The 72,089-nt window shown below is 48.1% G+C and overlaps 1 protein-coding gene across 1 annotated transcript; it reads right to left on the minus strand.

The window, feature by feature from the left end:
* Positions 1-1,943: 1,943 nt before the first annotated feature.
* espl1 (extra spindle pole bodies like 1, separase) lies at positions 1,944-54,040 on the minus strand. Its single transcript, XM_063037807.1, has 28 exons — positions 53,908-54,040; positions 49,364-50,410; positions 48,535-48,633; positions 47,271-47,391; positions 46,422-46,558; positions 45,501-45,694; positions 44,012-44,260; positions 39,795-39,939; positions 38,529-38,679; positions 37,903-38,042; positions 30,796-30,930; positions 30,253-30,372; positions 26,763-26,934; positions 17,319-17,447; positions 13,142-13,298; positions 12,023-12,132; positions 10,456-11,694; positions 10,031-10,192; positions 9,709-9,922; positions 9,387-9,592; positions 8,502-8,629; positions 7,383-7,505; positions 6,663-6,822; positions 4,660-4,835; positions 4,273-4,377; positions 3,898-4,013; positions 2,934-3,017; positions 1,944-2,112 (listed from the first exon to the last, which is right to left on the minus strand). The coding sequence occupies exons 1-28, from the start codon at positions 53,980-53,982 to the stop codon at positions 1,944-1,946; spliced, it is 6,063 nt and encodes a 2,020-aa protein (XP_062893877.1). The 5' UTR covers positions 53,983-54,040.
* Positions 54,041-72,089: the final 18,049 nt, after the last annotated feature.

A 72,089-nucleotide genomic window follows, 5' to 3' on the forward strand; every position in this document is an offset into this window, starting at 1 on the left:
GCATGAACTATAAGCAGATCTTATTGTATAAGAGGACCATTCAAGTGGGCTAGAAGCTGCCCATGAGCCTGGTGGTAGATGCGTTCAGGCTTTTGTATCTCCTGCCTGATGGGAGGAGGGAGAAGAGAGGATGTCCAGGGTGGGAGGGGGTGTATTGATTACATTGTCAGCTGTTGAGCCAGTCAGAAGTGAGGACCCATGGCAGGGCTTTCAGAAACTGGAGGGCATAGGTTTAAGGTGGGAGGGAAATATAGAAAGGACCTGAAGGGTAAGCTTCCCCACATGGAGAGTAGGTGATACCTGGAAGGGAGGTGGTGGAATCAGACACACTCACTGCATTTAAGACACAAGAACAGGCCTTTTGGGTCACTATCTCTCTCCTGAACACGATGCCAAATCAAACTAAATCTGTTCAGCCTGCACATTGTCCATATTCCTCCAGCCTCTCAAACACCTCTATCATATGTGCCTCAAACACAGGTCTCCCTGGCAGCACATTCCAGGCATCCACCACTCTTTTTAAAAAAAAAACAACTTGCCCTGCACTCCTCCTTTGAACTTTCCCCTTCTCACCTTAAATGCATGGATTCTCATTTTTGATATTTCAACCCGGGAAAAAGATCCCCCCCCCCCACCCATCTCTGATTCTCCAGAGAAAACAGCTCCAGTTTGTTGAACTTCTCCTTATAGCTCATACTCTCTAATCCAGGCGGCATCCTGGTGAACCTCCTCCACTCCCTCTCCAAAGCCCCCACACCCTTCCTGCAATGGGGTGACCAGAAATGCACACAACGCCCAAATGCTACCCAATCAGAATTTTATACAGCTGCAACAGGATTTCCCGACTCTTGTACTTATCACCCCGACCAATGAAGGCAAAGTTACCGTACTACATCTTTGCCACCCTGTCTATTTGTGTGGCCAATTTCAGGGAGCTAAGGACTTGGACCTCATTAGTTCTGTTAAGAGTCTTGACATTAACAGTGTACTTTTCCCTTACATTTGACCTCCTGGGTAAACAGCCTCCCCTCCACGAACTCCAACACTTCTCGCTGTCTCAGTGAAGCAACCAGGATAATCAAAGACCCCACACACCCTGGACATTCTCTCTTCTCCCCTCTTCCATTGGGCAGACAATACAAAAGTCAGAAGCATGTACCACCAGGCTGAAGGACAGATTGTGCCCTACTTGTTATTAGACGATTGAACAGGTGGCTAGTACAATAGACACTTAACCTCATGATGTTCTTCACAATGATCTTGTACCTTATTGCCTGCCAGCACTGCACTATGTAACCATAATACTTGATTCTGCATTCTCTTATTATTTGAACTTGTTCTAGCTCAACGTACTGTGTAATAAACTTATCTATTTAAGTGTTTTTAAGAGATAAAGCAAGGTAGCAGATCCTTTGGGCCCAATGAGCACATGCCACCCAATTACACGTGTGTAACTAATTAACCAACTAACCAATACGTCTTTGCAATGTGGGAGGAAACCAGAGCACCCAGAGCAAACCCATGGGGTCACAGGGAGAACGTATAAACTGCTTGCCGAATTGAACCTGGGTCATGTGCGCTGTAATAGTGTTACGTTAACTGCTACACTACCACACCACCACAAAAGCTTGTCTTGCATCTGTATGAACGATATGCAAGACAAACTTTTCACTGTGTCTTGGTACGTGACAATAATAAACTAATTCTTTACATTGTGACAGACAGTTCAAATGGGCAGGGTCTTAGGGGGAAGGGTGCAGTGGGTTTGCTATTGTGCTGGCCCGCTCCAGGGCCCAAACATTGACTGGATTCTCTGCCTGAAGAGTCTGCCAGCCAGAACGTCCAGCACTTTGATTGTTGATACACAAGGAGGTTTTATCCATTTCTCCTTCCCCTCATAACCCCTCCCTCCCTCACCCCAGTAGAGGATCCGGCTCTCAGACTCACCAGCCGGCCATCATGTACTTGAGGACAATGCCGACACCCTCCAGATTGCCACGAAGAGCCAGCGTGGCACTACTGCAGCCCAGAAGTAGAGACACCGCCCGGCAGCTGAGTTTCTGGATCTCCTGCCCCTCCAGGAATCGGACGCCAGCACCGTGACCGGCATACCTGGGCGAGACCGAGAGCCATTAATGAGGGGGAGATTATCAGTGAGGGAGGGGGGTGGTGGGAGAGAAGGTGGAGATCAATTAGTGAGGGTAGATCCCCTGTCCCTCCAGGAATCAGATGCCTGCTCTGTGACCAGCATACCTGGGTGGGAGCAAAATCCACTGGGGATGGAGAAATCTATTAATGAATGAGAATAGTGGGTTGGAGATAGAAATCCATTAGTTAAGGGGAGATCTATTGAGGAAGGGGGTAAATTGATCAGAGAGGAGGGAGGGGAGGAGGGGAGGAGAGGAGGAGAGGAGAAGGGGAGGAGGAGGAATGAGTTCCATTAGAGGGGGAATCGATCGGGGGATCAATTAGAGAGAGGTGAGGGATAAGATTTGTTAGTGAGGGGCAAGAGGGAAGGAGGGATCCTTTAGAGTGGGATTAATCAGAGAGACGGGGAGTGGGAGAGAAGAGATCAATTTGTGAGGGGGAAGATTTGAGGAGTAACCTTTTCACCCAGAGAGTGATCAGCACGTGGAAGAGGTTGAGGCAGGTACATTAACAGCCCTTAAAAGAAACTTGTACATGGATAGGAAAGGTTCAGAGGGATATGGGACAAGCATGGGAAAATAGGACTAGCTCAGGTGGGAAACACGTGTTGTCTGATTCAGTGACCGGCTCCCACTTCCTCGGTGTGGGGTGGGTATTGCAGAGGACAGTTTTTGTCCAGAGAGCCTTCCAGTCCCCACCCCCACCTTCCCTTGAACTGCCCTTCCTTCACAACCGACTCCCCCACCCACCCTCCTCCTGCCGCCCCCAAAGTAGAGATCACTTACAGGTAGAGATCACGGTTACACAGGACTGATCTCAGCTGCTCCTGGCTGGGTCCTCGCCCTACCACACCATCCCACCCCTCCTTCCTGCAGGCAGAGGGAGAGGGAAGGGGTGGGAAGGGGAAGAGCGAGAGAGAGGGTGGGGAGAGGAGGAGGGGAGAGGGGGAGGGGAGAAGGGTGGGGAGAGGGGGAGGGGGAGAGGGGAGGGGGAGGGGGAGAGGGGAGAAGGGGAGAGGGGTGAAGGGTGGGGGGAGAGGGGGAGGGGAGAGAGGAGAGGGGGAGGGGAGAGGGGGAGGAAGGGGGAGGGGAGAGGGGGAGGAGGGGAGAGGGGAGAGGGGAGAGGGGGAGAGGGGGAGGAGAGGGGGGAGAGGGGAGAGGGTGAGGGGTGAGGGGGAGAGGGTGAGGGGGAGGGGGGTAAGTGATGGTGAGGGGGTAGAGGTGGAAGGGTGAGGGGGAGAGAGAGAAAAAAAAACATGTTATCCCGGGGATGTGTCCAGCCCTGTCTATGGGAGGGTGTAGAGGTTTTTGGGTGTGCGAAGAATTAGCCCAGGCACAAGCTTTTCGATGCCCAGAGTCATCATTGAGGATTTAATTACTCTTTGGGGTCATGACCCATGAGTTCAGGATTTATCCTCTCTGGGATCATGACCTCTAGACTTGAGGATTTAACCCCCTTTTCCAGGATCACAGCCTCCACACCCAAAGAATTAACCTCTTTGTCCAGAGTCATGACACCTGACCCGAGGAATTAACCCCCTCCTCTTGAGCGCCACAGTCCCCAGACCTGAGTATTTAAACCTTCCATGCCCAAAGCCACAACCCGAGATGTGCAGATTTAACCCTATCCGTCTCCTGGCTGTGACAGGCACATGCCTGGAGAAGGCTAGCAGCGAGCCGTGGGGGAGGATGGAGGTGAAACCACAGTCTCACTAAGAGCCCAGCCCTGCGAATCGTCGATGAGACAAACCTCTCAAACCAGGCCTTGAAGGTCTTCTCCGTATTGGGCAGATTGCCCTGGGGATTGAGGACATAGAAAACATTTCCGGGGTCCACGCCTTCCGTCAGCACAGACTTCAACTGGTGCTGGGTCGAAGGAGGGAGAGAGAGAGAGAGAGAGAGAGAGAGAGAGAGAGAAAGAGAGGGGTGGTTAAATGCTTGGGTTCAAGTGTGAGAGGCAGACACACAAATGCACAGAACCTTCTTGACAATAGAGTTCCCAGGGAAGTAGTGAATGGGGGGAGGGAGCGGGGAGCAGGCTCAGAGGAAGGGAGGTGGAGAGGATGATCTGTAATTGCCAGTGTCCCCATTCCCCCCCCCCACCAACTCTACCCCATATACTCACCTTCTTAGTGATGGTGTATCCTAGTAGGAACTGGAAGCTCGGGAGTCGGGAGACTCTGCCCCCTCGAAGTAAGGGCATGCTCTCCCAGGGCAGTCTCTGCAGATCCTGTAAATTACAGGGGTTAATCTGGAGTCCATTTACCTCCCACCCCCAACAACCCTGTCTCTTCTCACAACCACTGAGAGCAGTGTACCTACCCCCTTGGGTACAGGGGGTGGGGAGGGAGTGAATCCTGGAATCCCACTCCCCTGGAACATTCCCCTGACCCGTACCACCCAGGGAGCTGGGAGAGGGACAGAGCAGACCAGATGGAGGGTCAGAAACCTCACTCCTGCTGAGGCTTCTCCCTTCAGCCACTCCCCCCTTCCCCCAGCCCCCAGCCCCTACCTTGTCCAACATGAGGATGAGCTGGGAAGACTGCCTGGTGTGTCGGCCGGTGAGGAGCTTCAGCCTGTCCACGGCCCCTTGCAGGTAGTCACCCACCTCGGAAGGACAGCCACCCCTTAGGCCCTCGGACAGGGACTGGATGTCCAGCGGAGTCAGCAGGTGCGAGGCGCTCAGCACTACCTGAGGGTGCAGAGTGTATGAGGAACAAGGGCAGGCAGGAGACTCTTTCCACCACTCCCCATACTCTATCCTCACCACCCCTCCCCAACATATGTCCTCTCAATTATCTGCCTTCCAGCACCCTCCCATGCACTAACCCCACCTTCACATCTTCACCCCTTCTTTACCCCCATTTTCCCACAATCACCCCTTCCCCTCCCACACTCTCCTTACCCACCATACCCCCGCACATTCTCCCCATCACCTGCCCCTGCCCATTGTACTCCTCCTGCTCCTCTCCCTGCCCAGTATCCCCTTTCTCCCCTCACCCTTCCATGCACTGCCTCATCTTCTCCCCTGCACTCCCCTTTCTCTCTCCTTCAGCTCACCTTACCCTGTGCTCTTCCCACTCCTGCTAACCCCTCGCTCTCTCTGCCCATGCACCATCCCTCCACCATGATCAGACAGGGGATGGATTCTCCTTGAGGCAGAGGAGCTGACATAGGTGTACAAGAGTGTGAGGGACATAGATAGGGTGACTAGTCACAGTCTTTCACCCTAGAAGTGCCAAAAACCATAGGCCACAGGTTTAAAGTAAGTGGTTGGTGGTTAAGAGGGAGAAAGTTAAGAGGAGGCTGGGATTTGCAACACACTGCCTAAGAGCAGAGACTTTCACAACATTGAAGTTGGAAGTGGAGTCACAGGTGGACAGGGTGGTGAGGAAATTGCATGAGTTAATCATGAGGCCACACTGCGTACAGTTTTGGTCACACTGTTGTAGGAAGACATGGTTAAACAGGAAAGAGTGAAAGGAGATATATAAGGAGGTGGTCACGACTAGAGGATCTGAGTTATAGGCAGAGGTTGGCCAGGTTGGTAATGTAGCTTCCTTGGAACGTAGAAGAATGAGGGGGCAACCTTGGAGAAGTGTTTAAAATTATGAGACGTGTAGATAAGGTGGATGGTTGCAATGTTCTCCCTAGGGTAGGAGAGTATAAAACTAGGGGCCATAGGTTTTGGATAAGGGGAAAAGATTTAAAAGGAACCTGAGGGGCAACTTCTTCACGTAGAGGGTGGTGAGTTTATGAAAGAAGCTGCCAGAAGAATTGGTTAAGCCAGGGCTTGGAAAGACATGGACCGAACACAGGAAATTGGGGACAAGTTGGGTGGGCAGCATGGATAGTTGGGCCAAATGGCCTGTATCTGTGTTGTATTGCTCTGTATATATCTAGACCAGCACTTGGATTAGTAAGGTAGGGAAGGGTATGGACAGGATGAGTGTAGATGGATGGCTGGTCAGTGTGGACTTGGTGTGTTATAGGGTCTGTTTCTGTCCATTGGAGCCTCCAGTATGGAGATGAACATCCTGGGAAGAAGCTAGAACACACATAGGATGCTGCCTGGATTAGGGGGCATGAGCTATAACGAGAGGTTGGACAAACTTGGCTTGTTTTCTCTGGAATGGTGGAGGCTGAGGGGAGACCTGAGAAAAATTGATAGGATTATGAGAGGCATAGATAGAGTAGACAGCTGGTATCTTTCTCCCCAGAGTGGAAATGTCTAATCCCAGAGAAAATGCATTTAAGGTGAGAGGGGGCAAGTTCAAAGGAGATGTGTAGGACAAGTTTTTTTTAAACACACGGAAAGTGGTGGGTGCCTGCAAATGTGCTGCCAGGGGTGATGGTGGTGGAAGCAAATACCATAGAGGCATTTAAAATGGAAATGCAGGGAATGAAGGGATATGATCGCTGTTGGCAGAAAGATTAGTTTAATCTGGCAACATGGACGACACAGACACAGTGGGCCAAAGGGCCTGTTCCTGTATTGTACAGCTCTGTAGTCACCTACCTTGAGCAGGTCCTGGTGCTTGTACTGGTAGCCCCTCTCTTCCAGGAAACGGCCAAAAGCCTCTGCTTCCTGCTGTACCTGGGTGTCCGGGCAACTAGGCAGCAGCAGACACCTCCAGCAGCCCAGCACACCGGTCTCCAGAGAATCCACTAAGTGCTATGTGAGGCACGGGAAAAGGGGTGTAGGGCAGCATAGGAGTCGGCGGGAAAGGAGAGAGAAAGGATGGTAAAGAGTTGAAGGGGAGGGGCAAGAGTGGGAAGGGGTGATGATGGGGGAAGGTTAGGAGAAGAGAGCAAGAGGGGAAAGGGGTGAAGGGAGGGGGGAGGTAAAGAGGAGAGAGCAGTTAGAGGAGGGTTCTAGCAGAGAGGCAACAACCCCTTCAACCCCATCCCTCACACACAGGGGAAGCAGTACCCAGTGCCTCCACTCCAGAGGGAGAATGCAACACCAATAACCATCCTCACATGCACAGTGCGATTTGTTCCCCACTCCTCTCCCCCCCACAATGGGTCCAGGCGTCCATCCCTTCTCTTCTCCCCACCCCAGTCCACTCCCCATTTTTCCAGAGATGCCCATCCCTCTTCTCTTCCTCCCAGTCCTCACTCCTCATTGGTCCAGAGGAGTCCATCCCTTCTTTCTCACCCCCAGTTCCCCTCTCCCATTGGTCCAGGGGTGTCTGTTGGAGAGAGGGGTCTCCACCCCCCCACAGCACCCACCTTCATCCGCCGGTCCAGGGCAGTCCGTCCCTCCCACCAAGCCTTCAGCTCCGACACGTTGCTGATCTCCTTCTGCTCCTTCAGGATGGCATCAAACTCTGCCAGCAGCGAGCTGACCGAGACCTAGGAGGGAGCAATGACTCTGTTACTCTTCCTGGCTCCAGTCTCCACAGTCCCAATCCTCCCTTCCATAGGAAGAGACCTGATCAATCCACACAGCTTGGGCTGTGTCCTCACAGAACAGTACATCACAGGAACAGGCCTTTAGGCCCACCTTGACTGTGCTGACCACAATCTCAAATTAGACTGAATCCATTCTACCTATATAATGTCCATATCCTCCATTCCCTGTACACCCATGTGTCTAACAGCCTCTTAAATGCCTGTATTGTATCTGCCTCTACCACCATCCCTGCCAGGATATTCCAGACACCCACCACTCTGTGTATATATAAAAAAAATCTTGCCTCTTGTAAGTACCTCTTTCTCACCTTAAATGCATGGTATTAGACATTTCAACCCTAGGAAAAAGATACTGTCCACTCTAGCTATATCTCTCAATCTTATAAACCTCTATCAGGTCTCCCCTTAGCTTCTGCTACTCCGGAGAAAACTCCAGTTGGTTGAACCTCTCCTTATAGCACATGCTCTCTAATCCAGGCAGCATCCAGGTGAACCTCCTCTGCTCCCTCTCCAAAGCCCCCACACCCTTCCTGTAATGGGGTGACCAGAACTGTACTCAATACTACAGATGTGGCCTGTGTGGAGAGTGGGGGCGGGGAAGGGAGGGTAGAGGGGTATGGGGGGGGTGGGGTTAGAGGGTGACTCGGATTTCCAGCAGCTGCAGAATCCTGTGTTTGTGATTCTGCATTTGGTTACTGCTTTTCCCTTGTATCGATGTGATGAAATGATGTTTGTGGAAGGCACGCAAAACTGTACCTCAGTATGTGTGACAATAACAAACCAAATAATAATTTGTTGGCAAGTCTGGCCAGGTTGAACACTGTCTGCCCTCAGGGACGTGGGTTTATGAGATGAGACAGAGAGCTCAAGCCGTTGATGCCTGCAGGGTCTGGACCCAAGGTTCCGCGATTCCCTCCCTCCTGACTGACCACTCACTGTGCCGCTTTCTGTGGGTATCTGGACACTGATGGGCACCCTGCCCTTCTCCAGCCTGGTGAATAGGAGCACATCTCCTGTGTCGTGCGGGCCCACAGCAGCCAACGTCAACAGGCACACCATCACATCTGGACAAGGGGCAGAGAACAGAAGGATTACCACGGGAGATGGAAGGTAACAGTCTCACCCCACTGAGAGCAACAAGAACACCACCACATCTGGACAAGGGGCAAAGAATAGGGGAATTACTGCGGGGGATCAAAGGTGGGCGTCTCAACCCTTCCTCCTTCCACCAGTGACAACAACAGGGAGACAACTACGTCTAACATGGAGGATTAAAGGGGCAAGGGAGAGAGTGGGAGAGGATTAAATAAAGTGGGAGTGGGGGAGGTGGGTTTCTACTCTCCCTCTGACCAGGGTGACCAACAGGGAGACCACCATGTCTGGCCTGTGGGTGGGGGAGGGTGTCACTGAGGGGGGGGAGGAAGGGTCACCCCTCATGTCTGGATGGAGTGGGTACAGGGAACAGGAGGGTTAGCACGGGGGACTGAAAATAAGGGTCTCACCCCTCCATCCACCCACCCACCAGTGGGTTCAAGACGACATCTGGATATGGCAGACAACAGGAGGGCTAAAGCGGGGGGGGGGATTGATGGGGGAGCAGAGAAAGGTGGCAGGGGTTTAATCACAGGGAATGGTGGGAGTTGGAGGGGGAGGGTCTCACTTCTCCCTCCAACCAGGCAAAGTCAATGGGGAGGGGCACTATAGTGGACTGAAAGGATCCGTGTGACTTTAGATGGGTAGTTGGGGGGGAGGCAGAGGGATGTGGCAGACAACAGAGGCATGTAGTGATGGAGGGGCCGAGAGCCAGATCGACTGCCCTACCCGCGGGAATGTGCCTTAGCTGCTCCCGGAAGGCGGCAGCTCCATCCTGGGCCCAAGCACTGGGCTCGGCCCCCCGGAACTGAAACACTGAGTGTAGCTCAGAGAGGTAGAGAGAGTGGGGATTAGGACCAGGATTCCTGTTGTTACTCAGGCTCAGCTTCTGCAGTTGGGCAGTCACATCCGCATCTTGCGCCTTCCTGTTCTTCCTGTGGGTGGAGCGAGATCATAGGATGAGACAGAGTGAGACAGAGCGGGGGCATGTGAATGCAGTCACAGCCCAAAGTGTCACTCCTCCCTCCCTCCCTCTCCCTGCCCCACTCACAGGGCCTTACGGTGGAGGTTCTGCATCATCTGGTGACGGGAGGTGATGGCCAGAGACTCGCTGAGGAGGAAGGCGGTGGTGTGGGGGTCCCGAGAGCCCACACATAGAGCAAGCAGCCGGCATGCTCTGGCGTACAGTCCACTGGGTGGGCAGTGGCTAATGGAGGCCACGGCCTCTGTCAGGCAGGAGTACACAGAGTCCAGCGCAGTCACATCTGGGGGAGGGGGAGAAGAAAGAGAAATGGGGGGGAAGAGAGGAGGGATGGTGAGAGATAAAATTCCACCTGACTCCCCGCTGCATCCCTCACTCCCTTCCCACCTACCTGCAGAGAATCCCAGTGTGGATGGAGGGTGCTGGGCATCACCGGGGATTTGTCTCCCCCTCCTCTCCGGTGTGAGTGTGTTCGGCCCTTTCTGAGGAGCCAACTCACATCGCCTCAGCACCTCGGACTCAGGCACCTCCTCTACCGGCTGTCTGCGGGAGCCTAGGATGAGGAAGCAGTGCAAAAGAGAAAGGGAGTAAGATGGTGGGGCTCCCTCTCTCCCTCCTCAGAGACCTGTGGAGAGTTACCTCAGTCACTCGGCAAGAGCGTGGTCACAATAGGGAATTGCAAGGAAGCTCCCCTCCCCCTGAAGATTAGGAAACTCCCTCCAGGAGTCAAATTCCTCTGAGGCCCAGCACAGCCCCCACCCCTCATCCTTCCATCCCCCATTGATTTCCCCTCACCCCCACATCCTCTAGACTCACCTGTCTTGGCCTGCGTCCCTCTCTTAGCATCGTGCCTGCCTCTTCCCGCCCCCTGCCGGGGCCTGCGAGCCTTGGACTGGCGTTTCTGAGGAGCTCCGCCTTGACTTTTGGCTGAGGAGGTGGAGGACGCGGTGGTGGTGGAGGGGGAGGCCTCTGCTGCAGGAGTTGCAGCTGGGTCTCCGTCCCACTCCACCTCACTGTCGTCAAACTTTTTCCTCAGCCGGGTCCGCGCCCAAGCTCTGGGCCGGTCACAAACCATGTCTGACCTGTCCTCAAGCACCCGGAAACGAGAAGGTTTCTCTCGTCGGGGCTTCAGGCCTGGCCCTGCCTTCGCCTGGGAGGGAAAAGGAGGGTCCTGTCCCTGCCCCTGTGCTCGTGCCCAGCCCCAGGATGGAGAGAAGAGCCCCAATGGGCTGCATCCCTGCCTTTGGGACAGGGGACCCAGCAAGCCCAGGGCCTGCACCAGCAGCAGGGAGGCCCAGGCCTGGGTCAGTTCCAGTTCCAAGGGGCCCCCTTTGCCTGGCCGTAGCCACTCCAGGCCCCCCAGAGGTTGCTTCTGGACCTTGACCGGCCACTCGCAGCCCAGGCTCAACCAGGCCAGCTGCGAGTAGGACCGAGCCGCCTCACAAGGCCCCAGCACCGCGGAGTCAGTTGCAGGGTCTTCCCCGCCTGCTGGGCCCATCTCTTGGTCTACACGGCCCAAAGCCTCCACCCTACGGCTTTTGGAGCCCTGATTGACCACTTGGCCTCCTGGGGCCTCCATTCTTCGGCATCCCAGTCTTGGGGCACCCATTCCTCGGCCTACAAGGCGTGAGGCCTGCAGTGCTCGGACCAGGCTATCATGTAGTCGAGCAGCCCTCGGTCTAGCCCTCTCCAGCACAGCCTGCAACAGGGCCCAGCTCTCCTCATGCTGTCCCAGGCCGGCCTGGACCAGTGCCCAGCGCAGGCAGGTTGAGGACAGGGTGGGGTCAGTACAGTGGGCGCAGGAGCAGATGGGAGGGTGTGCCAGGGCCCGGGGCAGGGTCAGGGACCGGGGCTGGAGCTCAGGCGAGGCAGACTGTCCCCAGGGGTAAGGGTAAGGTGCAGGTGAAAAGTGGCAGACCCGTAGGAAGGCAGAGGCCGTTTCCCCCTCCTCTCCCCTCTCATTCCCCTCCCCCTCCACTTCCGCCACTCGGCCCTTTGAGGGACAAATCCTCCTCCTGCTGCCCTTGCCATCGGTTGAGGTATCAGCACCAAATTCTGTAGGGAAGAGGGGAAAGTGGTGTCAGTGGTGAGTTGGGGCAACACTCTGATCCCACTCTCTCCCCTCCACCTCCCTTGTAATCCACCCGTGCCAACTCGTCTTCTCCACCGTCCCCATTCCCCACATGCATCCTCCTTCCCTTTTCCCTCCACACCCCCATTACCACTCTTTCCATCTCTATCCCCACTCCCCTCTCCACTTGCCTCCCATCCCTCTTCATCTGCACCATACTACCCATCCTTTCTTCATGTCCACTTGGCCCCTCTTCTCTCCCCACACACCCCACTGCCCTCTCACCTCCCCCACCCCTTCCCAGGGACGGACCTGTCTCGGACTCCAGCAGCTCCAGCACCCGCTCCAGTTCCAGCCCACAGGCCGCATGCTCGCCCCTCTGCAACTCCAGCTCTGCACTGGCCACTAACATCTGTGCACACCTGCCAGGAAGGACGGGGCAGTGGGTGAATAGAAGAATAGAAAGATAGGGTGGGGGGGCGGTGAGCATTGGAGCCCTTTCTCCCCCCCCCCCACCAAGAGCAAAAGAAAAGAGAAGGTGGACAGTCACAGCCTTTATCCCATGAGTGTCGGAGACTGAGGGGTGATGTTAGAGGTGCATAAAATCCTGAGAGATGTAGATAGGGTGAGTGCACAGTGTTTCTTCCATTGATGTATAGGAGAATGAGGTTCATAAAAATCCTGAGAAGCATAGATAGAGTGAACATGGAGAGGATGATTGGGAAACAGAAGTTGATAGGTCTTGATTAAAAAGGGCATCAAAGGTTATGGGGAGAAGGCAGGAGAATGGGGCTTTGAGTGATAGTAAATCAGTCATAATTGAATGGCAGAACAGACACGATAGGCTGAATGCCCTAAGTCTGCTCCAAAGTATTATGGTCTTACAAGTAGGGTCAATGTGCAGTCTTTTTCCCCTGGTGCAAATGAGAACAGTATCTATAAAATGTTGAAGGGCACAAGAGTGGTGAATGTATACTCATTTCCCCTAGAGTCCTGAGGTCCTGAGTATCAGCCAGACTCTTCCCCCTGAAGCATACTAGACTGAGAGGTGACCTTATGGAATATAAAATCATGAGTGTAGGCAAGTTGGGTGGTCAGTCATTTTCCCTGGGTTGGGGAATCAAGAACTAGAGGGCACAGGTTCAAGGTAAGAGGGAAAAGATTTAAAGGGGACCTGAGGGCAACTTTTCAACCCAGAGGTCCATATATGCAACAAGCTGTCAGAAGAATAGTTGAGGCAGGTATATTAAGAACATTTAAAAAGGACAGGTAGATGTAGGAAAGATTTAAAGGGATATGGGCTCTATTTCAGTCCTCTATAACACTATGGATGAGATTACACACCCTGCTCCTAGTTCTTATCAAGCAGAGATAGGGCGAGGAGAGAGAGCGGGGGCGGGGTACAGACAGAGAAGGGGCCCCTCAGCTTACGGTCGGACACACTGCAATTTGGTGGTCAGTCTCAGGGCCTCCAGGCAGAACATCTTCGCCTCCTGCGTATTCCCGATTCCTGTCAGAAGCCGCACCAACCGGCAGGAGCAGGTGAGCAAAGAGCACAGCACAAGCCACTTCTGGTAGAGATTGTCCCCTGCAATCCGGGGGGGGGGGGGTAGAGGAGGGGGGAGGGTTGAGGCAGGGTGTGGGGGGTGGAGGGAGGTGTACAAATAGTCCTGAATGATTTCACCATAGTTGGCTACATGAATCCGAATGCGCAGTAATCTAAGAAGCTGCAGAGTGTTGTGGCACATCCCTCCCCACCATGGGTAGTGTCTACAGGAGGTGCTGCCTCAGGAAGGCAACGTCCATCACCAGAGATCCCCACCATCCGGGCCATCCCATCTTCTCACAGTTCCCATCGGGCAGGAGGTACAGAAGCCTGAAGTCCCACACCACCAGGTTCAGGAACAGCTACTTCCCTTCAATCATTTGGTTCCTGAACCAACCAGCACAACCCTGATCACCACCTCAGTACAGCAACACTAGGGACCACTCCTGCTTTTTTTGCACCAAGGGTATATTTTGCATTTCTATTTTTCTCCCAGTCCATGCCAACCTTTCTGCTCAACTACACCAATCCTATTGGGCCATATGAGGAATGTATTAAGACTTTTGAACAGTCCTCTTGTACATTAAAAGATAAAGTTTTGATATCCCAATCTTCCTACTTCTTTTTCCCACCGCTCGTAGCAGGCTCAGTTACAGGTCAAAGTTCACAGATCACACATAGTTGCCGCTTAAGTTGATAGGGTTATTATGAAGGTTTATGGTGGTTTGGTCTTTATTAGTTGTGGGAATGAAATCAAGGTAATGTTGCAGCTCTATAACACCCTGATTGGACCACACTCGGAGTATTGTGTTCTGTTGTGTTCATCTCATTATAGGAAGGGTGTGGAAGCCTTAGAGAGGGTGAAGAGGAGATTTACCAGGATGCTGTCTGTATTAGAGAGGAAAGGTTGAGCCAGCTAGGGCCTTTCTCTTTCTAGTGAACGAGAATGAGAGGCAACTTGACAAAAGCGTATAAGGTTATGAGAGACATGGACAGAATGGACAGGTAGTATCTTTTTCCCAGGGCAGCAATGGCCAATAACACAGGACACCCGTTTAAAGTGAGTGGAGGAAAGTTTACGGGGGGGGGGGCGTTGGGACGGAAGAGACAAATTGTTTTTTGACATGGCGAATGCATGGAATGCACTGCCAGGGGTGGTGGTAGAGGTAGACACATTGAGGACATAAAAGAGACTCTTGAATAAGCACAGATGTCAGAAAAATGGAAGGCTATGGCAGTGTGGAAGGGAATGGTTAGATTGATCTTGAAGTGGCTTAAAAGAACAACACAACATTGTGGGCCGAAAGGCCCGTACTGTACTATGTACTATTATGAACATAGTACTACTGTATTATGTTCATACACAGGATATACCATCTACCAGATACACTGCAGCAACTCACCAAAATTTCATAGAACACAGAACAGTCCAGCACAGGGACAGGCCCTTTGGCTCATGATCATGTGCTGAACTAATTAAATGCTTAACTTAAACTGATCCTTTCTGCCTACCCAATGCCCATATTCCTCCATATCCAGGTTCCTGTCTAACAGCCTCTTAGACACCTCTATTGTGCCTGCCTCCATTACCACCCTGGTGATACATCCCAGAACCCTCCCTGCTCTCTGTAAAAAAAAAAAGTTCTCCTTTAAACTTACTCCCTCTCACCTTAAATGCATACCCTCTAGTATTAGGCATTTCAACCCAGGGAAAAAGTTACTCCCTGTCTACTCTATCTATGCATCTCAATCCTATAAACCCTATCAGGTCTCCCCTCGGCCTCTGCCACCCCAGAGAAAACAACAAAAGATTGTCCAACTTCTCGTTGTAGCTCATGCTCTCTAATCCTGGTGAACCTCTTCACACCCTCTCCAAAGCCCCTACACCCTTTCCGTAATGGGGCAAAATGGGGCAACCAGAACTGCATGCAATACTCCAGATATGGCCTAACCAGAGTTTTATAAAGCGGCAACAAGACTTCCCGCCTTTTTTTTTAAACTGCAAGGACAATTAAATGTGAAAACACAAACTGCTGGAGGCATTCAGTGGGTCAGATAGAAATGGAGCACAGTTGTTTCGGGTTGAGATTCTGCTTCCATACTGAGTAACTAAATGCTGGCTCAGCTAATGTCCCTTCAACAGTATAGCAAAGAAGAGGTCCTTCAGCCCACAATGTTATGCTGACCTTTTAACTTACTCCAAGAACAATCTGACCCTTCCTTCCTATACAGCCCATAATCTGATGAAGAGTCTTAGCTCAAAACATCAACTATTCATTTCCATTGATGCTGCCTGATCTGCTGAGTTCCTCCAGTGTTTGGTGTGTTTTACCCATAACCCTCCGTTTTTCTTACAACCATTTGCCTATATTAATCTCTTAAATGTCCTCTAAAACCATGCCTGGCAGTCCATTCCAGGCACAAAAGCCTGAAAGCACACACTATCAGGATCAAGGACAGCTTTTCTCCTGCTGTTATCAGACTCTTGAATAGATCTCTTGTTCGATAAAATGGAATCTTGACCTTAATCTACCTCATTATGATCTTGTACCTTACTGTCTACCTGCACTGCACTTTCTCTGTAACTGTGACACTTCATTCTGCATTCTGTTATTATTTTACCTTGTTCTACCTCAATACACTGTGTAATGATCTGATCCGTGTGAACAGTACAGAAGACAAGCTTTTCACTGCATCTCAGTACATATGATAATAAACCAATACACCTGTGTAAAAAGACATACCTCTAACATCCCCCCTAAACTTCCCTCCAAACACATTAAACAGATGTCCTCTGGGATTGGCCGTTGCACGCTGGAAAAAAAGTCTCTGACCATCTACTCGATCTCTTGTCATCTTGTATATCGCTATCAAATTACCTCTCACCCTCTTTCACTCCAGAGAGAAAAGCCCCAGCTCACTCAACCTTTCCTCATAAGACATACTTTCTAATCCTGGCAGCATCCTGGTAAATCTCCTCTGCACCCTCTCTAAACCTTCCACATCCTTCCTTCCTTTAATGAGGCAACCAGAACTGAACAGAATACGCCAAATGTAGTCTAACTAGTTTTATTGTCATAGAACATTACATCACAGAAACAGGCCCTTCAGGCCATCTAGTCCATGCTGACCTGATCTTCTGCTAGTCCCATCTACCTGCACCTAAACCATACCCCCCATACCTCTCTCATTCATGTACTTATCCAAACATCTCTTTAATATTACAATTGAATCCACATCCACTACCTCTGCTGGCAGATTACTCCACACTTGCACCACTCTGAGTGAAGTTCTCCCTGAGATACCCCTTAAAATATTTCACCTTTCACCCTTAACCTACAACTTCTAGCTCTAGCCTCACCTACCCCTGGGGGGGGGGGGAGGGAAACCTACATGTATTCACCCTATGTATACTCCTCATAATTTTGTACACCTCTATAAGAATTGTCACGGTAGTATAGTGATTAGCATAGCACTGTTAGAGCATCAGCAGCTTGGCTTCAATTTCCGCCACTATTTGTCAGTGGCTTGTACATTCATCCCATGAATGCATGGGCTTCATCCAGGTGCTCTCTTTTCCTCCGAAGATCCAAAGATGTACGAATTAGTAAGTCACATGGGTGTTACTGATTGCTGCAGGCTAGTTGGGCCAGAAAGACCTGTTACCATGCTGCACTTGTAAATGATAAAATCAATTCTCCACTCATTCTCATACACTCCGGGGAATAAAGTCCTAACCAATTCAACCTTTCCCCATATCTCAGGTCCTCAAATCCTGGCAGCATCCTTGTAAAATTACTCTGTACTCTTTCAATCTTATTGTTACCTTTCCTGTAGGAAGGTGACAAGAATTGTACACAATACTCCAAATTAGGCCCCACCAACGTCATATACAACTTCAACATATCTCAACAAAAGCTGCAACATTACTTCATGCCTCTTAATCCCCCAGCTAATGAAGGGCTACATACCATATGCCTCCTTAACCACCTTATCAACAGCAAATCAGCAGGATCTGTGGGTCTAGAAACCAAGATCCAGAAATTGGGAAATAGAAGTTACCTGAGTTTGGAGGGGAGGTCAGCTCAGGCTGGCTGTTCCCAAATGTCAGCATGCCAGGGCAAAGAAGCATCACGATGCCACACAGCATCTTGTGGGAGTCTGTCAGGGCAGCCTCTGCTGAGCTCCAACCTGCAGTTGGGGGGAGGGGGGAAGGGGCAGAGGGAAGAGGGGCAAACATAAAATAGAAGAGAACAGCATTGGGCAGGCCATTAGGCCCATGATGTTGTGCCAATCTCGATGCAAACTTGTACCTTTTGACCTCCTTCTGTGTATCATACATAGCCCTCCATTCCCTCGTATTCATGTGGGGCTGCAGAGGGATGTAGACTTAACCGACTCCATCACAAGCACAACACTCTCCACAATCAAAGGCAATGCCTCAAGAAGGTGGCATCTGTCACTAAGGACCTCACCATCCAGGACATGCCCTCTTCTTCTTACTGACATTGGAGAGGACCCACACAACAATTTAGGAACAGATGCTTTCTCTCCACCATCAGATTTCTGAATAGTCCATGAACACTGCCTTGCTATTTTACTCTCCAGGAGAATTGGTAAAAAGATTTACGAAGACTTGAGGACCTGAGTTTTTGGGAGGATGCTGGGCAGGCTGAGACCTTATTCTGTAGAACTTTGGAGATTCAGGGGTGGGACATGAGGTGTTACACTTTGGGAGGTCAAATATAAAGTTAATACAGTTAATAGCAGGAATAGCATCAATATAGAGGGATCTTGGGGTCCTAGTCCACAGCTCCCTACAAATGGTCGCAAAGTTCGAAAAGTTGGTAAAAATATGACATGCTTGCCTTTATCAGTTAAGGTACTGAGTTCAAGAGTCAGGAAGTTATGTCACAGATTAATAAAACTGGTCAGGCCGCATCTGGAGTACTACATTCATTTCTGGTTGCCCCATTACAGGAAGGGTGTAGGGCAGTGATTCCCAATGGGGGCGGTTACGTGTCCTAAGGGGGCATTAGAAAAATAGAAGTCGTCGGGGGTGGGGGGTGGCTCTGAGCAGCACCCTAACTTGAAACATGAGACCTGTTTATGTTAATTTTTAAATTTTAATTTAGCTTCACTAACGATGGATAAATATGTATGGCGCAATCCCTGAGTCTGAAGCCTTGAATTCTTTCTTTTTTTTTGGCATGTGCCTGCGTGCATGCGTGTGAGTCTGTGCGTGTCCATGATGATGTCTTTTTCATGGCTTTTTATAAGGCGCGGAGCGAGAGGGAGAGAGACTGTGTAGCGCACCACTCCCCACACAGACATTTTCGCCGTATTTTTCCCTTTATTTTACGAGGTCGGGTTGTGATCTCGACACTCAACCCAGCACAGGTGGAAAATGTACTCGGGAGCGGACCCGACTGGTTTAGAACCCAGGAACCTCCACTTCTGGGTCTGGCACCAATGTCATTGCGCTACCAGCCGGCCCCAAAGCCTTGAATTCTAATCCTGCTAAGAAACAGAACTACAGGAAGTGCATCAATACAATGTTACATACCTGGTGTATGGTTTTATTATGCTCCTGTCAGATCATGACAACCCATGTGTCTTATTTGTAATACTGTACTATCTAATAAAGCCAGACCAAGTGATCCAGTGGGTGGTAAAAGGATAAGCCCTCGGCCCACTGGAAATCATGAAAATCGGTAGCCACAACATCAAAGGCTTCAGCCACAGTAAAGCAGAAATCCTGGCAAACTTAAAACCGGACATCTTGTGCATACAAGAAACTCATAGGCTGAACAACCAACCCTATGTACCAGGAATACACTTGGCTATTGACATCCCTAGCCAAACTTATGGAAGTGCAATCTTTGTTGAAGAGAAATCTATAGTAGTGAGCACAGCAAACATCCAAGCTGGCTCAGTGGAACTTCTGAAAGTTGAAACAAAACACATAAATATCATCTTGGTCTACGAACCCCCTAATGAACCATTCATGTGGCCACCTAACCTAGATCTCCAGGGCAAAATGTACCTCATTATTGGTGACTTTAATAGCCATAGCACCAACTGGGGACATGAAGATGACAATGCAAATGGAGAAGAAGTTGTACCATGGGCTCTAAACAACAGCCTTGAGCTACTATACGAGTCAAAGGACACCCCTACCTTCACAAGTGCCAGATGGAGAAAAGGATACAACCCAGACCTTGCCTTTGTTACCTCGGCAAGCTCCAACCTCTTCACACGAACAGTCCTCCAACATATACCCAAATCCCAACACCATCCAGTCCAGGTAGAATCCCTTCCAGTTCTGAGACCTGTACCATCAAAGTACTGTACCTACCAAGATTTAACCTGAGAAAAGCGAATTAGACATCTTTCGCAGAATCCCTTGATCAACTTATCGATACCATACCACCAGAACCTGATCATTATGATGAATTTGTCCGACTAATCTGGAAAGTACCACAGCACAACATACCTGGAGGCTGCAGAACCAAATATATTCAGGGATTGACTAGTGATATCAAGCAAAGTTATAATGAGTATGTCAAGTTATACGACCAAGACCCATTTGGTCAAGATACAATTGAAATGGGAGAGTCAGTTCTGTCCCTACTGAGCCAAGAGAGACAACAGTGTTGGCAGGAACTGATAGAAAACAGACATGACCAAGAACAGTAAGAAGGCATGGGCAACTGTTCAGAAACTCAACTCAGACAATAGACCACCACAGAGAATTGCTGCTGTAACACCCAATCAGGTTGCCCACCAACTGATACTAAATGGTCAACCAAATAACAAGGAACGGAGACAAAAGAAAAAGCATCTCAGGAGATAGAGTCAGCTCTCTCAAACAGGAATAACAACTTCCCACCTCTCACCCTAGAAGAATTAAAGGATGAAGTATCACAGCTAAAATCCAACAAAGCTGCTGGCATAGATGGGATTCTTAATGAATTCCTTAAACATCTAGGACCTAGGAGGTAGGAGGGAGGAGAAGATGGCGGCGCGACGCAGTGCACACAGCCGGTCCGAATGATAGCGTATGTGTTAACTAGGGGCCGTGCACAATCCTGATTTGATGGAGACAGCCGTGAGAAGCACAGAGGAACATCTGGAGAAACTTCTGAAATGCCCGCTTCGCTGCCACTGCTACTGTGCGATCGAGAATCTCCAGAGGGGAAGGCCCCAAATCCTCGGCTTTGCCTATTGCCTGTTGCCGGGGCCAGGGTCGAAGCGCTCAGCAGAGATGGTGCTCGGTGCTCGGTGTCGGAGAGCTGGTCGGAGGCTCGGAGTTTTCGGATGGACTCGGAGTCGGACTGTGGTCGGATGCTTCCAGGATGTTGCATCGGCAAGTCTGCAGCGCTGGAGGTTCACCATCTGCCTGAGATGATGGGACTTTCGAGGGACTTTGAGACTTTTTACTGTGCCATAGTCTGTTCTTATCAAATTACGGTATTGCTGTGCACTGTTGTAACTATATGTTATAATTATGTGGTTTTTGTCAGTTTTTCAGTCGGTTTGTCATGTGTTTCTGTGATATCATTCTGAAGAAACATTGTATCATTTCTTAATGCATGCATTATTAAATGACAATAAAATAGGACTGTGTGTCCTCATAATCTAATCTAAAGCACTCCACTGGCTTCTGTCCCTTTTTAACTGTTGCCTAAGATCATTAAAGATACCTAAAACATGGAGAAGAGCCAAAGTTGTTCTCCTAAAACCCAATAAAGACACCAAAATGCCTAAAAACTACAAACCGATTTCCTTGCTCTGCACCCTCTATAAACTCTACGAGAGACTCATACTGAAAAGAATATCCCTTAGTCAAAGATCATCTAACACCAGACCAAGCTGGGTTCAGGCCAGGCCGCTCTTTCTGCGGTCAAGTCCTGAACTCGACCCAGTATATTGAGGATGGCTTTGAAATGCGGCAAATTACAGGGGCAGTATTCATTGACTTAACAGCAACATACGACACTGAATCACAGAGGCCTTCCATTGAAATTATCTAAAATGTTAAAGAACGAAACCACAGTCAAAGTAATAAGAAGTCTCCTAGAAAATCGTAGATTTTATGTAGGAATGAATGGAATTAAGATTAGGTGGCATCCACAAAAGAACAGACTACCACAGGGATCAGTCCTGGCACCTCTACTATTTAATGTCTACACAAACGACCAACCAACCTTTCCTAACACACGCAGGTTTATCTATGCAGATGACCTATGCATAGCAACCCAAGCTAACTCCTTCCAAGAAGCTGAAATACGACTTACAGCAGTCCTCGAAGCAATGAAGCAGTATTATGAAAAATGGTCTCTGAACCCAAATCCATCAAAAACTCAAGTGTGTGCATTCCACTTGAGGAATCGAGAAGCAGCTCGGAAACTCAAGGTCTTCTGGTGTGGGAAGGAGCTCAAACACCATCTGACTCCAATCTACCTGGGCGTGACACTGGATAGGACGCACTCATTTGCCACTCGCATCCAAAAACTCCGAGGGAAAGTTGGCTCTCGCAATTCTCTCTTGAAAAAAATAGCAGGCACGAAATGGGGAGTTAATGCTCACACACTTAGATCAACTGCCCTAGCACTCCGCTATGCACCTGCAGAATACTGTGCACCTGTGTGGGGCAGATCAGCCCATGTGAAGAAAATAGACCCGTTGTTTAACGAAGCCTGCCGAATAATCACGGGCACACTGTGCCCCACACCCACTAACATCATTTACAGACTTGCAGGCATTGCTCCCCTCCCCCAGAGATCCGAAGACACACTACAACAAAAATTGAAAAAGGTAAACAGAACTCGGATCCACGGCACCCACTACATCATCATGTGCCAGTTTCCAACCGCCTAAAGTCGAGGAAAGGCTTTGCTACAGTGGAGGAACTACCGCACGGAACATCCCCCCAAACATACAGGATTGACCTCTGGCAACAAACAGAAGCCAGAACCCCATCAAACAATACAGTGCAAGACCCCACAGAAATGTTACCAGACGAGGCACTGCTTGATAGGCGGAAGTGGTCACTCACAGCAGAGCGAGAGCGGGAGTTTGTAGGATGGGGGACAATATGGTGAAGTGGGGTTTAAGGACCAGCGAATCCTGTGAGTGTGGCGAAAGGGTGCAGAACATTGAACATGTTCTGCGCAACTGCCCACTCTCACCTGATTTAGCTGACACTGACCTGCTCAACATCAACCACACAACACTAGAGTGGCTGGCTCTCTGGTGTGACAAGCTATGATGATGATCTAATGAAGCCACAAAACCATCAAGATTGCAGGAACACTTCCATAAAAGACACCCTGAAAAGGCTACTTATGGTATTACAGGTGTCCCCCGCTTTTCGAACTTTCACTTTACGAAACCTCACTGTTACGAAAGACCTACATTAGTACCCTGTTTTCACTTTCAGATGTTTTCACTGTTAAGAAAAAAATTCAGCGCGTGCCCCGAGCAGCCGCTCTCCCCGGATTCTCGCCAGCATTGCTTTAACACGAGCCTGTGAGCAGTCGTTTGCAAGATGAGTTCTATGGTGTTGGAAAAGCCTGAAAGAGCTCATAAGGGTGTTACACTTAGCGCAAAACTAGACATAATTAAGCGTTTCGATCATGGTGAACAGAGTAAGGACAAAGTGAGTTTGACTTGTGGAAGTTGACGAAGATGAAGTTGAAGAGGTTTTGGCATCCCATGACCAAGAACTGATAGATGAAGAGCTGATGCAATTGGAAGAGGAAAGGATAACAATCGAAACCGAATGAGTAATGATAAAGTACAACTTTAATTTTGAAAGGGTACGTAGGTTTAAGGGATATTTGCAAGATTCTTTGAGTCCTCACAAAGAACTGTACAATAGAAAAATGCGCGAGGCTCAGCAGTCAAGCAAGCCTTCCACATCAGCCACAGCAGACAACGAACCTCGACATTCGACATCGAGGCGGGCAGTCATAGAAGAAGATGAGCTGCCTGCTCTAATGGAAACAGACAACGAGATGACACCCCAGTGTCCCACCACCCCAACACCCAGGCCGCGGACAGATACTGTACTGATTCGCGGAGAATGCAGCAGTAGCCGGGAGGCACACAGCACATCTTTAAGAAAAAAAGCCGAAATAAACATGCTAATTAATTAGGTGCCGCCCCACACATAATTAATTAGCATGTTTATTTCGGCTTTTTTCTTAAAGATGTGCTGGGTGCGTCCCGGCTACCGCTGGACCCCTGCGTGCTTCGCGGCAATGTATTGGTTGGTGGCCCGGAGGGTGGGGGCCACTGCACCACCCAGCCTGCGACAACTCAGCCTAACACACCATCATCAGTGTGCTCTGCGCTGTCCCAATTCCGTTAAGTGATACTACACTGTACATACATTATTTCTACTTTATATCGGCTGTGTATTTTTACCTGATATTTGGTATGATTTGGCAGCTTCATAGTTTAAAGGAGAACGCTTGCGCCGTGTGTTTGCCAACAGCATTTGCGTGAGATTTTCTGCCAATGGCGCTTGCGTGAGATTTTCGCTATGGAGACCTGTGCCGGTAATGATTGTAGAGAAGTATTTCTACTTTATATAGGCTGTGTATTTATCATATCATTCCTGCTTTTACTATATGTTACTGTTACTTTAGGTTTTATGTGTTATTTGGCATGATTTGGTAGGTTATTTTTGGGTCTGCGAACACTCACAAATTTTTCCCATATAAATAAATGGTAATTGCTTTTTCGCTTTACGACATTTCGGCTTACGAACCGTTTCATAAAAACGCTCTACCTTCGGATGGCAGGGGAAACCTGTACTCAGTTCCAGAAGGTGAAAGAAGTATCTAAAAAGTATTCCACATTCGCGTCATTTACCAAGCTAAAAAATGACTTTGATAGCTATCATTTTGGAAATGTTATAAGCAGCAAAGTGCGGAAAATCTCATACAACTAGCGAAAGATCAATAATGCCTGCTGTATCAGAAGTACTCACCACTGTTCTCAAAATGGATACCAGTATTTTAAAATCAATTCCTCCAAGTAATAACTCTGTAGCTTGTTGTATTAACAAAATGAGTGAAGACATTGAGTATCAACTATGCACAGAGCTACAAAAAATAGAATTTGGGATACAATTGGATGATTCAACTGTGTGAGACAACGGGGTATTGCTGATGTCATATGTACAGTTTATCAAAAATGGAAAAGCTTATGAAGAAATTCTCTTTTGAAAAAAGTTAAAAACAAATATTGACGGAGAATCAATCTGCGACGAGCTCAAAATGTATATTGAGGATAAAAGTATTCTGATTAGGAACATGATTTCCTGTGCAACAGATAGAGCATCATATATGACAGGTCGCCATGCTGGTTAGTGACATTTATGAAAAAAAAATTCGAAGTCTGTTTGCGATCCATTGTGTGATTCATTGTTATCTCGCAGCCAAAAACCTCAGCCAGTGACTTTTTTCAAGCATAACTCTTGTAATATCTGCTATCAACAAAATTAAAGCTCATCTATTCAATAGCAGAATATTTCGCCAGTTTTGCCAAGCTAACAATCAAGAGTTTGTACGCTTGCTTCTTCACATTGATGTGTGTTGGCTGTCAAAAGGCTGCTGCTTAAAATGCTTCTTTGATCTTTTTGACACTGTGGTTGAACTTTTGCTGAAAGTCGACAAAGCTTGGAAAATAAGATTTAACTTCTACGCGAAGATGTGTCATACCTAGCCAGCCTGCATGACAAAATGAACATTCTATAAATGAAACTGCAGGGTGAGAATTTCAATTTAATCCAGACAAGAAGTGCAGAGTCCACTTTTACCAGAAAATTGGAAATATATAAGCAAAACATTGGGAAAAGCGTGTTCTCACAGTTTCCCTGCATGGACAGTATGGCACTCTCTTTCACAGATGGTGATTGCTTACACCTGCAATCACCAAAGGACTTTCAGAACCGATTCAAGGATTTGAACGATCTGAAATTCCAGGCTGGGTAATTAACCCATTTCCTTATGAAGTGGAAGAACAGGAAGAGAGCTTGCAAGAAGAAACTACCGAAATTCAGAATGATGAAGAAGCAGAAATGCTTTTCAAAAATGTCAGCTTTAGTGGTATGTGACTACACTGTCATACAAAGTTACCTGGTCTTTGGAGAAGAGCCAAAGTCCCTTTCATTGCATTTCCATCCTGATAGCTTGTTGAAAGAAGCTTCAGTACAGTGAACTGCATACTCACAAAAACACAGAAACTGCTTGGACATTGTTACGTGTGGGGACTCAAGGCTTTAGCTATCACGACTTGAACCAGATATTTTTAGATATTTCAACTTTTGCTAAAAACTATCAAGCTCAAGAATCACATTGGTATCGAAACTGCTGTACACCACACAGGTACTGTGTAAGCTAGAATTAAAGACAAATAAAAAATTGGAGCATAATCATATAGTACACGTTTTACGCTATGGGGGCGCCAGAAAGTATATTGTGCCTAAGAGGGGTGTTGGAAAGTATGAAAGTGCTTTAGTTGGGCTAAAAAAGGTTGGGAAACACTGGTGTAGAGGCTTTGGAGAGGGTGCAGGAGAGGTTTACCAGGAGGCTGTCTAGATTAGAGGATATGAGCTATAAGGAGAGGTTGGACAAATTTGGGTTGTTTTCTCTGGAGTGGCAGAGACTGAAGGGAGACCTGATAGAGGTTTATAAAATAATGAGAGGTGTTGATAGAGTAGTCGGCCGGCATGCACTTAAAAGTTAAAAGGAGATGTCTACAGCGATTTTTTTAAAACGTAGGGTCGTGGGTGCCTGGAATGTGTTGACACTGGTGGTGGAGGCAGTTACTAAGCTGTTAGGCAAACACGTGGATGTGCAGGGAATGAAGGGATATGGATCAGACAGGATTAAGTGTATTTAGCTTAATTAGTTCAACACTAAATTGAATAGAAAAACAAGCTGTGCAGAGGATACAGAGAGTCTGCAAAGATATAGATAGGTTCACTGAGTGGCATGAGTCTAAAAATTAGAGTACAATGTTGGTACATGCAAGGTCATCCACTTTGGAAGATCAAATTATTATTTAAAGCAGGTGTTCCCAGCTTTTCATGCCATGGACCAATACCATTAAAGCAAGGGGTCCATGGATCCCAGGTTGGGAACCCCTGATTTAGATGGTGAAAGATTACAGCATGCTGTTGTGCAGAGGGACTTGGGAGTGTTTCACTTGGGTGGTGGAGGCCAAGTCATTAGGTGTGCTGAAAGTACAGATGGATGGGATTCTTGATCAGTGATGGAACTATGACTTGTAGAGTCAGAGCCACAGAACACTACAGCAGAGAAACGGGCCTGATGGCTCATCTCCTCTGCACCCTCTCTAAAGCTTCCACATCCTTCCTATTAGACCACAACACACAACCAGAATGAGCAGTGAGGGGAGAATACTTTGAGAGGTGGAGAGGAAGGAAAAGGGGCACCCAGCCCAAGCTGGGATGCTTCAGTGACCTACCTTGTTCCTGGAGCTTTCCACGCAGCTGGGCCGGGAGGACAGAAGCAGGCAGGCTGAGATAGGAAGCCGACAGCTGTTGGGCCTTGGCCTTCAGCAGGTACCATACCTTGGAGGGCTTCTGGAGCAAAGGAGACCGCAAGACCTCCAGCAGCAGGGCCAACCCCTTGGCAACCTATGGGGGAGCATAATCAAGGGGTTAGACAGACTTCCACCCAAGATCACAGAGAGTCGTGGACACAACACCTCACAGAAACCGGCCTACCACCCCATTCACTCTGTCTACACTTCCCGTTGCCTGCTAAAAGCAACCAGCATAATCAAAGATTCCACCCACCCACCCACATTCTCTCTTTATCTCCCCCACTACCCTTCCCCCAAATCGGGCAGAAAATACGAAAGCTTGAAACCACGTACAACCAGGCTCAAGGACAGTTTCTACCCACTGTCATCAGACTTGACTTTTGACCGGTGCCCTACTATGTTAAGGTGGACTCTTGACCTAACAGTCTACCTTGTCATGGTCCTTGCACCTTATTGCACTTCCTGTGTCTGCAACACTTTATTCTGCATTCTGTTGTTGCTTTGCCTCTGAATTACAATGTACTGATGTGGGGAAATTATCTGTATGGATGGCATGCAAACCAAATGCTTTCCACTGTACCTCGCTACATGCAACAATGATAAAAAAATTTACCAATTTGAGACCTTCTTCAGATTGATCAGAATGAAACACAAAATGCAGAAGCAGCTGGGCAGGTCAAGCATTGTCTGTGGAGGGTGAGGAATGGTCAATTATCCAGTCCTGATATAAGTTATGGGGCAAAGGCAGGTAGGTGGAGTTGAGTCCACAGCCAGAGCAGTGCTATCAGTGCTGACAGATAGAACAGAGCACATTACAGGCCCTTCAGCATGATATGCTGACATTTTAACCTACTCCAAGATCAATCTGACCCTTCCCTTCCATTTAGCCTTCATTTTTCTATCATCCATGTGTCTGAATCTCTTAAATGTCCCCAATGTATCTGCCTCTACCATCACCCCTCACTGTATGTAAAAAAAAAAAAAAAAAATTACATCTAATACCAACCTCCAATCACCTTAAATGACGTCCTCTTGTATTGGCCATTTTGGAAAAGGTGCTGGCTTTCCACTCGATTTTTGCCTCTTAGCACCTTATATAATTCTATCAAGTCATCTGTCATCTTCCTTTGCTCAACTTATCCTCATGAGGCACGTTCTCCAATCCAGATAACATCCTGGTAAATCACCTCTGCTCCCTCTCTAAAGCTTCCACATCCTTCCAATAACAGGGGACCAGAACTGAACACAATACTCAAAGTGTGGTGTAATCAGACTTTTACAGAGCTACAACATTACCTCACAGCTCCTTAACTCAATCCCCCGAATAATGAAGGCCAACACACCATACACCTTCTTAACAACCTATCAACTTGTTCAGCAACTTTGAAGGATCTTCAAAGATCCTCTGTTCCTCTACACTGTTAAGAATCCTCCCATTAATCCTATATTCTGCCTTCAAATTCAATCATCCAAAGTGAATCACTTCATATTTTTCTAGATTGAACTCCACCTGCCATTTCTCAGCCCTGCTCTGCACCCTGTCAATGTCCTGTTGTAACCTTCGACCTAAGTAAACTGGCTATAGTTCTAATGATGGTTTTATCATGGCTGTTGATTGTCTAGACAGAACTTGTACAAAATGTTGGTGAGACTGCACTTGAATAGCATGTGGAATTCTGGTCACCACACCACAGAAAGGATGAGGCAGATGAGATTCACAAGGACCTTACTCTTACAAATTTCTATAGTTGTACTGGGTGCATCTCAGAAAGCCCCAATGCACAGGATCACAAGAGGCTGCAGAGGGTTGTCCACTCAGATATCTCCATTCACATGTATAGCCCTCCCACACTATCAAGGACATCTACAAGAGATGGTGCCTCAAGGCAGCATTCATCACTGAGGACCCTCATGATCCGGACATGCCCTTTTCTCATTACTGCTATCAGGGAGGAGGTACAGGAGCCTGAAGACTCACACTCAATGTTTTAGGAACAGTTTCTTCCCCTCCACCATAAGATTTTTGAATGGTCTATGAACCCATGAATACTATTTATTCCTTTCTTATTGCAATATTTATTTTTGCAAGTTACTGTAATGTTATATCTTTACACTATACTGCCAGGAGACAACAACACTTATGTAATCTAAGTCAGTGATAAAAGATCTGATTCTGAGTTTGTTACTAGGACTGGAGGGTTTGAATTATCCAAGGAGAGACTGGACAGGCTGGGACTGCTTTTCCTGGAGTGAAGGAGACTGGGGGGGTGGGGGTAACCTTATAAACATTTATAAAACCTAGAGGCGCACAGATAAGGTGGAAGGTCAATCATTTTCCTATTGCAGGAGAGTCAACAATTCTAAGGCACAGGTTTAAGTTGAGAATGCAAAGGTTTAAAGGGGCATGTTTTTCATAAGGTATATGGAATGAGCTGCCAGAGGAGGAGACAGAGGTGGGCAAAATTTGGACAGGGTATAACAGAAAGGCTCAGAGGGCCAAAAATCTCAACAGCATCTCTCCTGGGCTCAGCATGTTGATGCAATCATAATGAAGTTACTTCTCATTGTGAGTTTGAGGACTCCCAATTATTTGCAAGAGTCTGTGGTGAGGACACCACAGACTCCTGCAAATTTCTACAGATGTGCCATAGAGAACATTCTGACTGGTTACATCACAGCCTGGTATGGAGGCTCCAGTGCACAGGATTGAAAGAAGTTGCAGAGGATTGTAGACTCAGCCAGCTCCATCACACACACAACTCTCCCCACCTTCAAGAGGCAGTGGCTCAAGAAAATGGCATCCATCATTAGGGACCTGAACCATCCAGGACATGCCCTCCTCCTGTTACTGCCACAGGGCAAGGGGTACATGAGCCTGAAGACCACACTCAACAATTTCTTCCCATCTGCCATAAGATGCTTGAACAGTCCACGAACCAGGGAAAACTACTTCACTATTCCTCTTTAGTGCTATTTATCTTTTGTAACTTATGTCTGCTACATGTGCAAATGAGACTGGCTCAGATGGACATCTTGGTCATCATGATCGTTGGGCTGGAGTACGGTTTCAGTGGTTCAATGGGTACAGCCTCTGCCTTCCAGCTACAGGACCTCTGGCACTGCCTGTGCGGAGTTTGCACACTCTCAGTGACTCTGTGGTTTACCCCCAAGTGCTCCGGTCTGGGTACGTCCCACAACCCAATGATGAATGGAGTTGGTAAGTTAATTACCTTTCCATTTGTGTGTGTGCAATGTGGAGGAGGGGTTAGATCTGCAGGAATGTCAGAGGGATAGAAAGGAATCGATGTAAACGGGTGGGTAAAGGTCCTGTTCCCCTGTCATGTCACTCTTCCAATCTGAAATGCATGGCCTGTAAACATCTTCCCCGAAGGACAGTGCAGCCACGTACCTGCTGGGTGACATAGAGCTGCTGACTGCGCAGGATAGAGTAGGTGGACATCACCAGTGGGTAGTCACTTTTAGCAGGATCCGAACTCTTCAGGAGGAGCTCAGCTTCATCCAAACAGGTCTGGGGGTAGAGATCAGAGTGGGGGGGGGGGCAAGGGAGAGAGCACAGATGATAACACGAGGCTGCTTCACAACATAGTCTCACCACCCTAACCAGTAGCAGAAGACACCCACCCACCCAGCAACTCCCCCTCCTTCATCCCTGAAGACAGCTGAACACAGAGTCTGCTTTGTACCTGCCATCCCCACCCACTGGTGCCTCAGCACCCTCCCCACCCAGCCCGGGACTCATTGGTCCCACCTCCCCCATTCTGCCATGCCCCACCCCTCCATCACCAGCACCCTTCTCCAACCCCATGGAAATTAACATAAATGGAACATCCATTTATGTTCCTCCGTTCCCCACATTCCAGATCCCTGGTGTCCACAGACCCACACCAGGTTCCCAATCACACTCCCTTCCCACCCTTGCCCCAGCACCTACCTCTGCCAGCTGGGCATCTTCCAGCAGCAACAGAAACTCGGCCACATGCAGCAGGACATTGGTGACAGAGAGGGGCTCTGATCGGGGATCCAGCAGGCATAGGCTCAATCCGTAGCTCTCTATCACCTGGAAGGGCTGGGGAAGTGGAGAAGGGAGAGTCAGGAGCCACACCAACATGCCTGTTGTCCTCACACACCTCACCTCCCTCCCTGTCGTCTCATCCACACCCTCAGCCTCTCCCCACTCCCCTCCTTCACCTCACCCATCCTCTCACATCCCATTCTTCCCCTCCCTACCTCCTCCCCAGCTTCTTCCCACCTCACACCCATCCCTCTCCCCCTCCTGCTACCCCAAACTTCCCCTTCATTCATCCACCTCACACCCTTGTCACCCCTCAACCAGCCATCCCTTCTCTCAAACAGCCTTCCCCTACAACCCTCATACCCCACATTCACTTCCCTCCTCAACCACCTGACACCTTCGCCCATCATTGTATCATAGAACACTACAGAACAGAAACAGGTCCTACTGCCCATCTAGTCCGTGTCAGTTATTTTGTCTAGTTACATCAACACACACCCAGACCATAGCCCTCCATTGCATCCCATCCATGCACCTATCTAGATTTCTCTTAATGTTGAAATCAAACCCGCACCCACCACTTCTACTGGCAGCTTGTTTCACTCTCACCACCCTCTGAGTGAAGACATGCTCCCTCATGTTCCCCTTAAACATTTCATCTTTCACCCTTAACCCATGACCTCTAGTTCTAGTCTTGCCCAACTTCAGTGGAAAAAGCCTGCTTGCATTTACCCCATCTATACCCCTCATAATTTTGTATACCTCTCTCAAATCTCCCCTCGTTCTCCTGCGCTCCAGGGAATAAAATCCTAACCTATTCAACTTTTCCCTATAACTCAGGTCCTCAAGTCCCGGCAACAGCCTTGTAAATTTTCTCTGTACTCTTTCAATCTTATTTACATCTTTCCTGTAGCTAGATGACCAGAACTGCACACAATGCTCCAAATCAGGCCTCACCAACTTCTTACAACTTCAACGTAACAGCCCAATGTCTGTATTTGATTTATAAAGCCAATGTGCCAAAAGCTCTCTTTACCACCCTATATATGTTTGACACCTTTGAAAGAATTATGGATTTGTATTCCTAGATCTCTTTGCTCTACTACACACCTCAGAGCCCTATCATTCACTATGCAAGTTCTACCCTGGTTTGTCCTCCCAAAGTGTAACACCTCACACTTGTCTGTATTAAATTCCATCTGCCATTTCTCAGCCAATTTCAAAATGCATAAAGGCTGACAAATCCCTGGTACCTGACCCGTTGTATCCTCAGATATTACAAGAAGCAAGGGAGGAGATTGTTGGAATCCAGGCAGAGATATTTTTATCTTCATTACCCACAAATGAGCTACCTGAAGACTCGAGGGTAGCTGGTGTTGCTATTTAAGAAGGGCTGCAAGGACGAGCCAGGGCACTAAAGGCCAGTGAGTCCAACATCAGTGGTGGGAAAGTTACAAGAGGGGATCCTGAGGAATGTTGTAGTTGGAAAGGCAAGGACCAGTTAGGAACAGTCAGCGAGTCTTTGTGCATAGGAAATCACATCCCATGAAATTGATATTTATGTTTGAAAAGGTAACCAAGGGAATTGAGGTAGGGCAACAGAGCTTGTCTACATGGGCTTTAGCAAAGCCTGTGACAATGTCCCACATTGGAGACTGATCCAGAAGATTACAGTCCTTGGGATCCAGGGTGAGATGGCAAATTGGATACAAAATGCTCTCAGCTGGAGTCAGAGAGCAATAGAGCAATTGGAGACCTGTAACTGATTACTAATAATTTGGGAAGAGAATACAAGGTGGCATTATTAGAATCATAGAAAACTACAGCACAGAAATAGGCCCTTCAGCCCATCTAGTCTGTGCCAAACCATTTAAACTGCTAGTCCCATCAACCTGCACCTAGACCATAGCCCTCCATACCCTTCTCATCCATGCACCTATACAAATTCCCTTAAATGTTGCAAAAATCACATCCACCACTTGCACTGGCAGCTTGTTCCACACTCTTGCAACCCTCTGAGTGAAGCAGTTTCCCCTCATATTCTCCTTAAACATTTCACCTTTCACCCTTAACCCATGATCTCTGGTTGTAGTCTCAACCAACCTCTGTGGAAAAAGCCTGGTTGCATTCAGCCCATCTATACCCCTCATAATTTTGTATAACTATCAAATCTCCTCTCAATCTTCTACATTCTAGGCAATAAAGGTTTAACCTATTCAATCTTTCCTTATAATTCAGGTCCTCCAGTCCCGGCAACATCCTTGTAAATTTTCTCTGTACTCTTTCAATCTTATTGACATCTTTCCCGCAGCTAGGTGACCAAAACTGCACACAATACTCCTAATTAGGCCTAACCAATGTCCTATACAACTTCAATATAACATAGTCATAGTCATACTTCATTGATCCTGGGGGAAATTGGTTTTCGTTACAGTTGCACCATAAATAATAAATAGTAATAAAACCATAAATAGTTAAATATTAGTATGTAAATTATACCAGTAAATTATGAAATAAGTCCAGGACCAGCCTATTGGCTCAGGGTGTCTGACCCTCCAAGGGAGGAGTTGTAAAGTTTGATGGCCACAGGCAGGAATGATTTCCTATGACGCTCTGTGTTGCATCTCGGTGATATGAGTCTCTGGCTGAATGTACTCCTGTGCCCAACCAGTACATTATGTAGTGGATGGGAGACATTGTCCAAGATGGCATGCAACTTAGACAGCATCCTCTTTTCAGACACCACCGTGAGAGAGTTCAGTTCCATCCCCACAACATCACTGGCCTTACGAATGAGTTTGTTGATTCTGTTGGTGTCTGCTACCCTCAGCCTGCTGCCCCAGCACACAACAGCAAACATGATAGCACTGGCCACCACAGACTCGTAGAACATCCTCAGCATTGTCTGGCAGATGTCAAAGGACCTCAGTCTCCTCAGGAAATAGAGACAGCTCTGGCCCTTCTTGTAGACAGCCTCAGTGTTCTTTGACCAGTCCAGTTTACTGTCAATTTGTATCCCCAGGTATTTGTAATCCTCCACCACATCACATCTCCTGTACTTTGATATATGAAAGCCAAAAAGCTCCCGTAACAACCCTCTCTACATCTGCTGCCACTTTCAAGGAATTAGGAACTATTCTCAGATCCTTTTTTCTACTGCAATGCTCAGTATCGTACCACTCACTGTGTAAGATCTACTCTGGTTGGTCCTACGAAAGTGCAACACCTTGCACTTTTCTGCATTAAATTCCATTGGTCATTTTTCAGCCCATCTTTGCAGCTGGTCCAGATCCCACTTCAAACTTTGATAGCCTCTCTCACTGTTCACTACACCCCCAGTCTTGGTGTCATCTGCAAATCTGCTGATCCAGTTTACCACATTATCATCCAGATCGTTGATATAGACGACCAACAACGAACTCATCACCGATCCCTGTGACACTCCACTAACCACAGACCTCCAGTCAAAGAGGCAACCATCTACTACCACTCCCTGGCTTCTCCTGCAAAGCTAATGCCTAATCCAATTTACTACCTCATCTTGTCAAATGCCTTGCTGAAGTCCACGTAGACAACATCCATTGCCTTGCCTTGATCAACTTTGCCAGTAACTTCCTCGAAAAACTCAATAAAGATTGGTTAGACATGACCTACTATGCGCAAAGCCATGTTGACTATCCCTAATTAATCCCTGTCTATTTGAATACTCATATACTCAGTCTCTTAGAATACCTTCCAATAAATTTCCCACTACTGATGCCAAGCTCGCCAGCTTATAATATCACGGCTTATTCTCAGAAACTCTCTTAAACTATGAAACATTAGCTATCCTCCAATCCTCTGGTACCTCACCTATCGCTAAGGATGATATAAATATATCCACTCGGGCTTCTGCCGTATCTGCACTTCCCTCCCCCAGGGTCTGAGGGAACACCTTGTCACGCTCTGGGGATTTATCTACCCAAGACAGCAAACACCACCTCTGCAATCTGTATAGAGTTCATGACCTCGCTGCTGCTTTGCCTCTTGAAAACCAAGGTTCCCTAAACCTGTTGTCCTAGCCTTTTATTCTGGCAGGAACATACAAACTCTATACTCTCTAAATTTCACTTTTGAAGGCCTCCCACTTACCAAGCACACCTTTGCCAGAAAACAGCCTCTACTAATCCACACTTGCCAGACCCTTTCTGATACCATCAAAATTGGCCTTTCTCCAACTTAGAATCTCAACCCAAGGACCAGACCTATCCTTTTCCATAGCAACCTTAAAACTAATAGCATTATGATCACCAGATTTAAAGTGTTCCCCTGCACAAACTGGTCACCTGCCCTGTCTCATTACCTAAGAGCAGATCAAGTATTGCACACTCTCTCTTTAGGACTTCTATGTACTGATTAAGGAAACTTTCCTGACACATTTGACAAACTCGATCCCATCTAGCCCTTTTACAGTACGGCAGTCCAAGTCAATATGTGGAAAGTTAAAATCACTTACTATCACAACCTTATGTTTCTTGTAACAATCTGCGATATCTTTACAAATTTGTTCCTCTAAATCCCACGGACTGTTGAGTGGTCTTTAATATAATCCCCATTAACGTGGTCATACCTTTCTTATTCCTCATTTCTATCTATAAAGCCTCTCTAGACGAGTTCTCCAGTCTATGAATGAGCATTGCCATGATATTTTTCCTGACTAGTAACGCCACCCCTCCCACTCTATCACGTCTAAAACAATGGAACCCCAGAATACTGAGCTTTCAGTCCTGCCCCTCCTGCAACCAAGTCTCACTAATGGCGATAATATAATTCCATGTGTTGATAAGCCCTGAGTTCATCTGCCTTGCTTACAATACTCCTTGCATTGAAATAGATGCAGCTCAGAACATTAGTCCCACCATGCTCAACCTTTTGCTTCCTAACTTTGTCTGAGGTCTTAACAACATCTCTCTCCACCATCTGTTCTGACACTCTAATTCCCGTCTCCCTGCAACTCTGGTTTAAACCCCACCGTGCAGCATTCCTGCTGGGATATTAGTCCCCCTCCAGTTCGGTACAAACCATTCCTTCTGTAAAGGTCCTACCTTCCCTGGAAGAGAACCCAATGTTCCAAAAGTCTTATGCCCTCCTCCTACACCAACTCCTTAGCCATGTGTTAAACTGGATGATCTCCCTATTTCTGGCCTCACTGGCATGTGGCCAGGGTAGCAATCCTAAGATCACAACCCTGGAGGTCCTGTCCTTTAACTTAGCATCTAACTCGCTGAACTCAATTTGCAAAACCTCGCCCCTCTTCCTACCCACATCATTGGTACCTATAAGAACCACAACCTCTGGCTGCTCACCCTTTCACTTAAGAATGTGAGGATTTGATCCGAGATGTCTCGGACCCTGACACCTGGGAGGTAACAAATTATCCAGGAATCTCATTCTCATCCACAGAATCTCCCTTCTGTTCCCCTAACTAATGAATCCCCTATCACAACAACTTGCTCCTTCTTCCCTTCCCTTCTGAGGCACCGAGCCATACTGTGACTTTCCTCTGCTGTCTTCCTTCCCCAACAGTATCCAAAGTAGTATACCTGATGTTGAGCAAGATGGTCACAGGGTACTCTACACTGGCTGTTTAACCCCTTTCACCCTCCTGACTGTTACCCAGATGTCCTGCACCTTGGGTGGAACTACCTCTCTATAAATCCTGTCCATCAACCCCTCATCATCCTGAATGATCCGGAGTTCATCCATTTCCAGCTCCAACTCCTTAACATGGAGTCTTAGAAGCTGCACCAGATTTCCAATAATAAAACAATAAATACACATAAATAAGCAATAGGACTCACCCTTTTCTCTCAAAGTACATCATTTTTGTTACTAATTCATTAATCAATGGTAATCTCTGCTCAAAATTACCTTGACATGTGAGAGAACGTCTTTTTTAAAAAGACAGTTATTGCCAATTGGTGACACACTCACAAAAAGGTTTGGCACCCCTCGTATAAGGGGACAGTGTAGAAGGTTGTCTAAGGTTACAACAGGATCTTCATCACCTGGGAAAGTGGGTGAGAGAATGGCCAATGAAATTTAACTCAGACAAATACATTTTGGACAGTTAAACCAGGGCTGGACTTACACCGTGAATTGGAGGGCTCTAAGAAATGTTACTGAACAGCGAGACCTTGGGCTACAAATGACTAGTTCCCTGGAAGTGGGACACGGATGGACTGGCGAAGGCGCTTGGCACACTGGACTTCATCAGTCAGGGCACTGAGATACAGGAGTTGTGATATCACGTTATAGCTGTGCAAGATGTTGGCGAGACTACAGTTGGTGTAGTGTGACCAGTTCTGGTTGCCCAGCTAGAGGAAAGATGGGAATGAGCTGGAGTGGATGCAGAAAAGATTATGGAGATGTTACCAGGACTGGAGGGCTTGAGTTATGAGGAGAGACTGGACAGGCTGGGACCGTTGTACCTGGGAAAAAAGGTGGCGGTGGGGTAACCTGACTTTATAAAACCACAAGGGTCCTAGATAAGGGATGGTCACAGTCTTTTTCCCCAGGCCTTGGGAGTCTAAAACTAGAGGGCACAGGTTTTAGGTGAGAGAGGAGAGATGTAAAGGGGACCCGAGGGACAAGTTTTTCACAAGACACCAGAATATACATATGCTGGAATCTGGAGCAACAAACAATCTGCTGGAGGAACTCACCCGATCTTTCTGCATCTACTGTGTGCCTGTACATGCGTCCATCTGTGTGGGGTGAGGAGTTATCGATGGTTTGGGTTGAAACTCCTTCCCCTCCCCCACAGATGCTTCTTGACTCACTGAGTTCCTCTAGCAGATTGTCTGCAGTCTCCACAGAGAGACAGTGCTCATCTGGAACGAGCTACCGGAAGATATGTTGGAGGCAGGTACAAATACAATGACTGGTACCTGAACGAGAAGGGAGGAGAGGGAGATGGGCCTAACTCAGGCAGAAGGGACTGGCAGAGATCAGCAAGGATGAGTTGTCGCAAGATTCTTAAGTTACCTTGTCCATGAGCCGGTAGAGAGCAGCCATCAGGTGAAGATCGTGGACTGTCTGCTCCAGGCTGCGGAGGGCAGGAGCCGGACACTCTGAGAGGATACTCTTCCAAAGGTACAGGGCCCGGTCCAGGGGTCGGCAGTGCCCTGGCAGTGGGAAGGCAGAGAACAGGATGGGTATATGGTGAGGATTCCATAACAATGCCTCAAGTTAATGCCAATAGAGGGAGAGAACGCGTGGAGGAGTTGACAGAGGTGGTGGGGGGCAGGAAACTGCTTAATTTTGAGGTCTTTGACCTCAGGCTGGTTAGCAGTGTGCTGGGGGAGGGGGGGTGAACAAGTGGTGGGGGGGCAGTGGGTGAGATTACTGAGCTCCATTGACAGATCTCGGCCCTCAGAAGTGTAGGGGGGGGCAGGAATCAAGCAGACTCACAAGTCTTACCCTTCAAGCTGAAGACAATGGTGGAGGAAAGGTGGGAGGGATCACACACACTCAGGTGTCTCAGCTTACATGTTGAAGTTAGGGAGAGGGAGGAATGGAGGAGGGAATTGCATGCACACACGTCTCTGCCCACAGGTTGAATGCAATAGGAAGGAGGGAGGAGTTGGGGGTGGGGGATAACACACACTCACGGTTCTCGGCACGCAGGTTGAAGGCAATACTGTCATGTGGGAGGGCTGCCCCCTGCTGTTGCTCCTCGTAATCCACATCATTGGTTTCTCCCTCCTCCAGCCCAGGGGTGTCCACTGCTGCTGCCCGCTTCCTCTGGCACCCTTCCACACTCTGTGGGGTGAGGTGGGGAGGTGGGGAAGAGAGAGGGTGGTGTCAGGTACACTGAGAGAGAGAGAGAGAGAGAGAGAGAGACATGCACAGAGGCAGAAAGACAGACTCCTCAACTCTAAACCAGTCCCATACTGCACTGATAGAGTGAAGAGTCTGAACTCACTTGAAAAACCCTAACACTACCTCAGACCACTCCCCCTCTCTCAACTTGCAAATGTCACAATGATTATTTTGTTGTGCAAGCTGTGTAATCTTTGTTAACTTAAGTTTATGTTAAGTTGTGTGGGTAATGTCCAGTGCAACATTTTGGAGAGTCTGTCCTGGGCCCAACACATTGATGCGATAATGAAGAAGGCATGCCGGTGGTTACATTGCATTAGGAACTTCAGATCCGGTTATGTCACCGAAGACCCTAGCAAATTTCTACAGACGTACCGTAGAGAACATTCTAACTGGCTGCATCCCCATCTGATATGGAGACTCCAATGCACAGATTCGCAAGAGACTGCAGAGGACTGTAGACTCAGCCAACTCCATCACAGGCACAACCCTCCCCAACATCGAGGACATCTTCAAAAGGCGGTGCCTCATGAAGATGGCATCCATCACTAAGCACCTCTTCTGGTTACTACCATCAAGGTGGTGGTACACACTGACACACATTCAGCAATCCAGGAACAGCTTCCTCCCCTCTTTCATCAGATTTTTGAATAGTCCACTGACACTATCCCACTATTTTGCTCTCTTTTATGCACTAATTTTGTGATTTATAGTTATTTTTATGCCTTGCATGGCACTGCTGCTGTTAAGCAACAAATTTCACATCATATAGTATATCAGTGAAAAATGAAGGGCAATGTGGGAGGGAAGGGTTAAATATATCTTGGAGTAGGTTAAAGGGTTGGCATAACATTGTAAGCCGAAGGGTCGTACTGTACTGTAATGTTCTATGCTCCATATGGTAATAAATCTAGTTCTGTTGCAAGAAGTTAATTTTCATGTCATTTGTGCTCTGCACGCTGTGACAATGAACAGAGAAGACAAGGCCTCAGTGCTCCCCACTCCATTACCCCACCACCCCCAACAGGACGCGACGTATAAAGGAGTTGTTTCACCTCCCGGATTCTGGCCTCCAGATTGCAGACGTAGAGCCACAGGGAGGCTCGAGCCTGGTCATCCCGCAGTTGCTGCCTGTTGGTGGGGGTCTCCGGCAAGGATTCCAGAATCATCAGTGCCTCCTCCACGCAGTCTGTGGCTGAACTGTGAAGGGGGGGAGGAAACAGAGGTGAGGAAAATATTCTAATCCTTTCTATGCCCCTCATAACTTTAGAAATCTCCATATGGCTATATGACTCAGAGATTCTGCAGATGCTGGAAATTTTGAACATACAAAATGCTGGAGGAACTCAGCAGGCCAGGCAGCATCTATGGAGGGGAACAAACAGTTGATGCTTCAGGCAGAGACTCTCCATCAGAACGGTTGAATGCTCCTCTAATACGATAAGATAGACTCTTGCCCTCAACCCCACATGGTATTCCATCTACCACTTCCTTGACCAATCTCCCAACTATCTCACCTGGCCACAATGCCATCACTTCCTTCATCCAGGTTATTAATGCACAAGGCGAACAGAAGTGGTCCCAAAACTGATCCTGCGGAACACCACTAGTCACTGGCAACCATCCCGAAAAGGCTCTCTTTGTCCCAGCCTGTCAATCATCTGTCCATGCGAGGACCTTGCTTCTAACACCATGGGCTTTTGTCTTGTTTAACTTACCTTGACTCAATTTGCAAATTAAACTTTAAAATTGCAGAACTAGGAAAATCCCCGTGCACCTCCAATTTCTGAATACGCAAAGCCAGAGAGCAAAGAGGCCCTTCAGCCCAAATGGTCCATGCAGATCAAAATTCCTACATCAGCCTGTCCAATTTGCCCATGTTTGGCTCATATCCCTCTAAACCTTTCCTATGCATGTACCTGTCCAAGTGTCTTCTAAATGCTATTAATGTACTTGCCTCAACCACTTCCTCTGGCAGCTTGTTCAATAGATGGACCACTCTCTGAGTGAAAAAGTTGCTCCTCAGTTTCCTATTCAATCTTACTGTAAGAGTTTCTTCTTTTATGTTACAGCGTAGGCTAATTAAAATGGCTTCTTTGTTATGTTAACTGCTGAGAAAGTTCTCTCGCTAGCAGCTTGTTTGGGTTATATTATTGATAAGAGAAGGAACGAACCAATTGGGACAGATGTTATTCTTTCTTGTGTGTCTGTAAGCTATTGTGATGCGCAGGTTTTTGAGCAGAAGGCGCGATGGGGAGGGAGGGAGAGGGGGAGAGGGGGAGAGAGAGAGGGAGAGGGGGAGAGAGAGAGGGAGAGAGAGAGAGGGGGAGAGGGGGAGAGGGGGAGAGGGGGAGAGGGGGAGAGGGGGAGAGGGGGAGAGGGGGAGAGGGGAGAGGGGGAGAGGGGGAGAGGGGGAGAGGGGGAGAGGGGGGAGAGAGAGAGAGAGAGAGAGAGAGAGAGCGCACACGCGCGATGCTGTGAGCTGGCCAACGGGGTGGACCCCAAGCCGGAGTCCGAGGTCCAGGGTCTTCGGCGAGGAGAGGAGACGGAGACAGACTCGTGTGGAGCATCTGGTCAACCACCGTGGTTGGTCCCAGGCGGCAGGTCAAGGTGGTCAGAGGGGATCGAAAGGTGAAAAGAGGATCATTACTAGAGCTCCAACTGTTTCTGCACAAAGGAGTTGAACTTTGATAAGTTTGGCACCTTTTACTTTCCTTTTATATTTTATCTTTATTAATTATATAGTTCCAGTAATATCTATAAATTGTAATCATTTAATCATATATGGCGTATTGTCTGTTATTTGGCGGGGTGGGGTATATCACACAGCATCCACACAAACTTAATTACCCAGTTTGCCGGGGCCAAAGGCTGCTTCCCCTAGATGAAGATGAGTTGAGCAAGCCTGAGGCTTACCGGGGGCTACATTATTACCAGCTCAAGCTGTAAGATATCATTAAGGGAATCCTAAACTTGGGATTCCCAAATCCCTTTGCACCTCCAATTTCTGAATACTCTACCCGTGTAGAAAATAGTTTGCACTTTTAATCTTCCTACTAAGGTGCATTACCTTACATTATTTCACCTGCCACTTCTTTTTCCATCCTATCCAAGTCTTTCCGCAGTCTCTCTGCATCTACGACACTATCTGCCCCTCCAACTACACTCCAAGGAATAAGCTCCCAACCTCCTGCCCAACATCTCTCCATAATTCAGTCCCTCCAGCCCCAGCAATATCCTTGTAAATCTCCTCTGCATTTTTTTCCACCGTATTGACATCTTTCCTACAACAGAGTACCAAAATTATACACAGTACTCCTAGTGCACCCTTGTACAACTGCAACATAATGTCCCAACTCCTTTACCCAGTGCCCTGACTGAAGGCCAAATGTGGTAAACATCTTCCTCACTACCCTGTCTACCTGTAACGATATCCCAGATGGGACCTCACCAACAATCTCTCCCATTCTAGAGAACAGCCTACACCTTTAACCCCAACCCCGTTATTCCCCATTGAACAGCACAACACAGGAGCACAATGTTAAACTAAATTAGTAATCAAATGCCCAACTAAATTAGTTCCTACTACCTACACAATGTCCCCATTCTTCCATTTCCTGCCTAACAGCCCCTTAAATGCCTCAACCACCAGCCTTGGCGGCCACCAATACACTTTATCATCATTATCATCATCAGGTGCCATGCCCAGTTTGAGCTTTGACTGCCATGGCCCACACACTCCTGTTTCGGGTCAAGTGGATCAATTCATTGGTATTCATTTCCAGTTCTCTGGCTGCTGTCTCCAAATACACTTTATACTCTGTGTAAAAAATACTTGCCCCTCATATCTCCTTTAAACTTCCCCTCTCACTTTAAATGCATTCCCTCTGCTATTAGTCATTTCCAGTCTGGGAGAAAGATACTGTCTGTCTACTCTATCTATACCTTTCATTATTTTATAAACCTCTATCAGGTCTCCCCTCATCCTCTGATGCTCCAGAGAAAAACGATAGACAATAGACAATAGGTGCAGGAGTAGACCATTCGGCCCTTCGAGCCAGCACCATCATTCACTGTGATCATGGCTGATCATCCACAATCAGTATCCAGTTCCTGCCTTATCCCCATAACCTTTGATTCCGCTATCTTTAAGAGCTCTATCCATCTCTTTCTTGAAAGCATCCAGAGACTTGGCCTCCACAGCCTTCTGGGGCAGAGCATTCCACATATCCACCACTCTCTGGGTGAAAAAGTTTTTCCTCAACTCTGTTCTAAATGGCCTACCCCTTATTCTTAAACTGTGGCCTCTGGTTCTGGACTCACCCATCAGCGGGAACATGCTTTCTGCCTGCAGCGTGTCTAATCCCTTAATAATCTTATATGTTTCAATAAGATCCCATCTCAGCCTTCTAAATTCCAGCGTATACAAGCCCAGTCGCTCCAATCTTTCAACATATGACAGTCCCGCCATCCCGGGAATTAACCTTGTGAACCTACGCTGCACTCCCTCAATAGCAAGAATGTCCTTCCTCAAATTTGGAGACCAAAATTGTACACAGTGCTCCAGGTGTGGTCTCACCAGGGCCCTGTACAGCTGCAGAAGGACCTCTTTGCTCTTGTACTCAATTCCCTCAACTCAAGTTTGTCCAACCTTTCCACATAGCTCATGCCCTCTCATCCAGGCAACATCCTGGTGAACCTCCTCTGCACCCCTCCTGTAATGGAGCGACCAGCACTGCACACAATACTCCAAGCGCTGCCTGAACAGAGTTAAATTATTAAGCTACAACACAACTACCTGACTCTTGAACGCAGTACCTCAACTGATAAAGGCAGGCATATTATACACCTTCTTTACTATCCTATCAACCTGTGTAGCCATTTTCAGCGACCCAAGATCCCTCTGCACATTAAAACGCTGTTAAGGGTCTGGCATTAACTGTGTACTAGTGCTTTATATTTGAGGTCCATGCATTCGTGGATACCAACCCCACCCTATCCCAACAGGTTGTCCTACTTTCATGACCCTTCCACATGCTCCCCAAGAGTGCTGGCAACTCCCGACCCTCACCAACATTCCCTCCTGATTTGGAAACAGTCCACACCTTTATCTCAATCCCTGTTAAATAGAGATCCTTGTTCCTGGACACCAACACTACTGCCCTCCTTTCTGCAATAAAGATCAAGCTCCCCCTGTAGTCCTGAATCAAGCCTCACACCTCCCCTCCCTGCCCCTCCATGTGCTTGCCAACACACTGCCCCATGGCCTCACCATTGGGTGTGCTGCCGGAAGTCACGGTAACACAGGACCTGTGCCAGCTCCACCAGATGCAGGGCACGCTCCAGCTCCAGATGGGCACCCGGCTCTTGGTCTGCCAGCTGCAGCAGGTCACAGATCACATTGAACCTTTCCTGGGCTGTGTCCACCCGCAGCCGCTTGTAGGCCTGCAGCTCCTCAGAGAGCAGCCCAGCCAAGATACAGGGATCCAGGTCCCAGGGCTCTAGCGCGTCCATCAACGTCCTGTGGACAGAGAGAGGCATTAGAATAGAAGGGTCAGTGAAATGGACTCAACACAAAGAAACTCAAACTTCAAACAATGGCGACTGAAACTGAAGAAGGGTGAATTTTCTGTGCTTGTCCGGCCACTGAGAGACATGGGTGAGGAAATGCATTTCAAATATTTTCGGATGTCGGCAGGTAGATTTGACGATTTGGTTCATCGTCTCCAACCATTTATTTCGCATCAGTGTATGCACAGTACACTCAGAGAATGGCAATCACCATTCGAGTTTTAGCTTCAGGTGGAAGTCAATAGGCTGTAGCAGCTAGCTACAAACTGGTGTCAAGCACAGGGTCCTCCATAATTTCGGAGGTCTGTAAAGCTTTATGGAAAGCATTGCAGCCAGAGTTCCTTCCCTGCCCTTCAGTCACCCAATGGGAAGCTATTGCAGCGTAGGAGGAAATGTGATGCTACCAAGCGGACCAATCACAGTTGTTGTGGTCTGCGACGCCGGAACACATAGTTACATTTTGGGAGAGGTGTGCATTAGGCTACAGCGTAAGGTTGGCGTAGAGTACAGCATAGGGCACGCTGCTATGCTGTACATTTGACGCACAAGCATAAATCAGCCTTAACACCACACACACACACACACACAGACAGAGGGGTCAGCGTAACACAACACACATATAGGGGTCGGCGTAATGTCACATGCACACACACAGGTCAGTATAACACCACACACACAGTGCAAGTGCAGTGCATGTACATGCATTAGATTGTGATGCCAGAGGTTGGCCTTATCGCACAAGAGTCTGATAACAGCGGGGTAGAGGCTGTCCCTGAGCCTGGTGGTGTGTGCTTTCAGGCTTTTGCATCTCCTGCCCGATAGGAGAGGAGAGAAGAGAGAATGTCCGGGGTGAATGGGGTCTTTGATTATTCTGGCTGCTTCACTGAGGCAGTGAGAAGTGTAGACAGAGTCCATGGGGGGGTGGGGGCGAAGGCTGGTTTTCGTGATGTGCTGAGCTGTGTCCGCAACACTCTGCATGTTTTTGTGGTCACGGGCAGAGCAGTTGCCATACCAAGCTATGAAGCATTCAGGCAGAATGCTTTCTATGGTGCATAGATAAATATTGCTAAGGGTTGACGGAGACATGCTTCAGCCCATTCCTTGAAACTATGCACCTGCAGAAGGCGAGGAGGGGGGGTCAGGGGGAGAAGAGGTGAAGGGAAAATGAAGGAGGAGGGAAAGGGTCCTACCTGAGCTGGAGCTCCTCGTCCCCATCTTTCACTGCCTCAGCCTTCAGGCTGACCCACAGAGCAACGGGCTCGGACAGGGACCCTGGACCCGGACAAGCTGTTGAGCCCAGCCACACGGTGACCAGGTCCAGGGCCAGCTGCAGCCTCCCCGCCTTCCGACAGCAGTCCACCAGCAGCCGGTAGAACTTAGGAACCTGTAGGGGAGTGACAAGATAGGAGAGAGGCAGGTGGTGAGGGCTAGTCTGATGGGGCAGCGAGAGACAAAGTTGCATGGTCTGATCGGGAAAGGGATGGGAGCAGTGGTCCAATCAGGGAAGAGTGGAGTGGTGGGGAGCCCGACTTAGGCAGATGGGGAGAGGAGACAGGATAGTCCAACAGAAGGGAGAGATAGAGCGGGGAGGGGGGTCGGTAGTCTGACATTTTCCATATAGTCAGCATAATACTTTATCTTTTTAACAGAATAACCATCGGTCTTCCCAGCACTAAAATGTCTGATTCCTGCTTTAATTGCTGCAATGTCCACTTTCTTGTGCTGCCCATCCCCACTCAACATTTATCAGCACCACAGGTTCTCATATATGGTTTCTCATACTTTGCAATAAATTCTTCAAGTTGTCTCCAAAGCATCTATCCTTTCTACATTGTCCTTGACAGTGCTTAAGGACAGAGAGAAAGTTTCATGTTGTGTTTTGTCCAGTCATAAGTCTCTTAACTGGGTGCGGGCACGGTGCTTTGCTTCCTTGATCCGCTTTTTAGCTTAATGATTCAGTGGAGGGCGGCAGAGGGGTTGTGGGTTACTGTGTAATCCAATGGTGAAGTGAGTGGGGGGGGAGTGGGAGAGGATAGATTGTGGGGAAGGTGGGAGAGGAGGAGTGCAGTGGAAGACAGAGTGGACAGCCACCCCACCTCCTTGGGACTTACCCGATCCTGGGGGAGATATAAGTACCAGAACCAGCCAGGTAGAGGTCCCTCCATTCCCAGGGCACGGGCCACCTCTAGCGCCTGTGGGAACAGTCTGTAGCTGTAGAACCCGTAGACCAGGTTGTAGACCCGCAGGGCTGTGGGGAACAGAATGCAGGTCAGCCATTAGAGGTAAGAGATTCATACAAGACGTAAACACTGTTGCCATATATCGGACTGAGGGCAGAAAACGCATAGGAAATGTCTATGCCAGACATCATGTCAGGGACAAGGAACTCAGAGAAGTCTCCTGTGCCAGATATTCTGCAGGGGACAGGGAACGTGCAGGAAGTGCCTGTGCCAGCTATCAAGCCGAGGGCAAGGAGCACGCAGCAGGTGCCTGTGACACACATCCTGTCGGGGACAGGGGGCACGAAGGGGGTATCTGTGACAGATATTACGCTGAGGGCAGAATGCACACAGGAGGCATCTGTGCCTCCACCCACCCATCTTTCTCATTACCTGGTCTTACCTATCACCTGCCAGCTTGTACTCCTTCCCCTACCTTCTTATTCTGACTTCTGTCCCCTTCCTTTCCCATCCTAGTGAAAGCTCTCAGCCTGTAAACTCAACTGTTTATTCAATTCCATAGATGCTGTCTGACTTGTTGAGTTCCTCCAGTATTTTGTGTGTTGCCCAAGATTTCCAGCACCTGCAGAATTTCGTGTGTTTCGGTCACTCTGTTTACAAAGGACTTAGATGGATAGGTGGATAGCAAATCCAACCCTACATCTCCCTGCGGTTCCCAACTCCACAGCCTAAGCTCCATCCACAGGGTGAAAGACAGCCCCATTTGCCTTTCCCACTTACCTGTAGCACCCGCGTACTCAGACAGACCCTCCTGGGTCAGCGCCATCTCCACCTCCACCATCGTCTTCACCATATCATGACAGGAATCCGCCAAGCATTGGGCCTCTAAGGGATCTTTCTCCTGAGAGAGAGGAATATGGGAGAACCAGTCCTCGCACTAAATACTTTATAACCAGTTACTTCACTATTTTATTTTAGATTATAGCAGTGGAATAGAACATATTCAGTCTACACTGCAAACACACACTTAGCCTGTTTGAAGCATTGAGGATTCTTTGTGATACAGTGGGCTCTAACTCATCAGGATTAAATTTAAAATTAAATAATATTTTCCAAGTAATTCAGAGTCAGAGAACTACAGCACAGAAACAGGCATCTAGTCCTTGCTGAACTGTAATTCTGCCTCGTCTGCACCTGGACCATAGCCCGCCATACCCCTCCTGTCCGTGTACCTATCCAAAATTCTCTTGAATGTTGAAATCAAAACCGCATCGACCACTTCTGCTGACAGCTCGTTCCACGCTCACACCACCCTCTGAGTGAAGATATTCTCACTCAGGTTCTCCTTAAATATTTCACCTTTCACCCTAAACCTATGACCTACCAAGAATCCGGGGATCTTTAGAGATCTGTATCAAACTGCCCTACGTGGAACTCTGTCAAAGAGCTTTACTGAAGTCCATATAGACAACACACACACACTGCCCGTTTCAAAATAAAACTGCAGATGGCTTGAGAACTAAAATGTTGGGTGGAGAGATTCAATTGCAATGGTCTGGGAGTGTCTAATGTCTCTGGGCCAGTACTCGATGAAGACGAGATGGAAGGGATCTCATTGAAACCTCTCAGATATTTAAAGCCTGGACAGAGCAGATGTGGAGAGGGCATCTTCATCAATAGGAAACTCCAGGATTCAAGGGACGTCAGAATGAAGGGACGTCCCTTTGGAACTGGAACAATGAAGAATTTCTTCAGCCAGAGGTGGTAAATCTGTCAAATTAGTTGTCACTGAGGGTGGTGGAGGCCAAATCATTGAGATTGACAGGTTCATGATTGGTAAGGGAAACTGACTGTTACAGGAAGGCAGCGGGAGAATGGGGATAAAAAAAAATAGCCGTGATTGAATGACCTAATTTCTGCTCCTATATCTACTGGTTTAGGGAACGGAGAGAGACTGCAGGTATGTGGGGAGTGGACAGAGCGGAGAGAGGTGAATTGCTGGGGGCGGGGAGCGGTGAGCAGATGGGGGATGTGTCATCATTACCTGAGACTCCATTAGGTAATCATACACACTGCTGGTGAAGCCTTCCAAACTCTGATAGCACTGTTTCCACAGGGGAATCTGTTCCTGAGCCCGATCCACCTGCGAAACACGGTGGGAGACACCATTAATGAGTCCTGGTGGAGAGAAGCAAGATGCACCACTGACAATCAGCCCAACCCCTCCCAGGCCAAGCTGAGCACAGCTGCCCAAAGGACAGTGAAACAGCTTGGTCAGCCTGTGCCAGCCAGCTGAAAGGAGATTCAACTAGGCAGACGTCAGAAACCACTCACACCAAGCAGCAGCACCCCCCCCCCCCACCACCACCAAAGCAGGAACAGAGCCCCTGCTCAACCCCCTTCACCAAGACAGTGCATTGCTCTCCTCCCGCCACCCAGGAACTTTCCTCATCCATCCTCTCACATCTTTTTTCTTCCACTGACTCCTTCAACCCCTATCCCCTCCAATTGTGCCCATCTTCTCCATTCTCTCTCAACTACCTCAGCCCTCACTCCCACCTCCCTTCTCACAAGAGGTAGGCAGAGCCTCAGAAAGGTTGCCATCCCTGGCAAATCCTGGGCCAAGAGGATCCACCCACACTCGATTCCTCCCTCCCTTCTCCACTCTCTCCAGCTTCCCTCTTCACCCCCTCTCTCCTGTCCCCCTTTGTGCCCCACACCCTCCACCCCATAACCTCCCTCTCTCCCCTCCAACTCTGTGCTCTCACTCACTCTCCCTCTCCACATCCTACCTCCATGCCACCTCCCTGAGCACTTCCTCCCCTCCCCTCCCCACCCACCCCCCTTCCTCACTCCTCTCTCCCATCTCTCACCTCCTGTGTCAGCAGAGGGAGGTAGAGCCGGAGGAAGGCAGCCAGCCTCAACAGTTCCTGGGCCGAGAAAGGCTCCTTCCGCCCCCTCCTTGCCTCTAGCCCAGCTGCCATGGTCAGTTGCCGGCAGCCCAAGGCCAGGGCCCGCATCTCATCCCAGCCTGGAGCCGCTCCCACCGAGCGCAGCAGCTGCTTGGCCTGGTCTAGGGTCTCACTCCACCCCAGCCCCGGGAGCCTCATCCGGGCCGCTAGCTGGCAAAGACCCAGGCAGGCCCCAAAGTGGGGCAGGGCGCTGGAGGGGAGGAGCTCCTGGGCCCGGGAAAGGGTGTCCAGGGCCAGCGAGGGATGACCAACCCGGCACAGGACTGAGCAGCAGTGGGCGGTCAACTGGCAGAGCAGGAAGGGGCTGCGACCAGTGGAGTCCAGCGTGGGCAGCAGCCTCTCCTCGAAAACCCGGGCCAGGTGCCCAGCCTGCCCCTTGCTTGGCCAGCCACCACCCTTCTCATACAGGCTGCAGGCCAGTGAGAACTTCCCAAGCAGTGGGCTGGGCCACGATGGGCCCCCCTCTAGGAGGGCCAGGAACCGGAGGGAGCTCAGTCGCAGTGTCAGGGCCCGCTGGTAGGGTCTGCCTCCACCTTCCTCTTTTGCCTCCTCCTCAGACTCTGCCCTCTTCCACAGCACACTGAAGCTGTTCTTGGCCACCGCCTCGTAATCCCGGGTGGAGCCACCACTCCCAGCGCGGCAGGAGGCCAGGTCCTGGTACAGGTGATCGCACAGGGGCATGCAGCAGTCAGCAGAGGCGCCAGCAGCCGCGGCTGCTCTCAGCAGATGGAAGAGCAGCCGCTCGGCATAGAGCGGTTGGGCTGGTGGACTGCCCGAGGCCCGGTAGCCCTGGTAGGCCAGCTCCCCCAGTCGGCTCAGGCTATCGGGATGCCTAGGGTCAGAAGCGCCCTCGCCCAGCCGCTGGATACAGGCCCGCAGCACTCGGTCACAGGTAGCCCGGTTCTCAGCACTCTCTCTCGGCTGTTCCAACAGGCTGCGCAACGACTCCTGCAGGGGGGAATTGGAATTGGTTTATTACTGTCACACATACCGAGGTACAGCAAGAAGGTCCTTTTGCATACTGTTCACACAGATCAAATCATTACACAATGCATTGGAGTAGAGCAAGATAAAACAATAACAGAATAGTAAGATGTACCTGGTAGGGCTGTGAAAACCTGTGCCAACCAACTAGCTGGAGTGTTCAAGAACACCTTCAATCTCTCAGTTCTGCATTCAGAGGTTCCCTCCCATTTCAAAAGGATGACAATCATACCAGTGCCCAAGAAGAACAGGGCGAGCTGCCTCAATGATTGTCACCCAGTGGCACTCACATCTACTGTGATGAAGTGCTTTGAGGTTGGTCATGGCTAGAATCAACTCCTGCCTAAGCAGAGACCTGGACCCTCTGCATTTAGGTCTACAGCGGATTCAATCCCACTGGCTCTCCCCTCAGCCTTGGGTCACCTGGGCAATAGTAATCCCTACGTCAGGCCGCTGTTTATTGACTGCAGCTCAGTGTTCAACACCATCATCCCATCAGTACCAACCAACAAGCTCCAAACCCTGGGCCTCTGTACCTCCCTCTGCAACTGGATCCTTGACTCTCAAACATCTATAAATTTACCAATGATACAACTGTAGTTGGCAGAATTTCAGATGGTGATGAGGAGACATACAGGAGTGAGATAGATCAGCCAATTGAGTGGTGTCACAACAACAACCTTGCACACAACATCAGCAAGACCAAGGAATTGACTGTGGATATCAATAAGGGGAAGTTGGGAGAACACACCAGTCCTCATCGAGAGATCAGCAGTGGAAAGGGTGAGCAGTTTCAAGTTCCTGGGTGTCAGCATCTCTGAGGATCTATCCTGGGCCCAACATTTTGATGCAATTATGAAGAAGGCACACCAGCATTAGGAGTTTGAGGAGATTTGGTATGTCACCAAATATTCCAGCAAATTTCTGCAGATGTACAGTAGACAGCATTCTAACTGCTTGCATCACCGTCTCGTACAGAGAAACCACTGTACAGAATTGGAAAAAGTTCCAGAGGGTTGTAAACTCAGCCAGCTCCATCATGGGCACTAAGCCCCCCTCCCACCCAGAACTGAGTTAATCTTGAAAGGTCGATGGACACGTGGCCAAGTGGTTAAGGCGTTCGTCTAGTTACCTCAAGGTTGCTAGTTCGAGCCTCAGCTGTGGCAGTGTGTTTGTGCCCTTGAGCAAGGCACTTAATCACACATTGCTCTAGTTTGTGCAAGGAGTGGCGCCCCACACGGACTTCCAATCTGCGTCTTGTAAGGCATGAAAATGCCCGGCGCAGGCCTCTCGTGGTCTGAGTCGACGTTCCCTCCCCTCGCTGAAAGGCCGATGCTTCAAAAAGGTGGCACCCATCACTAAGGACCCCCATTATCTCTTTTCTCATTGCTACCGGAGAAGAGGTACAGGAGCCTGAAGACTATGTTTTAGGAACAGCTTTTCCCCTACACCATCAGATTTCTGAACGGACAATGAACCCATGAACACTACCTCACTATTTTTGCACGACTTATTTAATTTTTATATATTTCTTAATGTAATTTATAGTATATTCTATGTAGTACACTGTACTGATGCCCCAAAACAAATTTCATGACATGTGTCAGTGATAATAAACCCGACTCCAATTTTAACAGAACGTAGGATAAAGTGTAACAGCTACAGAGAAAGTGCAGTACAGGTGCAAGGGACACGGTGAGACAGATTGTGAGGTCAAGTCAAGTCTAGGAGGCCATTTAATGGTCTGATAACAACAGGGCAAAAGTTGTCTTTGAGTCTGGTGGTATGTGCTTTCAGACTTTTGTACCTTCTGCCCAGTGGAAGAGGAGAGAAGAGAGAATGTCCGGTGTGGGTGGGATCTTTGATGATATTGCCTGCTTTACTGAGGCAGCGAGAAGTGTAGACAGAGTGGCTGGTTTCTGTGAGGTACTGAAGGTGGGGAGAAGGTATCAGGGTCGAGTCTGTCATCACACACGCAAGTGGACACTACATATTAATTGCAGGACCCTTAACTGTGTTGATGTGTAAGGGATCCTGGTATCCAAGTCCACAGTTTTCTGAAAGTGGCCATATAGTTTGAGAGGGTGGTAAGAAGGCATACGACACACTTGCCTAGGAACTGAGTTCGATGTGTCAGGAAGTTATAAAATTCTGCTCAGGCTGCATCTGGAGCCTGAGCAGAATATCTTATTGAATATTGGAGCAGGCTCGACAGGCCAACTCCTGCTCCTGTTTCTTATGTTCTAAGATACTGGGCACTTGGAAATGTTAGCGAGGATGTGGTAAAGGAGTTTATTCTGGACAAGTGAGAGGTTGCATTTTGGGATATCAAATGCAAGATAGGGAAGTATACATTAAATGACATCATTGATATGCAGAGAGATCTTGGGGTCCAAGCCCATAACTCACTGAAAGTGGCCACACAAGCAAATGTCATGGTAAGGAAGGCATATGACATGCTTTGCTTTTTATTAGTCCAGACATTGAGTTCAAGAATCAGAAATTCCATTACAGCTTTAAAAAAAAAACTCTGGTTCGTCCCCAGTGTTCAATTTTGGATGACTCATTGCAGAAAGGATATAGAGACTTTGGAGAGGGTGCAGGATGCTTCTGCTGATCAGCATCAATCCAGAAGGATGCTACCTGAATATAAGGTCATGAGCTATAAGGAGAGGATATATTGAGTGGTGGGTGGCCTTTGACACCGAGTCTGACAGACAGACACACAAATGTACAGTGAACGGAGGAACGTGGACAGTCAGGCAAAAGTACTAGTTTAGTAGGCAATAGTGTCCATCACACTCCTAACCCACAGATGGTGGAAAGACCTCTGGGGTGTCAGGAAGTGAGTCATCAGCAGGGGATCCCCACCCTCTGACCTGCTCCAGTTACCCACTATGTTGCTCTACCAAGTTTGTGTTTTTAATTTCTATGTTTTTTCTTGTCTCCATATGCTTTTCACAGACATCTGCCAAATTTCAACTAACATAGTTCTCCCATAATCTGCCATGCACCCCTACCTTCACTCCCCCAACTTCACTGGGCAGAGAAAGGGTTACAGCCAGGGGTCAAAGCTCACAGGAAGGGGAGAGGAGCCAAGGTCACAGCTCAAGGAGAGGGACAGCGAGGGTAATATGAACTGGCTGGGCTCCGTGAGGATTGAGGCAAGAGTCAGGGTTTCAGTGTAGGGGTCAGGGTTCAGTGAGAGCCAACACAGGGGTCAAGGTTCAGGAAGGGAAAGGCAAACTGGAGTTTAATGAAGGGGAATAGGGATCAGAGATATGGTCTTAACAGTGAGGCCTCGGACAAGGTAGTGTTAGGGTTCAGTGAGGATGAACACAGCGATCAGAAGTTAAGAGTCACAGTCGTGGTCGGGATCAGTGTTCTGAGAAGGACAGAGTACGAGGTTGAATACGGAAGGATTCAGCCAATGTAGGGATGGCGGCGGCACCAAGGCTCACCTGCAGCTCGGCCCGTAGCCGGTCACAGTCCCGCGGGCTGCCAGTACGGCGCCGCAGCTCCGCCATGCTCACCATCTCCCTGTTAAGGTCCACAACCGCCCGCCGTTCGTCGTTTGTCGTTCAAAACCACCCGCGCTCGCTTCAGCCAATTACAGAACGTGCCCACACGCCCACGTGATGCAGCATGAGCCAAGCTTCCGCCAATCATAGTCGCCATAGCCCACGTGACACCACCTTCTCCGAGCACCCGCCAATCGCAGCACGGTCCTGGGGGATGTGTTGTAACCGCCTTCCGTCGACTGTCCCCGCGCCCCGATACGTCAGGCGGCCAGCGCAGGCAATAGCCAATGAGAGCCAAGTTCCTCAACACCTTCCCAAAGATACCACCAATCGCAACCAGCAGTCTGTCCTTGGCCAATCACAGATTGTGGAAGCAAAACTGCGTCCTCCCTGCAGCAAGATGCCCGCTCTTAACGGAGAGCCAATGATCTGACTTACCATGTTGTCCTGTCTCCTAAACCGCTCCCAGCGACATACAAAACGCCTTTCCCCAGCATGAGGGCTGCTCACTCGCACACTGTAACAAGCGATATTCCCTATTGCTTGATAAATTCCCCCCAGCCCCATTGCCGAGTCAGGGTGGTGTCTTGGTTTCATTTTCTAACCAATGCCTTGGGGGCAATGTGTATAAGGACAGGCGTTGGCAGCTGCCTGTTCACAGTGCTACAGTCCATCGAGCCATCCCACAAGTTCCAGCTGAACTCCGCATCCTGAGAGTGAGGAAGACAAGGAGTACATTCTGCTTTCTCCTCTTATTTCCCCCTCTCGTCTGCCTTTCCAAACTGCCCATCTCTCCCACTGATGCATCCCCACACTCCCACCACCCTTCTTCGAACATAAAACTCAGACAGTACAGCACAGGAACAAGCCCTTTGGCCCACAATGTTTGCTGAACTAATTAAACTGGTAATCACATTTAGCCCAATCAAACTGATCCCATCTGCTCTCTGTCTCCTTGTACCTCTCAGTGCAACAACTGGAACTGCACTCAATCCTCTACTTACATTAGATTATGAGGACACTCAGTCCTCGTTTACTGTCGTTTAGAAATGCATGCATTAAGAAGTGATAGAATGTTCCTCCAGTATGATATCACAAACACAGGACAGACCAAGACTAAAACTGACAAAAACCACATAATTATAACATATAGTTACAACAGTGCAAAGCAATGCCGTAATTTGATAAGAGTAGACCATGGGCACGGTAAAAAAAAGTCTCAAAGTCCCGATAGCCTCATCATCTCAGGCAGGCGGTAGAAGGGAGAAACTCTCCCTGCCATGATCCTCCAGTGCCGCAAACTTGCCAATGCAGCACCCTGGAAGCACCCGACCACAGCCAACTCTGAGTCCATCTGAAAACTTCGAGCCTCCGACACCGAGCACCATCTCTGCCGAGCGCTTCGACCCCACCCCGGCCACCGAGCAACAAGCAAAACCGAGGACTCGGGCCTTCCCCTCCAGAGATTCTGGATCGCACAGTAGCAGCGGCAGCGAAACAGGCATTTCAGAAGTTTCACCAGATGCTCCTCTGTGTTTCTCACGTCTGCCTCCATCGAATCAGGATTGTGCACGGCATCCTACTTGACAAATAACAGATATTCATCACCAGAGTGGCCGCGCGCACTGCGTCGCGCCGCCATCTTCCCCTCTACACTTGTGGACTAACCAGGGTGTTGTGAAGCTGTGAAATCACCTCCTGACTCAAACTCAGTGCCCCTCCAATAAAGGCAAATACACTTTCTCCCCAATCATCAAGCCTGAGATAAAAAGCTTGAAAGCATGTTCAAGGAGAACTTCTGTCCCACTGATACCAGTATCTTGAATGAACCTCTTGTACAATAAGATGGACTCTTGACTTCACAATCTACTTTATTATGACCTTACACATTATTGTCTACCTACACTGTACTTTCTCTGTAACTGTGACACTTTATTCTGCATCCTGTTATTGTTTTACCTTGTTCAACCTGAATGCACTGTGTAATGATCTGATCTATATAAACAGTATGCAAGACAAGTTTTTCACTGTATCTCAGTACATGTGACAATAATAAACTAGTGTCAATACAATGCAATCACAAAAGTGTTCTACTTCATTAGGAGTTTGAGGAATTTTGGTACATCACCAAGGACTAGCAAATGTCTGTAAATGGTCAGTGGAGACCATTCTGACTGGGTGCATCACCACCTGGTGTGGAGACTCCAATGCCGAGGATCACAAGACACTGCAGATGGTTGTAAACTCAGCCACATCCATCACAGGGACAACCCTCCCCAACATCGAGAACATCAGCAAGAGGCAGGACCGCAAGAAGGTGGCATCCATCAAGAATCCTCAACACCCAGGACATGCCCTCTTCTCATTACTGCCATCAGGGAGGAGGTACAGGAGTGTGAAGACCCACACTCAATGATTCAGGAATGACTTCTTCTCCTCTGTAGCCACCCCCACATAGGAGGAGTTTACATACAGTACAAGCAGGTTTATCTATAAACTTCAGTTCAGTATCCTGCCTGCTGGCATCCTGGTGTGCTCCGCACTATCCCTCAGCAACGAACACAACAATAAACAAACAGGAAAATGGAGCAAATACCTGCAGTACCTACATCTACTTATAAACCCAATATTACCTTATAAAAGTTCAGTTCCAGGAAACAGGAGCCAGTTGGAAGTGTAAATGACTTCATCATAGTATTGCATGCCCTGTCAGACAACTGTGAATTGAATTGAATTGACTTTATTACTTACATCCTTCATATACATGAGAAGTAAAAATCTTTATGTCACGTCTCTGTCTAAATGGCAATATGCAATTATAGTGATTTATAATAAATATTATGTACAACAGGACAGTCAATATAGTATAGAAATACTATAATATAGTATAGAAATACAATTGTATCAGCGTGAGTTAATCAGTCTAATGGCCTGGTGGAAGAAGCTGTCCCGGAGCCTGTTGGTTCTGGCTTTTATGCTGCGGTACCGTTTCCCAGATGGCAGCAGCTAGAAAAGTTTGTGGTTGGGGTGACTCGGGTCCCCAATGGTCCTTCGGGCCCTTTTTACACCCTGAGAGTGGAAATCTGTGAGATGAGCTCACTGGAGACAGGGTTGCTGTTGAGAGTCCAGATGCAGGCAAACCTCACACTAGAGGAAGCTATTACTATGGTCAGGCAGAGTGAGAATGTTCGCCAGCAACAGGCAGAACTCAGGCACGATAACGATGCCGAGGTTAAGCTTGAAGCTGTACAAAAAGAAGGGTACAAACAAGGTACAGTCGAAAGGTGACAGCAGAGCTCAGCTCAAACAAAACAGCAAGCGAAACAAAGAGCAGGTAAAATGTCCAACTGCAGGAGATGTGGCAAGTCTCCATTCCATGTCAAAGATCTCCGTCCAACAAAAGAAGTAAAATGCCACTAATGAAATAGAGTTGGTCATTATAAAACTATAAGATATAGGAGAAGAATTAGGCCATTTGGCCCATCGAGTCTGTCCTACCATTTCATCATGGCTGATCCAATTTTCCTCTCAGCCCCAGTCTCCTGCTTTCTCCACAAATCCCTTCATACCTTGACCAATCAAGAATCTATCAACCTCTGCCTTAAATATACATAAAGACTTGGTCTCCACAGCTGCCTGTGACAAAGAACTCCACAGATTCACCATTCTCTGGCTAAAAAAAAATTCTCCTCATCTCCATTCTAAAAGGACACCCACCTATTCCAAAGCCGTGTCCTCTAGTCTTAGACTCTCCCACCATAGGAAACATCCTCTCCATGTCCACTCTATCCAGGCCTTTCACCATTCGATAGGTTTCATTTAGGTCACCCTCATTCTTCTGGATTCAAGTGAAGGCCCAGAGCCATCAAACGCTCTTGATATGACAAGCCATTTAATCCTGGAATTATTTTGATGAACCTCCTTTGAACCCTCTCAAGTTTCAGAACATCCTTTCTAAGGTCCAATGTTGTTTGTCATATACATTAATGATCTGGATGATGGGGTGGTAAATCTGATTAGTAAGTATACAGATGATACTAAGATAGGTGGCATTGTGGATAATGAAGTAGGTTTTCAAAGCTTGCAGAGAGATTTAGGCCAGTTAGAAGAGTGGGCTGAAAGATGGCAGATGGAGTTTAATACTGAAAAATGTGAGGTGCTACATTTTGATAGGACTAATCAAAATAGGACATACATGGTAAATGGTAGGGCATTGAAGAATGCAGTAGAACAGATGGATCTAGGAATAATGGCGCATAGTTCCCTGAAGGTGGAATCTCATGTAGATAGAGTGGTGATGAAAGCTTTTGGTATGCTGGCCTTTATAAATCAGAGCATTGAGTATAGGAGTTGGGATGTAATGTTGAAATTGTACAAGGCGTTGGTAAGGCCAAATTTGGAGTATTGTGTACAGTTCTGGTCACCAAATTATAGGAAAGATGTCAATAAAATTGAGAGAGTACAGTGGAGATTTACTAAAATGTTGTCTGGGTTTCATCTCCTAAGTTACAGAGAAAGGTTGAAAAGTTAGGTCTTTATTCTTTGGAGCGTAGAAGGTTGAGGGGGGACTTGATAGAGGTATTTGAAATTATGAGGGGGATAGATAGAGTTGACGTGGATAGGCTTTTTCCATTGAGAGTGGGGGAGATTCAAACAAGAGGACATGAGTTGAGAGTTAAAGGGCAAAAGTTTAGGGGTAACATGAGGGGGAACTTCTTTACACAGAGAGTGGTAGCTGTGTGGAACGAGCTTCCAGCAGAAGTGGTTGAGGCTGGTTCGATGTTGTCGTTTAAAGTTAAATTGGATAGATACATGGACAGGAAAGGAATGGAGGGTTATGGGCTGAGTGCAGGTCGGTCGGACTAGGTGAGAGTAAGAGTTCGGCACAGACTAGAAGGGCCGAGATGGCCTGTTTCTGTGCTGTTATTGTTATATGGTTATGTGGTTATATAGGTAAGGAGTTGAAAAATGCTCACAATATGCCGTGAGGCCTCACCAGTACTTTATAAAGTCTCAACATTACGTCCTTGTTTTTATATTCTAGTCCTCTTGAAATGAATGCCAACAATGCATTTGCCTTCCTCACCACTGTTTCAACCTGAAAATTAACCTTTAGAAAATCCTGCACAAGGACTCCCAAGTCCTTTTGCACCTTTTTTTTTGCATTTTCTCTCTATTTAGAAAATAGTCAACCCTTACATTTCTCCTTCAAAAGTGCATGAACATACACTTCCCGACACTGTATTCCATCTACTATTTCTTTACCCATTCTTCTAATCTGTCTAAATGTTTCTGTAGCCTCTCTACTTCCTCAAAACTACCTGCCCCTCCACTATCTTTGTATCATTTGTAAACTTTGCCACAAAGCCATCAATACCATCATCCAAATCATTGACGTATAATGTAAAAAGAAAAGGTCCCAACTCAGACCCCTGTGGAACACCACCAGTCACTGGCAGCCAACCAGAAAATGCTCCCTTTATTCCCACTCTTTGCCCCCTGCCAGTCAGCCACTGCTTTATCCATGCTAGAATCTTTCCTGTAATACCAATGGCTCATGGCTGGTTAAGCACTCTCATGTGTGGCATCTTGTCAAAGGCCTTCTGAAAATTCAAGTACACAACATCAACCGATTCTCCTTTGTCTATCCTGCTTGTTATTTCTTCAATTCAGATAGATTTGTCAGGCAAGATTTTCCCTTGAGGAAACAATGCTGACTACAGCCTATTTTATCATGTGCCTCCAAGTATCCCGAAACCTCATCCTTAATAATTCTTGAAGAGTGGAGTGATATTTGCAATTTTCCAGTCTTCCAGAACCATTCTAGAATCTAGTGATTCTTGAAAAATCATTACTAATACCTCCACAATCATTTCAGCCACCTCTTTCAGAACCCTGAGGTGTACACCATCTGGTCCAGATGACTTATCTACCTTCAGACCTTTCAGTTTCCTAAGAACCTTCTCTCTAGCTATGGTAACTTCACACATTTCATGGCCCCTGACACCTGGAACATCCACCATACTGTTAGTGTCTTCCACAGTGACTGATGCAAAATACTTATTCAGTTCATCCACCATTTCGTTGTCCCCCATTACTACCGCTCCAGCATCATTTCCAGAGATCCAATATCCACTCTCGCTTCTCTTTTACTCTTCATGTATCTGAAGAAACTTTTGGTATCCTCTTTAATATTATTGGCTAGCTTACTTTCGTATTCCATCTTTACCTTCTTAATGACTTTTTAGTTTCCTTCTTTTGGTTTTTAAAAGCATCCAAATCCTCTAACTTCCCAGTAACCTTTGCTCTATTATATTCCCTCTCTTTGACTTTTACATTGGCTTTGACTTGTCTTATTGTGTCATCTTGCCTTTAGAATACTTCTTCCTCTTTAGGATGTATGTATATATCATGAGCCTTCTGAATTGCTTCCAGAAATTCCAGTGTTCCTTTCCAATCAAGTCTGGCCAACTACTCTCTCATGCCTCTGCATGCCTCCCTCATACTGATGCATCTGACTTTAGCTCCTCCTTCTCAAATTTCAGGGTGAATTCGATCATATTATGATCACTCACCCCAAAGGGTTCTTTTACCTTAAGCTTTCTGATCAATTCTGGCTCATTGCACAACACCCCATTCAGAATAGCTGATCCTTTAATGAGCTGCTCTAGAAAGCCATCTTGTAGACGCTCTATAAATTCCTCCTCCTGTAATCCAGCACCAACCTCATATTCCCAATCTACCTGCATATTGAAGTCCCCCATGACTATTATAACATTGCCCTTTTGCCATGTATTTTCTATCTCCCATTGTAATTTGTAGGCCACCTCCTTACAGTCTGTATACAACTGGTCACTTGGAGTCTGTATACAACTCCCATCAAGGTCTTTTCACCCTCCCAGTTTCTTAGCTCTACCTACAACAATTCAGCACCTTCCAACCTAATGTGACCTCTTTCTAATAATTTGATTTCATTTTTTACCAACTGAGCAATGCCACCACTGTCTTCCTGCCTGTCCTTTTGATACAATGTGTATCCTTGGACATTAAGCACCTAGCTACAAATCTTCTTTCAGCCATGATTCAGTGATGCCTCCAACATCATACCTGCCAATCTGCAACTGTTCTGCAAGTTCATCTACCTTATTCCATATACTGCGCGCATTCAAATATAACACCTTCAGACCTGTATTCACCCTTTTTGATTTTGTACAGCCAGTGTCACTCAAAAATAGAGAGCTTTCCTTGGGGCTCTACATTCAAATAGGCAAGGCTGGTGTACTAGGGTTCAGTTGCAAAATGAGGCAGTGACGTTCAAAATGGACGCTGGGGCAGATGTCACAACTGTCCTCGGATGTCTGTTCACAAAACGGCAGAAGAAAACAGACTAAGCCCAACAAAGAAAGGGCTCATGGTGCCAGAGACACACAAGCTCAGTGTGAAAGGAATGTTTACTACTTCCACCTGTAAAAATGGGAAACAGTTAAACGAGAATGTCTATGTTGTCCAGAATCTCTTCTCACCACTACTGGGATGACATGCCATCGAGAAGCTCAACCTCATTGCAAGGTTGGATTCGCACATGATGTTCAGTGGCAGGAGACGTACCCGGAGTTGTTCACAGGCCTGGGGGTACTGAAATAAGAGTACCTTATCCATTGGAGGCCGGGTGTGATGCCCTACTCTCTGACCATAGTAAGGCATATACCAGTTCCATTGGTGAACAAAGTCAAAGCTGAACTTGAGAGATTGGAGCAAATGGACCTACTGTTTGGTGTGCGGGCATTGTTCCTGTTCCCAAGCCAGAAGGCAGAGTGAGGATCTGTGTTGATCTAACAAAATTGAATAATGTAGTGAGGCAGGAGAAGTTTATTCTGCCCTGAGTACACATTGGGTATGCTGGGTGGAGCAAAATTGCAAAGTTCTTCGCCAAACTAGATGCAAACTCAGGGTTCTAGCAAACACGAGAAAATCTGCAGGTACTGGAAATCCAAAGCAACACACACAAAATGCTTGAGGAATTCAGCAGGCCAGGCAGCATCTATGAAAAACAGTACAGTCAACGTTTCAGACTGAGGCCCTGCATCAGTGGAAAAAAAAACATGACAGAATATAAGCTGTTGTTCCTCCAACCTGAGTGTGGCTTCATCTTTGCAGTAGAGGAGGCCGTGGATAGACATATCAGAATGGGAATGGGATGTGGAATTAAAATGTGTGGCCACTGGGAGATCCTGCTTTCTCTGGCGGACAGAGCGTAGATGTTCAGCAAAGCGGTCTCCCAGTCTGCATCGGGTCTCGCCAATATATAAAAGGCCACATCAGGAGCACCGGACGCAGTATATCACCCCAGCCGACTCACAGGTGAAGTGTTGCCTCACCTGGAAGGACTGTCTAGGGCCCTGAATGGTGGTGAGGGAGGAAGTGTAAGGGCATGTGTAGCACTTGTTCCGCTTACAAGGATAAGTGCCAGGAGGGAGATCGGTGGGAAGGGATGGGGGGACGAATGGACAAGGGAGTCGCGTAGGGAGCAATCCCTGTGGAAAGCAGAGAGGGGGGTGAGAAAGATGTACTTAGTGGTGGGATCCCATTGGAGGTGGCGGAAGTTACGGAGAATTATATGTTGGAGAAAACAGGATCTCCCAGTGGCCACACATTTTAATTCCACATCCCATTCCCATTCTGACATGTCTATCCACAGCCTCCTCTACTGTAAAGATGAAGCCACACTCAGGTTGGAGGAACAACACCTTATATTCCGTCTGGGTAGCCTCCAACCTGATGGCATGAACATCAACTTCTCTAACTTCTGCTAATGCCCCACCTCCCCCTCGTACCCCATCTGTTATTTATTTATATACACACATTCTTTTTCTCTCTCTCCTTTTTCTCCCTCTGTCCCTCTGACTATACCCCTTGCCCATCCTCTGGGTTCCCTCCCCCCTTGTCTTTCTTCCCGGATCTTCTGTCCCATGATCCTCTCATATCCCCTTTGCCAATCACCTGTCCAGCTCTTGGCTCCATCCCTCCCCCTCCTGTCTTCTCCTATCATTTTGGATCTCTCCTACCCCTCCCACTTTCAAATCTCTTACTAACTCTTCCTTCAGTTAGTCCTGACGAAGAGTCTCGGCCTGAAACGTCGACTGTACCTCTTCCTACAGATGCTGCCTGACCTGCTGCGTTCACCAGCAACTTTGATGTGTGTTGCTTGAATTTCCAGCATCTGCAGAATTCCTCGTGTTTGCATTTTTAAAGTAGAATTGAATCTCCTTGCCCGCTGCCACACCAAGAATAGGGTTCCTCTTGTCCTCACTCCCACCGCTACACCAGGGATAGAGTCCAAACATAGACAAGCAGTCCACAGGCAAATGGAGAAGAAGAAAAAGCAGTACAAGTTGTTAAGCATCTCCTACTGAAGGCAAAAGACCCTTCCAAAGCACTACTAGCTAATCACTCCACACCTCTTGCAAGTGGCTTCTGTCCATCAGAGCCAGAGACTGAGAACAAGCCTCCCTATTCTTCCTTCCTTTCTCCTACCTCACTTACCGGACTTGGACAAAGTGAGAAATTTTGAGAGAGAACAGCATGAGAAAATGAAGAGCATGAATGATCTCAGACACAGAGCAAAATCTTGTCACTGCTCAGGAATGGTGAAGCTGTTTGGGTTTCAGACCAATTCATCAAAGGAACGATAGTCTGGCAACATGCACCACAATCACTTGTGATCAGAACATCTCAAGGTGAAATCAGGCCAAACAGGCGTGCTCATGTGCACCTTCAAATTCCACGAAAGGTAGAGGAAGAAATAGAGTGGCCTGATCCTTATGACGAGGACCACTTACCTGAGGTGGACGCACCGATTCAAGAATCTCCATCCACTCCAACACTTCCAGGAACTGATACCAGGATTGTTTATCTCACCACAGTGATAAACTCCATAGCCTAATGGCTTAGGGCAAATGACTGAAGACGCAGAATAATGCACTCACTCTGCCAGAGTATTCGGGTAGTCTATCCTGACCACCATTAGATTTAGTGTTTTTCAAAAGAGTTGTAATGTTGAAAACTTTTCACAAAATGAGTCTGTTCTTTAAAAAAAGGAATTGGTGAAAAAGGAGGAAAACAAAGAGAGTGAGAAACCCTTAAAAACAAAGAGAAAGACAGTTATAATGTTGACAATTTAAAAAAATGTTTATGCAAGGAGCATAACTTAAGTGCTACGGGGTAAAGTGAACTGAATCATTCAAGTTCAGTGACAATAATTTCAATGCAGTTCTCTAGACAGGAAGTACATACTTAGTTTTTCTTTTTTTTTCCTCAAGAAGGGGAGATGTAGTGATAGATAATGTTGTTATTCCTGTGTCATTCAGTTAGTCACTCCCACATGGAAGGAGTTCACATGCTGTACAAGCAGGGTTGTCAATAAAATTCAGTTGAGTTTTCTGCATGCTGGCATCCTGGTGTGCTCATCGTCAGATTTCTGAATAGATCATGAACCCATGAACATTACCTCATCAACACAAGAAAATCATCGCTCCCCAACTCTTCCTACACTACATCGACGACTGCATCAGTGCTGCACCCCTGCTGAGCTCATCGACTTCATCAACTTTGCCTCCAGCTTCCACCCTGCCCTCAAATTTATTTGATCCGTTTCCGACATGCCCCTCCTCTTACTCAATCTCTCTGTCTCCATCTCTGGAGACAGTCTATCAACTGATATATTTTATAAACCTACTGACTCGCACAGCTATCTGGGCTATACCTCTTCCCACGCTGTCACTTGTAAAACCGCCATCCCTTTCTCTCAGTTCCTCTGTCTCCGCCGCATCTGCTCTCAGGATGAGGCTTTTCATTCCAGAACTAATGAGATTTCCTCCTTCTTCAAAGAAAGGGGCTTCCTTTCCTCCACCATCAACACTGCCCTCACCCACATCTCTGCCATTTCACGAACGTCTCTCCTTACCCACTCTTCCACTGCCATACCAGGGATAGAGTTCCTCTGGTCCTCACCTACCACCCCCCAAGCCTCTGTGTCCAGTGCATAATTCTCTGTAACCATTTCAAATAGGATCACACCACCAAACATGTCTTTCCCTATCCCCCACACTTTCTACTTTCTGCAGAGGTCGCTCCCTACGTGGCTCCCTTGTCCATTCATTCCTCTCCACTGATGTCCCTCCTTGCAAGCGGATCAGGTGCCACGCTTGCCCCTACACCTCCTACTTCACTACCATTCAGGGCCCCAAACAGTCCTTCCAGTTGAGGTGACGTTTTGCCTGTGAGTCTCTTGGGGTCATCTACTGCACCTGGTGCTCCCAAATGGCCTCCTGTATATCGGTGAGACCCAACATAGACTGAGAGACCACTTCACTGAGCACCTATGCTCCATCCGCCAGAAAAAGCAGGATCTCCCAGTGGCTACCTATTTTAATTCCATTTCCCATTCTCATTCCAACATGTCGGTCCATGGCCTCCTCTACTGTCGTGATGAAACCACACTCAGGTTGAATTAAATGATCTTTATTGTCATTATACATAGGTATAACGAAACTCTGTTTGGCTTCCTCTCAGGCAATTAAATAAAGTGGTAGATATAAATAAGACAGTAATAGAGAAACAGTATTAAATAGATAAGTAGCAGAAAATAAGTTGCAGCAGCACCAGAATATCACAGTAATGCACAAAGTGCCGTTAGTGCCAGTATTTGAGTCCTTGTGTGTGTGTGTGTGTGTGTGTGCTGACAGTTTCAGTCATTGTTCTGTGGGAGTGGTGTGATGGAGGCCACAGCTCTGGGATAGAAGCTGCTCCTCAGTCTATTTGTTCTGGCTTTTAGTGTCCTGAACCTTTTGACGGATGGCAGCGGGTCAAACAGGGAGTGGCCGGGGTGTGTGGTGTCTCTGGTTATGCTGATTGCTTTCCTCCTGAGTTTGCTGGAATAGATGGTGTCCAGTCCTGGGAGCTCCATCCTGACAACTCGCTGGGCCGCCTTCACCACGCGATGCAGGTCTTGTCGCTCAGCGGCTGTGCAGCTGGCATACCACACGGTGGCGCTGTGGCGATGGTTTCAATTGTGCTTCTGTCGAAGTTAAGCAACAGCTTTTGTGGGAGTTTGGCCTGTTTCAGCTTTGTTGTGCCTTTTTTACAAGCAGGGAGGTGTTGGTGGTCCATGTCAGCTGTTTTGACAACATAACTCCAAGGAACTTTAGGTTTTCCACACTTTCCACTATCTCTTTATGTATATGGCGGGGGGGGGGGGGTGTACTCTGTCCTTTGATCTCCTGAAGTCAATGATCATCTCTTTTATTTTAGAAGTGTTAAGGACCAGGTCGTTGTCCTTACACCACTCCGTCAGATGATCCACTTCAAGCCTGTAGGCTGTTTCATCCTCGTCCGAGATCAGGCCAACCACTGTGGTATCGTCTGCAAATTTAATTATGGAGTTGGAGGTGTAGATGGGGGAGCAACACTTTATATTCCGTCTGGGTAGCCTCCAACCTGATGACGTGAACATTGATTTCTTGAACATCCGGTAATGCCCCTCCCCTTCACCATTCCCCATTCATTCCCATTTCCATCTCTCACCTGCCCATCACCTCCCTCCGGTGCTCCTCCCCCTTCCCTTCCTTCCATAGTCTTCTGTCCTCTCCTATCAGACTCCCCAACCTCTTCCACCAACCAACTTCCCAGCTCTTTACTTCACCACGCCCCCCTCCCGGTTTCACCTATCACCTACCACCTTGTCCTTCTTCCTCCCCTCCTCCCACCTTCTTACTCTAATTTCTCCCCTTCCTTTCCAGTGCTGAAGAAGGGTCTCGGCCCGAAACATCGCCTGTTCACTCTTTTCCATAGATGCTGCCTGACCTGCTGAGTTCCTCCAGCATTTTGTGCGTGTTGCTTAACACTATCTCATTATTCCTTTTCTTTTATACTATTTATGTATTTATTTACGTTTTTAATTGTAACTTATAAATAATTTTTGTCTTGCATTGTACTGCTGCTGCAAAACAACAAGTTTCATGACATATATCAGTGATAATAAACCCGATTCTGATTCTGATTCTGAGATACATTTTCTTGCAGGCATTTACAGGGGAAAAGAAATACAATAGAATTTTACAAAAAACAGACAAAGGTGGACAAACAGACAATGTGCAATAGACGGCAAAATGTGTAAATTAAAAACTCTCGTCACATTATTTTCTCAGAAAGCAGCCACACAATTCAATAGAACGGCAAGGAAAGTACAAACCACACTTGTCTTCATTGGTCAGGGTGTTGAGCATAAGAGTCAAGAAGTCACGTTGCAGCTGTATAAAGCTCTGGTCAGTCCACACTTGGAGTATTATGTACAGTTCCAGTCATCCCATTACAGGAAGGGTGTGGAGCATTGGAGAGGATGCAGAAGAGGTTCATCAGGTTGCTGCCAGGATTACAGGACATTAGAAGTTGGACAAACTTGGGTTGTTTTCTCTGGAGCTGTGGTGGCTGATAGAGGTTTATATAATTATGAGGGGCATTTAGAAGGAGTGTCCCAGGGCTGAGTGAGGGAAGAGGGACAGGGGTTGGTGGTTTCACACTGATGTGACGAAACCCAAAAGAGTAACTCTGTGTCAACGTGCTCGCCACCCAAAACACCAATCCCTTGCCCCTTCTCTCCCTTCTCCTCTCCTCCTCCTTTCACCTTTCTATCCTGCCTCCCTCCTCTCTTCCTCCCCCCATCCCTTCTTCCCCCCTCCTCACGTTCCCCTTCCACCCAGAATAGGAAGAGAAAGGAGAGAGAGGAAAGGAGAAAAGTGAGGGAGGGAGGGGAATGATGGAGACTGAGAGCGGGAGGAGAGTAAGGGAGGGAATGAGAAAGTACAGAGGGACAGATGGAAAGGTGGTGACCCAGTGGGCAGAGACAGGGGTCCTTTCCCCACCTCCGACACTCTCTGTCTGTCTGTGTGGAGTCTATACATTCTCCACATGACCCCATAGGAACCCCCCCTGCCCCATGCTCTGCTTCCCATCCACATCTCAGCATGTGTGGGGGATGGGTCACTCGTGGGGGTTAATAGGGGATGGGATTGACTTGTGGGCTGGAACAGACTCAATGGGCTGAAAAGGGAAGGAGGGAGAGGAACAGGGAAGCAGGAATAAAGAACTTTGTGTTCAGTCCCACTCCTCCCCCTCTTGTCCCTCTATTTTCCTCTCTCTCCCTCTTGCCCTATCTCTAATCCCTATCCCCCTCTCCTCCCCACCCTCCTCTCCCTCCTTTCCCTCGCCCTTCTCTCTCCCGTCTCTTTCCCACTCTCTCCCTCCCCTTCTCCCTCACCCTCTCCCCTCTTTTCCTCCATCTCTCCCCCTCTCTCACCTCCTCCCTCCCTGATCCCCTCCCTCCCCCTCTCTACATCTCTCCCCTCTCCCTACTCTCTCACCACCTCCCTCCCCCCTCCCCTTCTCCCCCTCTCCCTCCTCTCCCACACTCCCTCCTCCCTCCCCCCGTCTTTCTCGCCCTCTCTCTCCCCCCCCCCCCACCTCCTCCCTGGCTGGCACGGACAAGGGCCTCAGTGTTGGGCAGGAATGCAGAGGCTCCCACATCCTGCTGCAGCCTCTGAAACCAATTACTGAATGACTGCCACATGTTCAGCCCCAGGCAGAGCAGAGGCAGCCAGGGACACAGCTGGATGGCCAGCGAGCGAGGGGAGAGAGGGGGAGTGAGGAAGGGAGGAGGGAGGGAGTGAGAGAGAGGAAAATAGGGGAAGTGAGAGGGGGGTGGAAGGAGGGCAACAGCTGGACAGGAGAGAGAGAGGGTGGAGGGAGAGAAGGTGAGTGGAGAGAGAGTGGAGGGAGGGGGGAGGAGGAGTGAGTGTGAACTGCCTGGTGGGGCAGAGACTCTCACAGCCTTGGGGAAGTACTGGGATCAGCCTCTGAATCACCAGAGGAGAGGAGGGTGCAGAGTGAGTTCTGGGGGATGGTATCAGTGGAGGGGATCAGAACCGGCGGTGGGCCAAAGGGTCTGTTCCTGTGGTGTGTGGCACAAAAGTAGTTAGAGACAGGCACACAAACACAGAGTATTTCACACACAAAGATGTTTTAAACGTACCCACAATCGCACCCAAACATACATACACAATTTCACACACCCACACACAGTATTACGTACACACAAATTATTGTGCACACCTACACCCACACACAAACTATTTACACATTTGTACCCACATATAATATAAACTTTTGCATACACACACACACACACACACACACAGGGACGTGTCTGGACGTACATATCCCGACTGGCTGGACAGGTTGAGCGGTGATTTGTTGTTTTTGCTATATTCTGGCACTGAGTCACTAGCAGCCAGATTGACTAGGCCCGGTTGCTGTGGAGACAGGGTGGGACCCATCGCCCCAAGCCAGGCCCAGCCTGCAACCTGTGGGAGCAGGAATCATAGGTTCTGGGAATTCTAAGATATTGGTATCCCAGCCAGGGCGGTAGTCTGGGAATCCCAGGGATACAGGGATCCTGACTAGGAGCCTGGGAGCAGGAATCCCGGGATACAGCATTAGGATTGAAGCCAAGGGTCTGGGAATCCCAGGATACAGTGTTCTGGGAATTTGGGAATCCACAGAACTTGTCCAGGAGCAGGGGTCTGGGAATCCTGAGATCCAGGTCTGAGGCCTGGAAGAGGGAAGTCAACTCTCCCAGTGTGAAAATAGCGGGAGTGAGGGAGGGAACAAACACTGGGATGAAAGTTGGGGGGAAGGGTAAAGACAGGGAGAGAAATGGAGAGAAAAAGATGGTGAGGGAAAGGGAGGGAGGGCAGAGGACAAGAGGAGGATAACGAGAGAGGGATATCGAAGGGGAGAAAGGGAGAGAGGGAGCGAGAGGCTTGTAGACCCAGCCACTCCATCATGGGCACAACCCTCCTCATCATCGATAACATCTTCAAGAGGCAGTACTTCAAGAAGTCGGCAAAGACCCTCACCATCTGGAACTTGCTCTCCTCTCATTACTACCATTAGGGAGGAGGTACAGGAGCCTGAAGACCTACACTCAACGATTCAAGACACAAAATAATCTGCAGATGCTGGGGTCAAAGCAACACTCACAACATGCTGGAGGAACTCAGCAGGTCGGGCAGCATCTGTGGAAAAGATTGGTCGATGTTTCGGGCTGGAACCCTTCGTCAGGACCCTTCGTCAAGAGATGGAAGAGATGGTCCTGACGAAGGGTTCTGGCCCGAAACGTCGACCGATCTTTTCCACAGATGCTGCCCGACCTGCTGAGTTCCTCCAGCGTGTTGTGGGTGTTGCAATGATTCAAGAACAGCTTCTTCCTCTCTGCCATCAGATTTCTGGATGGGTCCATGAACACTACCTCACTATTCCTCTTTTGCACTGTTAATTATTTTGTAATTGATAGTGATTTTTATGCCTTGCACTGTACTGCTGTCCCGAAACAACACATTTCATGACATATCAGTGATAATAAACCTGACTCTGATTCTGAAAGAGCAAGGGAGGAGGAAGAGGAAAAGAGAGAGATTGAAAGAAAGTGGAGGAGGGAGAGAAACAGGGTAGGAAAGAGTGGGGAGAAAGAAAAAGAGAGGGGAAGGGTAAGGGGGTTGGGAGGGGAAGAGGGGAGGTGAAGGGAAATAGAAAGAGAGATAGTGCAGTGGGGAAGGAGGGAGGCATTAGAGGAGTTAGGTAGTGAGACAACCGGGGGAGGGAAAGAAATAGGGATGGAGAGAGAGAAGGAGTGAGGGAGGAGAGAGAGAAAGTGAGGAAGAGATGGAAAGAGGGAGTGATGAAGAGCAGACAAAGTGAGTGAGGCTGTCGCAGTGAAAGAAGGGGGAAAGAGGGAGTGTGAGAGAGAGGAGGTGGGGTTTGGGAGTGAGAAAAGGAGGAGGTCTCTGTCAATGGAGAGCAGGAAAGATTCTGAAGGATCTGAGAGCCGTCTTGGACACATGACGTCAGGCACTGCAGGAGTGGGAAACATGGCACAGTGGAAAAAATTAACACAAGAGTGAGACAGGCAGCAGGGAGGGAGGGGGAGCAGGAGAGAGAGGGAGCAAGGGAGAGTGAGGAGGGGAGAGAGGGGATCGAGAATGGGAATTGGGATTGTTTTATTACTGTCACCTGTACAGAGATACAATGGAAAGTTTGTCTCACACACTGTTCATGCAGATCAGATCATTGCACAGTGCGTTGAGGTAGAACAGTGCATTGAATGCAGAATAAAGTGTCACAGTTACAGCCAAAGTGCAGTGCAGGTAAACAATATGGTGCAGCATCGTAAAGAGGTAGATTATGAGGTAAAGAAACCAGTCCTGACGAAGGGTCTTGGTGCAAAACATCAGCAATTTATCCCCCTCCATAGATGCTTACTGACTTGCTGAGTTCCTCCAGCACTTTGTGTGTGATGTACAACTGGTCAGTTCAAGAGTCTGATCACAGTGGGGTAGAATCTGTCCTTGAGCATGGTGGTGTGAGCTTTCAGGCTTTTGTATCTTCTGCCCGACAGGAGAGGGGAGAAGAGAGAATGTCTGGTGTGTGTGGGGTCTTTGATTATTCTGGCTGCTTTACTGAGACAGTGAGAAGCGTAGACCTAGTCTATGGAGGGGAGTCTGGTTTCTGTGATGTGCTGAGCTGTGTCCACAACTCTCTGCGGTTTCTTGTGGCCACCGGCAGAGCAGATGCTATGACAAGTTGTGATGCATCCAGAAAAATTGGTGAGGGTCAATGGGGATGTGTTGAATTTCTTTAGCCTCCTGAGGAAGTAGAGACATTGGTGAGCTACCTTGCCCAGCTCCCCTTGGATCCCATGAGATATGAGGTTCCAGAATAGAACCTGTGTGGGACCTTATCAAGGTCCTGCTGAAGTCCACATATACAATGTCTACCATCCTACCATCATCAGTCATCACCTTCATCCCCTCAGTACTAATCAATACGCTTCAAAACCTGGGCCTCCATATTTCCCTTTACAACTGGATCTTTGACTTCTTCATTGGGAGACCACAGTCAGTGCGGATTGGAAATAACATCTTCTCCACACTGCCAACCAACACAGGAGCACCTCAAGATTGCGTGCTTAGCCCACTGCTCTACTCCCTCCCTCATGGCTGTGGCTAGGC

The sequence above is a fragment of the Mobula hypostoma genome, chromosome X1, assembly GCF_963921235.1.
Source record: "Mobula hypostoma chromosome X1, sMobHyp1.1, whole genome shotgun sequence".
Classification (NCBI taxonomy): domain Eukaryota; kingdom Metazoa; phylum Chordata; class Chondrichthyes; order Myliobatiformes; family Myliobatidae; genus Mobula; species Mobula hypostoma.

Coding starts and splice junctions, on each gene's coding strand:
- espl1 (XM_063037807.1), bottom strand. CDS start 53,982: ATGGTGAGCATGGCGGAGCTGCGGCGCCGTACTGGCAGCCCGCGGGAC. Junction 9,923..10,030: donor CACACTGGGATTCTCTGCAG/GTAGGTGGGAAG, acceptor CCCCTCCCCCAG/ATGTGACTGCGCTGGACTCT. Junction 3,018..3,897: donor TTCAAGGCCTGGTTTGAGAG/GTTTGTCTCATC, acceptor CTCTGCCTGCAG/GAAGGAGGGGTGGGATGGTG.